The sequence below is a fragment of the Nicotiana tabacum genome, chromosome 20, assembly GCF_000715075.1.
Source record: "Nicotiana tabacum cultivar K326 chromosome 20, ASM71507v2, whole genome shotgun sequence".
NCBI lineage: Eukaryota > Viridiplantae > Streptophyta > Magnoliopsida > Solanales > Solanaceae > Nicotiana > Nicotiana tabacum.
In genome coordinates, this window is record NC_134099.1 from 148,905,818 (window position 1) to 148,977,906 (window position 72,089).

A 72,089-nucleotide genomic window follows, 5' to 3' on the forward strand; every position below is an offset into this window, starting at 1 on the left:
CTTCCAGTGGATCTACGGGTTTTTAGAGTCAACCATCAGGGCAGCAGGTCACCGCACCACGTAGTTGTTTTGAGTGCGGAGACCCTGGTCACATGAGGAGATACTGCCCCAGACTTCGAGGCAAGGCAGTGTAGTAGGGTCAGCAGCCCATGATTTCAGCACCAGCTGCCCAGCCACGTAGAGGTGGAGGGCAGGCTGGTAGAGGCTGTCCTAGAGGTGGAGGCCAGGCAGAGAGAGGTCAGCCAGCTACTGCTCAGTCAGGTGGAGGCCAGCCAGCCGGCGCTCCAGCCAGATTCTATGCCCTTCCGGCCAGGCCAGATGCATTGGCCTCAGATGCCATCATCACAGGTATTATTTCCGTCGGTGGTAGGGATGCTTCGGTACTATTTGATCCAGGATCTACTTATTCATATGTATTGTCTCTGTTTGCTCGTTTCCTGGTTATTTCTTCTGAGCCTTTGGGCACTCCTATTCATGTGTCCACTCCTGCGGGTGATTCTGTAGTTGTGGATCAGATCAACCGGTCCTGTGTTGTCACCTTCTATGGTTTCAAGAGTAGAGCAGATCTTATGTTGCTTGATATGATCGATTTTGAGGTCATCCTGGGCATGGATTGGTTATCTCCATATCACGCCATCCTAAATTGCCATGCCAAGACTGTTTCACTAGTGATACTGATTGTCGAGGTTGGAGTGGAAGGGTTCCACAGTTGATACACCTAGTCAGGTTATTTCTTTCCTAAAGGCTCGGCATATGGTCGAGAAGGGGTATTTGGCTTATTTAGCTTATGTTCGAGACACCACCGCAAAGTTTTCGACGATTAATTCGGTACCAGTAGTCCAAGAGTTCGCCGATGTTTTTCCTTCTGATCTTCCTGGCATGCCTCCGGATCGTGATATTGATTTCTGTATTGATTTGGCTCCAGACACTCAGCCTATATCTATTCCACCGTACCATATGGCTCCTAAAGAATTGAAGGAGTTGAAGGAGCAGCTTGAGGAGTTGTTGGCGGAGGGTTTTTTTAGGCCCAGTGTATCGCCTTGGGGTGCACCAGTGTTATTTGTGAAGAAGAAGGATGGGACTATGCGGATGTGCATTGATTACCACCAGTTGAACAAAGTCACCATCAACAACAAGTATCCATTGCCTCGTATCGATGATTTGTTCGACCAGTTGCAGAGTGCTAGGGTGTTTTCTAAGATCGACTTGAGGTCAGGGTATCATCAGCTGAAGATTCGGGACTCTGCTGTTCTGAAGACTGCATTCTGGACTAGATATGGCCATTATGAGTTTCTGGTGATATCCTTTGGCTTGACTAATTCCCCAGCAGCATTTATGGATTTGATGAACAGTGTATTCAGGCCTTATATTGATTCGTTTGTCATCGTCTTCATTGATGACATCTTGATATACTCATGTAGCTTAGGGGAGCACGAGCAGAATTTGAGAGTAGTGCTTCAGACCTTGCGAGAGCAGAAGCTGTATGCTAAGTTCTCCAAGTGTGAGTTTTGGCTAGAGTCAGTGGCATTCTTGGGGTATGTTGTGTCAGGAGAGGGTATTAAGGTGGATCCCAAGAAGTTTGAGGCAGTTTAGAGTTGGCCACATCCTACTTCGGTGACCGAGATCAGGAGTTTCCTGGGGCTAGCAGGTTATTACCGGCGATTCGTGCAGGGCTTTTCATCTATTGCATCACCTTTGACAAGATTAACCTAGAAGGGTGCTCCATTCCGTTGGTCTCATGATTGTGAGGAGAGCTTCCAGAAGCTCAAGACAGCTTTGACCACGGCACCAGTTCCTGTATTGCCTTCCGGCTCGGGGATGTATACAGTATATTGCGACGCTTTATGCATTAGCTTGAGATGTGTATTGATGCAGGAGGTGCGAGTTATTGCATATGCTTCGCATTAGCTGAAGGTTCACGAGAAGAATTATCCTGTGCATGATCTAGAGTTGTCGCGATTGTTCACGCCCTTAAGATATGGAGGCATTATTTGTATGGGGTGTCATGTGAGGTTTATACCGATCATCGCAGCTTGCAGCATTTGTTCAAGCAGAGGGATCTTAATTTGAGGCAACACAGGTGGCTTGAGTTGCTGAAGGATTATGACATTACCATTCTTTATCATCCGGGCAAGGCAAATGTGGTTGCGGATGCCTTAAGTAGGAAGGCAGAGAGTATGGGTAGTTTGGCATTCATTCCATCAGGGGAGAGGCCACTAGCTTTGGACATTCAGTCCTTGGCTAACAGATTTGTGAGGTTGGACATTTCAGAGCCCAGCCAAGTTCTTGCGTGCGTGGTGGCTCAGTCTTCTTTATTGGGGCAGATCAAGGCCCAGCAGTTCGATGATCCACATTTAGCGGTTCTCATAGAGACGGTACTTCAGGGAGGTGCCAAGGAGATTTATATTGGCGAGGATGGTGTTTTGCGGCTTCAAGGCCGTCTATGTGTTCCTAATGTCGATGGTCTGAGGGAGAGGATTCTAGAGGAGGCCACAGTTCGCGGTATTCCATTTATCCGGGTGCCACGAAGATGTATCGTGACTTGAGGCAACATTTTTGGTGGCGGAGAATGAAGAAGGACATAGTGGAGTATGTGGCTAAATGGTTGAATTGCCAGCAGGTTAAGTATGAGCACCAGAGACCGGGTGGCCTACTTCAGTAAATGCCTATTCTGGAGTGGAAGTGGGATCGCATTACCATGGATTTCATAGTTGGGTTGCCGCGGACTTTGCGGAAGTTTGATTCAGTATGGGTCATTGTAGATAGGTTGACCAAGTCGGCTCACTTCATTCTAGTGGCGACTACCTATACAGCGGAGAGGTATGCTCAAGTTTATATTCGGAAGATAGTCCGGTTGCACGGTGTGCCTGTTTCCATCATATCAGACAGAGGCTCTCAGTTCACTTCCCATTTCTAGAGAGCCGTTCAGAGTGAGTTGGGGACCCATTAGAGCTTAGCATAGCATTCCATCCTCAGACCGACGGGCAGTCAGAGCGGACGGTTCAGATTTTAGAGGATATGCTTAGAGCATGTGTGATTGACTTTGGGGGCAGTGTGTTATCAGTTCTTGCCTTTAGCGGAGTTTGCGTACAATAACAGATATCAGTCCAGCATAGAGATGGTTCCATACGAGGCTTTATACGGTCGACGTTGTCGTTCTCCTATTGGGTGGTTTGAGTCGGGTGAAGCTAAGTTACTCAGTACATATTTGGTACAGGATGCCTTGGATAAGGTAAAGTTGATTCAGGAGAAGCTTCGCACAGCTCAGTCCAGGCAGAAGAGTTATGCAGATCAGAATGCACGTGATGTATCATTTATGGTTGGCGAGAAGGTTCTCTTGAAAGTATCGCCAATGAAGGGCATTATGAGGTTCGGGAAGAAGGGCAAGTTAAGCCCAAAGTTTATTGGTCCCTTTGAGGTGTTGCGGTGAGTTGGGGAGGTTGCTTATGAGCTTGCTTTACCCCCCAGCTTATCGGGAGTTCATCCAGTTTTTCATGTATCGATGCTTCGGAAGTATCACGCCGACCTATCCCATGTGTTGGACTACAGTACTATCCAGCTAGATGAGAGTTTGGGTTACGAGGAGGAGCCAGTTGCCATTATTGATAGACAAGATCGCCAGTTGAGGTCCAAGAGGATTTCTGCGGTGAGGGTCCAGTGGAGGGGCCAACCAGTTGAGGAGGCAACCTGGGAGTCCGAGGAGGACATGCAGAGCAAATATCCCCATTTATCAGCAGTTCAGGTACTTTTCTATGTCCGTTTGAGGACGAACGTTTGTTTAAGAGGTGGAGAATGTAACGACCCGATTGGTCATTTTGCCTTCTAGGACCCCGTTCCCTTAAATAAAACTTCTCGTGCTTGCTTTAGCTAATTTACGACTTGTGGGGACGGTCGGTTTGGGAATTGGAAGAGTTTTGAGTGAAATATGTCCATTTGATTCTTTAAGATTCTCTTAAAAGACTAAGTTTGACTTTGGTCAACATTTTGAGCAAACGGACCCGGATCCGTGATTTGACGGTCCCGAAGGGTCCGTGGGAAAATATGGGACCTGGGCGTATGCCCGAGATCGAATTCCAAGGTCCCTAGCCCGAGTAATGAATTTTTATTAGAAATTGTTAATTTGAAGTTTTAAGGATTTAAAGAAACTAAGTAATCATTGATTTCCTAGGTTTCGGGCTCGTATTTTGGTTTCGAAACCTAGTACAAGTCCGAAATATCATTTAAGACTTGCCTGTAAAATTTGGTGTCAATCCGAATAGTCTAAGGGCGTTTTGGCCCGTTAGAGGGAAATTAAGAACATGAAGTTCATAAGTTTGATTCATTTGGTTTTAGGGGATGATTTATATATTTGGCGTTGTTTCGGGTGTTCTGAAGGTTCGAGTAGGTCCGCCTTGTGATTTCAGACTTGTCGGTATGTTCAGACGGGGCCCGGGAGCCCCGAGCGTCAAACAGACGAGGCTCGAGTGAAGTGGAAAATTTGGAAAAGGGCTGAAGGATTGCTGCTTCTGTCATAACCGCATTTGCGGCTCTTGGACCGCAGATGCGGGACCGCAGGTGTGGTTCTTCATCACAGAAGCGGCCAAGGTGGCCAAGCCAGGAAACCGCAGATGCGGCTCCCAAGCTGCAGATGCGGTCCCAGCTTCCCCCCCCCCCTTTTTGCAAATGCGATCTAATTCTCGCAGGTGTGGGACCACAGATGTGGTCCCCTGACCGTAGATGCGGAAATCGCTGGGCAATGAGGTTCATTTAATACGAGTTCAATACCATTTTTATCACTTATACACTCTTCCATTGTCGATTTTGGAAGCTTTGGAGAGGAGACTTCCACTTAGCATTGTGAGGTAAGTTTATTCCATCCATCTTTAGTTTAATACTTGCATATTAGATAGATTAAACACTAGAAATTAGGTAAACATCAAGGGGTTAGAGCAAGACCTAGGGTTTTAATAAAACTTAGATTTAACCACGAAATTTGTTATGAAATGAATTAGGAATCATATATTATTGATCCTTAGGTTGTAGAGAACAACTTCCTTTGAAAAATCTCGGAATTCGGGCACGTGGGCCCGGGGTCGGAATTTAGGAAACTTGTGTAAAAGGTTGGGAAATTGCTTAAATAGTTAGAATTCGATCTTGTGAGTCTATATTGACTAGTTCTTACTTCATTTAACTAGTTTGGGATTGTTCGGCTCCGAATTGAGGGCTTGGACTTGTTCTTGATATTTGGAAGTGCGCTTGGAGCGAGGTGAGTCTCCTTTCTAACCTTGTAAGAGGGAATTGTCCCCATAGGTATAATAATTGAGAAAATTGCTACTAAATACGGGGGCTACGTACGCACTAGGTGACGAGAGTCCGTGTGTAGCTACTATGACGTTAATTGCTTGGGTAGATTAGGACCCACATCATGCCTAAATTGTGAATATCTCCATATTAACTTGCTAATGTGATCATTTATGATATGTTAGAGACTTGGAAAGAAATAAAGGTGAACATGTGAACTTGTTGAATTCTTGTAAAAATCTATTTGTATATAAATGCGCCTTTGTGTGTATTCTTGATGTTTCTTGATATTTATGGATCGGTTCGATCGCCTCGGTGTAAATAGATGCATCTATAGTTTGCGTCGTTCGACCCTCGGTAGTGCACAATTTATTTTCTGTTGGAGCGGGTCGTCGACCTCAGCATAATGTGTGCATGATACTTATGCGAATCCTTATACATGTCTTGTTTTGTTAAGTATTTTGAAATGTAAATGGCTAACTGAAATATGGTCAAGAACATGATTATTCCCTTTCGTTATAAACTGTTGATTACTGGTGATCCCCATGCTTAGCATAACAATTTATCATATTATTTTGACCCTAGTAAGTATCAAGTCGACCTCTCGTCTCTGCTTCTTCGAGATTAGACGGGATACTTACTGGGTATATATTGTTTATATACTCATACTACACTTCTGTACTTAATTGTACAGGATCTGAGGCAAGTATATCTGGTTACCAGTCTGGTGCACGCCCCTGAATTAGTGACCGGGACTTCCATGGTGAGCTACTTCCTTCCTATGCCGTTCAGTAGCCGGATGGAGTCTTTTCTTACTTTTGTTGTCTTTTCTATCTCAGACAGTAGGATAAAGACATTCTTTTGTACATTCTACTAGATGCCTATACTTGTGACACCAGGTCTTGGCACACACACACATTAGTAGACATTTATTCTAAGTTGTATAATCGGGTTATATACATTATTGATCACTCCTAGTTTTAAATCTAAATTGGAGCATCTGCTTTACTTGTTTCTGATAAAAGTAATATAAGAATTTAATTATGTTTCTGTGTTGGCTTGCCTGGAAATGGTGTCGGGCGCCTTTATGACCTATTACGGAAATGGGTTGTGACACCTTTGATGTGATTTTTATCGAGTTTTGAGATGGGGACCCGGGGGTCGGGTTTGGCCAATTTCGGGATTTTTGGTATAATTTGATTATTTTCGCTTGGGCTTCGATCCTTTAGCATATTCTAATGTTATGATTCTGATTTTGGGTAGATTCAGTGCGAGTTGAGGCCGAGGCAAGAGGCAAAGGCATCGCGGAGTAGTAATTCACCTGGTTTGAGGTAAGTAGCTATTGTAAATCATGAACTGAGGGTCACATGCTAGGTGACGAACGTGTGGGCGTGCACCGGTAGGGATTATGACTTGGTCTATCCCGTAGCGACTATTAAGCCACGTACTTGAGTTGAAACCTTATGATATCTCATGTTTTAGACATTTATACTGTATTATGGGTTGTATGACATGTTTGGGGCCTTGTGCGGACCTGTTGAGACCCTTATGGGCATTTTTACTGCTTTTCCTCACTCTATTTGATCAAAAGCATATCCTTAGTCATGTTTTACCTGTTTATTGTTTTAAACTGGTTTTATCACTCTACTTCTTAATGTGAGAACTGTTCGGACTGAGTTCCCTGATTTATACTGTTACGCCTGAGTGGTTGTGAGGTTAATGACTGAGAGAGGTTGAGGACCTAATAGTGAGGACTAAAAATATTATGGATCAGGTTGCACGCCGCAACAATATTATATGTATATATTATGGATCGGGCTGCACGCCGAAGTAATACTTATATGGATCGGGCAGCACGCCGCAGCGATATATATATTGGATCGGGCTGTGCATCGCAGCGATATGATGTTTGGGCTGTAGGAGCCCCTCCGGAGTCCGTACACCCCCAGTGAGCGTAGTCGACTATAAACTATGGATCGAGCTGCATGCCGCAGCGGTTATTATAATTATTACTATTATGAGGTGTATTTGAGCCTGAGGGCTGAGTGTGAGTACTGAGTGACGAAAGCAGAGTCACGGGTGACTGAGAGGCTTGTCCGAGAGGCTATATTTATGAGTGATACCTTGCCCGAGGGGCCCATTTATGATATTTTTACTGATTTCACTCTTCTTTTGAAATAAGCCTCTGTTGAAAACTGCTAAGTAAATGAATTCAAGGTATTTCAAATGAAACTGAAGCTTTATGAAGAAACTAGCTTTAAAACTATTGAGTTTAACTTGATAATCTATCGTTTACTCTTCTATATACTTTTAAATTGCTCGTCATTGCTTTCAAACTTTATTTACTTTAGTTACTTACTGAGTTGGCATACTCACGTTACTCTCTGCAACTTGTGTGCATATCCAGGTACCCGAGCGGCAGAGTGAGGGTCCTCAGCATTGTCAGAGTTTGTCGGAGATTGCAAGGTAGTTGCATGGCATTCGCAGCACTGCTTTCTCCCTCTTGTCCTTGTTTTCCCGCATTTTAGACTTGTTATGTATTAGACAGTCAGATTTGTATATTTAGAGGCTCTAGACTCGTGACACTAGATGTTTGAGCTATGTTGGTTTACTGTTCTATTGATTTCCGCACATTTTTAGCTGTTTTAAACACTTCTTATGAAAACTGGTATTTAAACCCGTGTTAGAAAAATGGCTTTATAAAAGAAAAAGGGTTGTGATAAATGTTAGGTTGGCTTGCCTAGTGATGTGATAGGTGTCATCACGATCGGGTATTTGGGGTCGTGACATGAATGCAACCTGGTGGGAAATCCTAAGGAGTGGTGGATTGATTCTGGAGCCACTCACCATGTTTGTGCTATTAGGGATGCCTTTGCAACATATGCTCCTGTTGGACTCGAAGAGACGTTTTCTATGGGAAATGCTGCAACCGCCAAGATTGAAGGATGTGGGAAGATCTTTCTGAAGATGACTTCTGGCAAGGTGGTGACTTTGAACAACGTCCTTCATGTTCCCGAGATTAGGAAGAATTTAGTCTCTGCTGGACTTCTTGTTAAAAATGGTTTTAAGTGTATTTTTTATCTGATAAGGTTGTAATAAGTAAGAACGAAATGTTTGTAGGAAAAGGTTATCTCACTAAGGGCCTTTTCAAGCTGAATGTAATGGTTATTGAGAATAATAATAAAATTTCAGCTTCGTCTTACTTACTTGAGTCAAATGAATTATGGCATATACGTTTGGGTCATGTCAATTATAAAACCTTGCGTAAAATGATTAACTTGGAAGCATTACCTAAGTTTGAATGCGGCAAATCAAAATGTCAAATATGCGTGGAATCTATGTATGTTAAACATCCTTATAAGTCAGTTGAAAGGAATTCAGATCCTTTAGACTTAATTCACACAGATATTTGCGACATGAAGTCAATACCATCTCGCGGTGGAAAAATATATTTCATAACTTTTATTAACGATAGTACTCGATATTGCTATGTTTACTTACTTAATAGTAAAAATGAAGCAATAGACACATTCAAGCAATACAAAAATGAAGTTGAAACACAACTTAACAACAAAATCAAAATGATAAGAAGTGATAGGGGTGGTGACTATGAATCTCCTTTTGAACAAATATGTTTAGAATATGGAATTAATCATCAAACAACGACCCCTTACACGCTCTAATCCAATAGGATTGTGGAAAGAAAGAATCGTTCATTAAAGGAGATGATGAACGCATTGTTGATAAGTTCTGGTTTGCCACAGAACTTGTGGGGGAAGTCATTCTTACGGCTAACCGAATACAAAATCGAGTACCCCATAGCAAAACACAATCCATTCCATATGAAAAATGGAAAGGAATGAAGCCCAACTTGAATTATTTTAAAGTGTGGGGTTTTTTTGGAAAATGTGCAAGTTCCTAAACCCAAAAGGGTAAAAATAGGACCGAAAATTGTTGATTGTGCTTTCATAGGATATGTGACCAATAGTAAAGCATATCGATTTCTGGTTCATAAATCAGAAAATCTCGACATTCATAATAATACGCTTATAGAATCAAATAATGTTGAGTTCTTTGAAAATATATATCCACATAAAAAAGAATGTGAGTCGATTGGTGAAGGATCTAAACAACCTCGGAAAGAAATAAAAGAAAGTACATTTAATCAGGAAGATCCAAGACGTAGTACTTCATTTGGACCAGATTTTGTGACTTTCCTATTGGAAAATGAGCTTCGAACATTTAAAGAAGCTATGTCTTCTTCAAAATTATTGCTTTGGAAAGAGGCAGTCAATAGTGAAACAGAATCCATATTGAACAATCATACATGGGAATTAGTTGATATTCCTCTTGGAAATAAACCGTTAGGTTCTAAATGGACCTTTAAGAGGAAAATGAAAGATGATGGCACTATTGACAAATATAAGGCAATACTTGTGATCAAAGGGTATAGACAATGAGAAGGTCTTGACTATTTTGATACATATTCTCCAGTTACAAGAATTACGTCCATACGAACGTTAGTCACATTAGCTGCAGTTTATAGTCTTGAAATTTATCAAATGGATGTTAAGACGACCTTCTTAAATGGAGATTTGGAGGAATAAATCTAAATGGAACAACCTGAAGGTTTCGTGGTTCCAGGTAAAGAATAGAATGTATGTGGACTTGCTAAGTTCTTTTACGGACTAAAACAAGCAGCCAAACAATGGCATGCGAAATTTGACCAAATAATGTTGTCAAATGGTTTTAAGGTAAATGAATGTGATAAATGTGTGTACATTAAAAATGTTCCAAACACATAGTCATTGATTTCATATATGTGGATGATATGCTGATAATGAGTAATGGCATTGCCAACATAAATGCAACTAAACATATGCTAACTAGCAGGTTTGACATGAAGGACTTGGGAGTTGCTGATTTAATTCTGGGAATTAAGATCCATAAGACTCATCAAGGTCTGACATTGTCACAATCTCATTATATTAAGACAGTACTTGAAAAATTCAAGCACTTAGGGTTTAAAGTTGCAAAGACTCCAATTGACGTGAATCTTGCATTAACAAAGAACAAAGGTCAAAGCATATCACAATTGGATTATGCTCATGTGCTAGGATGCTTAATGTACATCATGAATTGTACATGACCATATATAGCTTGTGCTATAATTAAATTGAGTCGATACACGAGCAATCCAGGTCAATCTCATTGGATGGTAATGAAATGAGTTTTGAGATATTTAGAACATACCTAGGACTTTGCTTTGCACTACAGTAAATATCCTGCAGTGATTGAGGGATACTGTGATGCAAATTGGATCACCGGTTTAACTGATTCTAAGTCCACAAGTGGATATGTATTCACTATTGGTGGAGGAGCGGTATCTTGAAAGTCGTCTAAACAAACTTGTATCGCCCGCTCTACAATGGAGGCTGAGTTCACAGCCTTAGATAAAGCCGGTGAAGAAGCTGAATGGCTCCGGAATTTATTGGAAGACATTCCATTTTGGCCCAAATCGTTGGCACCAATATGCATACATTGTGATAGTCAAGCGGCAATTGGAAGGACTGGGAGCGTTATGTATAACGGTAAATCTCGTCATATACGACGAAGACATAAAACCGTTAGGCAATTACTCTCTAGATAAATTATCATGATTGACTATGTAAAGTCAAGCGATAATGTGTCGGATCCACTTACAAAAGTCCTAACTAGAGAGGTAGCTGAGAAATCATCAAGGGGAATGGGACTATGGCCGAGAACAAGTAATTGTGGCGGTAACTCTACCTAGAAGACTGGAGATTCCAAGATTTAGGTTCAAGGAGATCAGACAAAGTCATTAATGACGGTTCAACATTGTCAACTAAAATTTTAGTCCATTCTCGTGACGAGACAATATTCAGTACCAAGGATAAAGCACTAAGGCTTTTTAATAATTTCTAAATTTGATACGGGGCATATCAAATAGTGTATCTACGGGATGACACGTTTAGGAATCACCTATATAAGTGTGAAGTGTTAGCCGCTTCAAAAAGAATTTGTAAGGCCAGTTCTCTACGCACTTATGAAACCAGGCAGTGTTCATGGCTGAAACGAACACAACAATGAGAACCAAAGATGGTTAAGAGTTGGTTGTGTGACTTATGGTTGTCTAGGTATACACCAAAGTTCGACGGTTCAAAGATATCAAATCTACCGATTGACCGAGTATATCCGACATAAGTTTACTACGGAAAGTTCAAAGGGAAACTTACTTATCCAGATGCAATTAATCCTTGCTTGCGAATCACACAGTTTTTCATGTATATTTCAGTGATATAGTCATTCCCCATTCATGTGGGGGATTGTTGGGTTTTTTAAGTATATTAATGCTTAAAAGAGGGTGAATGAAAAATGGAGGGAAAATGAAATATTTGAGTTTCATGAAGATTCCTTCCTTGATGAAGGGACATAATCTCATATTGGAAGAGGAAGAGGTTTTAATGGGTATATAAGCAATTGCTCTTTTTCTAGCTCTTAAAGAGTTGAGAAAAAGGCAAGCCTCGCACTGTCGTCATCGCTCGCTCGGCTCAACTTCAGCTTCGGATTTGGATTTGGTCAAATGATCGATTGATTGATTAATTTTTTGGACCAAATTGATTTGTTAATAGTAAATATTAATACAAATGTTATTAAATATCCGTTTTAATAACAGAATATTAATATTAGATCCAAAAATATTAATAATAAATCCAACCGTTTACCATTTTTTCGTTTTCTATTTTTGTAATAGAAAATTAACCACCCTCTTCAATTCTCCCGGTTTATTGTTGAGTAAATTGCCGTTTATGTTATGGCATTTATGCTATGACCGTTTTGCATAAATAGTTATTTTGAAGAGTTGCACATTTTCAGTTTTCAACCCAACATTGGCTATAAATACCAGTCCATTCTCACAGAATTTCCATACGATTTTCTGAGTTCTCCTCCTTTCTTCTGCATACTTTTAACTTCAAAGAAAGCAACAGTAGGTGTAATTTGCTACCAAACTTTGTGTTCGCTGAAACACTGGGGTTTGAAGTACCACTACACCAGTGTGTAATTCGTTCTATCATGGGAGGAAATAATGCATAACCTTGGGTACTAGGAGCGAATTAAATTCCTTAAGGAAACACTGGGAATTCAGTGGGCTCGGATTAACTTATGTTTCATTTATATTTCCGATTATGTTATTTTATTTTCTCCAAAATTATTTTATAAATACAGTTTACTAACAAGCTTAAGGAATTTAACATTAATACTGTATTTGTATTATACTCACTATTTCTGGAGGGTAAAACCTTTGTGGATTTCTACTCTATTGGAGATTAAAACCTATGTGATTTTAACGTTTGTTTGTGTCATTCTTTTACAGAAATGACGAATGACAACGGGAACCAGACTGTTCCTATGGTGACTATCAATGCATCGACAAGCCAAACAACGCATTGGCACCGGCGGAAAAACCCGAAAAAAATTTTGGGATTGATTTTAACCGCTGACAGCAAAAGATGTTCTTCTATAATAAGTTGTAATAAGTAAGGATGAAATGTTTGTAGAAAAAGGTTATCTCACTGAGGGCCTTTTCAAGCTGAATGTAATGGTTGTTGAGAATAATAATAAAATTTCAGCTTCGTCTTACTTACTTGAGTCAAATAAATTATGGCATATACGTTTGGGTCATGTCAATTATAAACCCTTGCGAAAAATGATTAACTTGGAAGTATTGCCTAAGTTTGAATGCGACAAATCAAAATGTCAAATATGTGTGGAATCTAAGTATGTTAAACATACTTATAAGTCAGTTGAAAGGAATTCAGATCCTATAGACTTAATTCACATAGATATTTGTGACATGAAGTCAATACCATCTCGAGGTGAAAAAAAGTATTTCATAACTTTTATTGATGATAGTACTCGATATTGCTATGTTTACTTACTTAATAGTAAAGATGAAGTAATAGATGCATTCAAGCAATATAAATGAACTTGAAACGCAACTTAACAAGAAAATCAAAATGATAAGAAGTGATAGGGTGGTGAATATGAATCTCCTTTTGAAAAATATGTTTAGAATATGGAACTATTCATCAAACAATGACCCCTTACACGCCACAATCCAATGGGATTGCGGAAAGAAAGAATCGTTCACTAAAGGAGATGATGAACACATTGTTGATAAGTTCTGGTTTGTCAGAGAACTTGTGGGGGGGAAGTCGTTCTTACGGCTAACCGAATACTAAATCGAGTACCCTATAGAAAAACACAATCCATTCCATATGGAAAATGAAAAGGAAGGAAGCCCAACTTGAATTATTTTAAAGTGTGGGGGTGTTTGACAAAAGTGCAAGTTCCTAAACCCAAAAGGGTAAAAATAGGACCGAAAACCGTTCATTGTGTTTTCATAGGATATGCGACCAATAGTAAAGCATATCGATTTTTGGTTCATAAATTAGAAAATCCTGACATCCATAATAATACGGTTATAGAATCAGATAATGCTGAGTTCTTTGAAAATATATATCCGTATAAAAAGGAATGCGAGTCGATTGGTGAAGGATCTAAATAACCTCGGGAAGAAACAAAAAAAAGTACATTTAATCAGGAGGATCAAAGACGTAGTAAATGTCAAAGAACATCTATTTTATTTGAACTAGATTTTATGACTTTCTTATTGGAAAATGAGCCTCGAACATTTAAAGAAGCTATGTCTTCTTCGGAATTATTGTTTTGGAAAGAGGCAGTTAATAGTGAAATAGAATCCATATTGAACAACCATACATGAGAATTGGTTGATCTTCCTCCTAGAAATAAACCGTTGGGGTTCTAAATGGATCTTTAAGAGGAAAATGAAAGATGATGGCACTATTGAAAAATATATGGCAAGACTCTTGGTCAAAGGGTATAGACAACGAGAAGGTCTTGACTATTTTGATACATATTCTCCAGTTACAAGAATTACGTCCATACGAACGTTAGTAGCGTTAGCTGCAGTTTATGATCTTGAAATTCATTAAATGGATGTTAAGACGACCTTCTTAAATGGAGAGTTGGAGGAAGAAATCTACTTGAAATAACCTGAAGGGTTTGTGGTTCCAGGTATATAAAATAAGGTATGTGGACTTGTTAAGTCCCTTTATGGACTAAAACAAGCACCCAAACAATGGCATGCGAAATTTGACCAAACAATGTTATCAAATGGTTTTACGATAAATGAATGTGATAAATGTGTACATTAAAAATGCTCCAAATCACATAATCATTGTTTTCTTATATGTGGATGTATGCTGATAATGAGTAATGACATTGCCAGCATAAATGCGACTAAGCATATGCTAACTAGCAAGTTTGACATGAAGGACTTGGGAGTTATTGATTTAATTCTGGGAATTAAGATCCATAAGACTCATCAAGATCTAGCATTGTCACAATCTCATTACATTAAGACAGTACTTGAAAAATTCAAGTGAGGTTTGGGAGGATAGTGTGTATGCAAACTTTATCCCTACCTGAAAGGTAGATAAATTATTTCCGATAGATTCTCGGCTCAAGGCAAAATGAAAATAAAGCAGTAGCACAAGTATTAACAACAACAAGATAATAAGAAAATGAAGCAAAGGGGACAAATACGTAAAAGTAGAAATCTAACAATAATATAGAACCAGACTAACACAAATACTACTGGTATGTAAAAGAAACACTCTCGACTACCTACTAGTCTTCTGCCTTAAGCTGAAGCGACACCATATCTTTCCTATTCATGTATCCCCAATACTTCCTTGGCCTACTGCTACCTCTCCTTAAACCCACCAGGGCCAGTCTCTTGCACCTCCTCACTGGGGCATCTGTGCTCCTCCTTTCCACATGTCCAAACCATCTAAGTCTTGCTTCCCGCATCTTGTCCTCCACCGGAGCCACTCCTACCCAGATGCTCTTATTTCTTCATTCCTAATTTCATCCATTGTGGTATGCATGTACATCTATCTCAACAGGGGCGGAGCCATAATGTTGATAGCAGGTTCGGGAACCCAGTAGCTTTTGTTCAAATCCTGTATTTTTATTAAGAAATTTAATAAATATGTATAAATTATTAATTTAGAACCCAGTAACTTAAAATGATTTTAATCCCAAACCCATAAGGTTCAAATTTTAGCTCCGCCTCTGAATTCTCAACATCCTCAGTTTTACTAGTCTCATTCTGGACAAGGGAGTTTTTGACTGGCCAACACTTTGCCACATACAACATAGTCGGTCTAACAACCACTCTATAAAACTTACCTTTAAGTTTAGATGACACGTTCTTTTCATATAACATACCATATGCGAGTCTCTATTTCACCCACCATGCTCCGATACGATGTGCAACATCCCTATCTATTATTTTCTTGGATAATAAACCCAAGGTACTTGAAACTATCTCTCTTAGGGTGACTTGTACATCAAGCATCACGTCCTCACTGAACTTGCACTCCAAGTATTCTATCTTGGTCCTACTCAACTTAAAATCATTAGACCCCATGGTCTGTCTCCAAACCTCTAGTTTCATGTTTACACCCCTCGTGTCTCGTCAATCAAATCAATATCATCCGTAAAATAACATACACCAAGGCACCTCCCTTGAATGTGCCACGTCAGACGTTGTAGCTTGAGGTTAAAATATTCACCATTTGAAAGGAAGTAGGGGTGGGCATTCGGTACTTCGGTTCGATATTTAAGAATTTCGGTTCGATATTTCGGTATTCGGCTTATCAATTGTGTATACCAAATAACGTACCAAAATATTTCGGTACGGTTCGGTATTTCTTATTTTGGTTCGGTACGATTTCGGTTTAAACCAAATCTTCACTGGAAAGCAGATTCGGTTATAATGATAAATGCATAAGATATGGTTGCTCATGCAGTTACTCTATATTTGAGCAAGAAAAATAACCACTGAAAACTTATTTAAACGTTAATATTTTGTATATAGAAAGATTGACCATTGGGCCTTTGCAATGAGCAGATAATTCTCCATGAATTTGAGATTGGTAGTTGGAACTAGTGAGAGTTTGCTTGGTTTGTTGCTGCAACATTTTGGAGGGAGTTTAGTAGATAATATTTGTGATGGGAACAACTGGACCAAAGTGTTGTTATTTAAGCCCTGATTAAGAAGCACATCTTACTATATTATAGTGCTCTTCAACTGCTATAACTGCCCTCAAGTTGTAAACTTAAAATACTACAGTATTTTTCGGGCAGAATTGAAGTGAGCTCTGGAAATTCGTATTAGAATTTGGACTTTTGGGGCGTGGGCTTAAGGTTATTGGGCTAAAAAACAAAACAAAGTTGGGCTTGAACTAAACTATTTCGGTATTTCGGTATACCGAAATATCAAAAACCCAATATCATATACCGAATCGAATTACCGAAATATCGAATTTTTTGTACCGAAATAAACTGAAATACCGAAAAAAACGAAACCGAAATACCAAATTAATTCGATTTGATTCGGAATTCAGTTTTTCGGATTTTATGCCCACCCGGAAGGATAACAATTTTCCCATAATTTGCCTACTTGATACCCATAATATAGTTTCAAACATTTAAAAGGTAGGGAAACAACTTGCCTACTTGATACCCATAATTTGCAAAATAATATGCTTTCAAATTTCAAAGGTAAGAACACGGAAACATCTCGCCGCAAAGAGTATGCCATTTGCCAAAGTAAACGCGGTTGGTCTGAGTTATAACCCCAAATTCCAACAACATATATATTTGTACATTACACTTTTCCACTTAATCAAAAATTAATTGTTGTATATTTTTGTCTTATTAACTTACTTAATTATCATAAGTTAATTAATATGATTTAAAGTCAAATTATTTTTCAATATAGAAGAATTTTCCTTGTTATATTCTCTCCGGTCTACTTTAATTAATTTTTGGCCTTTATTTTTTCTGGTCCATAATATTTAATTTTTTCAGATATCAAGAAGATATTAACTTTTTTTTCCAAAGTTGCCCTTGGAATAAAATGCCTAGGAGTATTTGTTATAAATTCAATGAATAAATTAAGATTAATTTAGTTAATTTTATCATTAATTAATGCTAATTTTTTTTTAAAATATATGTAAACACAATCAAAAAAATTTAATTAAAATTAATTAAAATGAACCGGATTGGGGGAGTTGTAGAAAGGAAACATTACATATATAATATAAGTACTAAAAAGGAAAGAATACTTTTTTACTTGCTTTCATCTACAAAAGGAAAAAAAAATAAAAAAAAATACAAGAGTTAGAGGAGAAAATTGGAGGAGGGAGAATCGGGAGAAAGCATTGGACTACATAAGAAGAGAGAGCGTGGAATGCTGAGATCTTCTGGTGAGGAATCAAGAATCAATACGAAAGTTTAGTGTGCATATGGGGGGTGGTGGTACATTTGTGGATGGTGTTCTTCGCTGGTTTCAACGTCGTCACAACAATGAAGATGCGATCTTGACTGATCTTCAGAAACCCCATAATACCCATTTACAAGAAAGAGCAGAAGATAATAATAATAATCAAGACTTTACCATTACTGACGATTTTGACATTACTGGTCTAAAGCTCATCAAAGTACCCAAACGGCTTAGTTTCCCTATTTCTGCCCATTCTACAATGGATCCTCTCAAAAAGGTTTCTTTTCTTTTTGACCATTTTGTCCTTTTACCTACAGAATCTTGGACCCCCTTTTTGTTGTCTTTTCTTTTGGAGTTTACTGTTTTACTAGAATACTATTAACTGCTTAATTTGATGTGGATGATCTGTTTAAAAGGGCAGCCGGGCACTAAGCTCCCGCTAGGCACTAAGCTCGCGCATAGCAGCCTTACCTAGGGCTCGAACCCGTGACCTGCTGGTCACGTGGCAGCAATTGTACCAGTTACGTCAAAGCTTTCTTTGCGGATGATCTGTCTTGATGTCTGTAATTCACAAACACAGTCATGGTATATTGCACCTACTGATTTAAAATCCTTGACCCTTCTGTTTGAGAATGGATTTTTGCAGCTTAATTCATTCTGATCTTCCAGTCTGTATGTTCAGCAGATGAAAATTTGATAGTCTTTGGTATCATTGTGATCAATGATCGAATATTCTCAGGCCAAATGGTGCTGTAATTTCTGCAAATTCATAATTTTGCCCAGAAATTTGTATTTATGTTAAGTTCTAATAGAAAGTATCAGATGGATTTTGGTCCATGGGGATGTCATGTCAAAGCACCAGCTTTCTTGATTACTTAGCTTTTCCTATTCATGTCAAAGCACCAGCTCACCTTGTTGCGTACAATAGACCCTTATGATCCGTCCCTTACCTGGACCCCGCGAATTGCAGTAGCTTAGTGCACCGGGCTGTCCACTATATTTGTATTTTCTAGCACGTGAAGTTACCTTTAATCTCCCCTTATTATATTTTAACATCAATGTCAATTTACATGGTTAAGAGGAGGGCGTGGGGTATTGCTGCTATTTCACCTTTCAGATGTATATGAGATTTTTTTTAATGGGATGTTCTTTTCCAGAATGCGTTGGAGACGGAATTCTTTACAGAATATGGAGAGGCAAGTAGATACCAAGTTCACGAAGTAATTGGAAAAGGCAGCTATGGAGTCGTGGGATCTGCTGTCGATACCCATACTGGTGAAAGAGTTGCAATCAAGAAAATTAATGATGTATTTGATCATGTTTCTGATGCTACAAGAATCTTGAGAGAAATCAAGCTTCTTCGGCTACTTAGGCATCCAGATATCGTAGAAATAAAGCACATTATGTTGCCTCCTTCTCGGAGAGAGTTTAAAGATATTTATGTTGTTTTTGAATTGATGGAATCAGATCTCCATCAGGTAATTAAGGCCAATAATGATCTTACTGCTGAGCATTATCAGTTTTTCCTATACCAGCTTATGCGTGGACTAAAATATATTCATACAGGTTTGTTCTTTGTATAATTTGAAACGTGCTTTTTGCTACCTGTAACTATAGAAGTAGAAGTTAAAGTTACCTAGGTGATAACCAAACCTGCCGTTTTTGCCCCCTTACCAGCAAATATTTTCCACCGGGATTTAAAGCCGAAGAATATTCTTGCTAATGCTGACTGCAAGTTGAAGATTTGTGATTTTGGGCTTGCTCGTGTATCATTCAATGATGTGCCATCAGCTATTTTCTGGACTGTAAGTTCAAATTTAGAAGGCTTCCTTTCTGCCATTGTTTTTTTATACATGCTTTTTGACTGGTATTTCTGATACATTTATCTTTTCTGATGTTTTAAAGGATTATGTTGCAACTCGATGGTATCGCGCCCCTGAGCTATGTGGCTCCTTTTTCTCTAAGGTAAGATTTTTAACCTTTTTATCTTCTTGATTTTTTATGCAACAACTGCAATGGCACTAATTTTCAGAGTTTAATAGTTCGTTTTGTTTCGTATATGCAACAACTGCAAGGCACATATGTTGAGTACAGTTAATGACACCTGGTGTTAATGTATTATGTTCAAGATTGTTTCCCATTATTTTCTTACTTCAGTCTTTTGCACTTAAGTGTCAACGTATTATGATCAAGATTGTTCCCCATTATTTTGGTACTCCGCTCCTCCAGTCTTTTGCTTTCCTTTGAGATTCCTAGATTATATGTCATTCTATTTCCTTAGGGAGAGGGAAAAACACTTGTGAAAGTTATTATTTTTCACTACATTGGCGTTGATATAGGCAATGGATGAGATGCTAAGAAGCTAATTCTCTTGCATTTTACATTGAAACATGGCTTGGGGACCTATAGTTTATACCGCTTTAAAGACAAAGATTTGTTCCTTGTCAAATTTTGATAAAAGAATTATATTTGGAAAGACGTGGTTTCACTATGAAACAACTTTATCATACATGTGAAGACTTCATTTGTGTTTTTGACAAATCTTTGTTGACTCATTTACATGTGATATATACTATCTCTGAGAGTTCTCTATTTGCAGTATACTCCTGCTATTGATATTTGGAGCATCGGATGCATATTTGCAGAATTGCTTTCTGGAAAACCGTTATTTCCTGGAAAGAATGTGGTGCATCAATTAGACCTAATCACAGATTTGCTTGGGACACCTCCTCCCGAAACAGTTGCAAAGGTCAGTTGTGATATTATATGCATTTCTTTCTGAGGTTTTCTTTGATATTGTGCTATTCTTTTAGCACCATCCTGATTATTTCTATATGCTTTCTGTTCGAAAGTATGTGTTTATTACTTGCAAGTAGACATGTTTGAGAATAAAAGATAAAGTAAAAAGAGTTTTTTGCTGAGAGGTTCCATGGCGTCACCTTTTACATGCCACTTTATTTTTCTTATTTTATGATTTTTTTTTTTAAATTCAAAACTGGCAGATCAGAAATGAAAAGGCAAGAAGATACCTCAGTAGCATGCGGAAGAAACAACCGGTTCCATTTGAAAAAAAGTTTCCAAATGCAGATCCTTTGGCGTTACGCCTACTTGAACGACTGATTGCATTTGACCCTAAAGATCGGCCATCGGCAGAAGAGGTAGTGATTGAAAACAAATCAATGTTACTTCATCTGCTAAAGGAAATTCTCAAGTCCAATTGGCTTAGAAACACTAATTGTGCCTTTTTTTAGGCATTGTCGGATCCATATTTCCGTGGTTTATCAAATGCTGATCGTGAACCATCTAGACCGCCAATATCAAAGCTTGAGTTTGAATTTGAGAAAAGGAAACTGGCAAAAGAAGATGTTAGAGAACTCATCTATCGTGAGGTGCTGCTTTCTTTAGTATAATAATAATGGCTACCTTGTTAGTGAAATGGTTCAAAGGACTGACTTTAATCTTGTCTTGAGCAAAACAGATTTTAGAATATCATCCTCAGATGCTTCAGGAGTATCTTAGTGGTGGAGATCAGACTAGTGGCTTTATGTACCCAAGGTTAGCTGCTAACTGAAGCTAGTTCTAATACTTTTGTGTTCTTTCTTTTCTAAAAGTTGCTCTGCCTCTTTTGCAATAAAAGCTGGTATTCTTAGTCTTTTACTGGTGGTCAACAAATATAAGGTACATCTAGAGTTTTAACTACTACTCTTCAAAAAATGGAAGAATATCACAAAACATACACTAATTTTTCTTCCTTTTAAGTTTGGAAAAGTTGGTTGTGCTGGAAGTTGTGCTCCTCCCATCCTCTCACAGATAGAGACACAGCAGTGAATCTTCTGGAAATCAAAGGCATTAAGTTTTCAGCAATGAGATGAAAATAATTTCTTAAAACCAAATACCTTAGGCCTCTCTATTCTGATCGTTGTGCTAGCAATACTGTTGTATAGAAAGGATTTCTGCGACAGTAGGGTTGCTGCAGACTTTTAACACAAGGATTGCAAAAGAATATTCATATTACTTTTTTCAACAATGTTGGTGTCCGAGCCAACTTACGCGCACTTCGACTAATCCACCTAGGATCTGCCATCTCTTACTAGCACAAGTACCGGGTAACTTTGCCCACCAAGACTTAGGCAGATTGGTTGAAGTCTCACCTAGTGTCGCCTCAGCTGGAATTTGAACCTTGATTCACTAGGTTTTCACCCTGATTAGTGATTGTCTGATTTATCGTCTTGTGTTGGATCTAATTGATCATCCTTCTTTTAATCTTTTGCAAAGACATGAGTGCTCTTTATCATTTTTTCTCTATCACAGATAGTCGATTAACGTCTTTCAGACTCCCACTTCATATAATTAGGCTAATATATTGTGCCTAATAAGTTTCATCTGCTTCTATTTCTGAAGATTTTTATATTTTGCTATTCAAGGAAATATTGATCATGGTCTTTCTTTTATGTCAATTTAGTGGTGTTGATCGGTTCAAGCAACAATTTGCACATCTGGAGGAGCATTATGGTAAAGGTGAACGTAGCACCCCGCTTCAGAGGCAGCATGCTTCCTTGCCTAGGTGTGTAGTCGAGTCTATGGTTCTTTCTCTGTATTTAAACTACACACATTATTATGCTACACATAAAAAACAATCAGATTTGAAAAGTAGTTTCTCTGAAAAGTTTATCAAATAAAACCAAGGGTTTTTAAAAATACTTTGTGCTTTTACATATGGATGTAGATTTAGAGTTGCTTGCGTTATTTTGTGCAATGACTTACCATTTAGCTCTTATTGTTTGCATATTTCCTCTCTTTTTTTGTCACTGGCGACCTTTGGATTTGTTTACCTGCGATTTCAATCGAGTAGCATCCTTTGTGATTTCAGGATGATGTTGTGCCTATTAAAGTCTCTAGTTTGTCCACATACTTGTACAAAATTCAAGTATTACAGTAGATTGCTAGTTTGGTATTGTACTTTAAAAGCCGAGGGATGTATGTTTGACTACACATATATACAGTTAACATAAGAACTTATTTTCTTTTTGGAATACCTCCGCTGCAGGGAGCGAGTTCCTGCACCGAAAAATGACACCTCTTCCCAAAATAATGATTGTGAAAAGCGAACTGTTTCAACAACTCTTCAGAGCCCACCAGGGCAGTCTGAGGGATCAGAGAACTCAGTTGTCGGTACACAAAATGGAACTAATCAGGCAAATTACAGTGCTCGTAGCTTGCTGAAGAGTGCTAGCATCAGTGCTTCTAAGTGTGTGGAAGTTAAAAGAAGAAACACAGAGGTACTCTTTTTATTCTTCTCTTGTTGCTCGCTTTTTGGATATTGCACTGAGTCTGTTGTTTTCTTTCCCTTGTTATATATTTCAAGCGTTATCTTCTCCAGTAAAGTTTGCCAACTCGCCAACCGGTAAAGTTGCTGCCATGTGACCAAGAGTTCACGGGTTTGAGCCGTGGAAACAGCCTATTATAGAAATGCAGGTTAAGGCTGCGTAATGGACCTTTGTGGTCCTGCCCTTCCCGGGAGCTCGCGCATAGCGAGAGCTTAGTGCACCGGGCTGCCCTTTGTCTTCTCTGTAGCTTTTTAAGCTCTAGAAAATCTCATTGGTATTTATAACACCAATAATCTGGATGACTTCTTACTTATTACTATTTTATTTTATTCTGTTTCTCCTTGCTCCTCGTCTGATTGTTGGTATGATAGGTGTTGATGCTGTATCAGCTTCAGTTAGTTTTAGAGCTTATTTTAATAGTTCTGATAATTTGGAGGTTGCAATCTTAACTCCATTGATTTCTCTGCTATGTTCACTTGTATTGTCTAAACATCAGGGAAAATTGTGTTTCCATAGAAAAATGAATAAAAGAACAAATGCAGACAGTAACAATAACTATACACTCAATAAAGCAAGTGATGAGAATAAATGCCAGTTGTTGCATCTTTTATATTCCTTTACTCATTTGACCTGACTTATTCATAAATGTTTTCATAGGAAGAGCCAATTGAAGAGGCAAACGAGGAAGTTGATGATTTGTCTCAAAAAGTTGCTGCTCTCCATGCTTAATTCTCTGCAGTCGTCTTATACATTACATTTTGATGATGTGCTCTACCATGTCACTGTTTATCCTGCGAATCATCAACATTTTGAAGTTCCGCTCCTTGATTTCAGGTAGAAGCTAATTTTAGGACGTCAGTTTGTTATTTGTGCTATAAAAAATTTAATTGTGTACCATGAGAGAAAATGCTCCAGCTATTTATGGATCGGAGACCATTTTTCTCTCCTTAGATGAGAAGGATAGTTATTCGTAACTAGTTCAAATTTGTAACGATTTGATAAATCATATAATACCCCTATTATACCTTTCTCGAATACCTTCCCTTGTATGGCCTATTATGCAATTGGTTGCTAGATGAATCCAGTGGCATCCGCAGACTGATCCTGATCTTTATTGGTCGTGTATTGATATCGAAATGCCTGATTACTCAATTATGTCATTGATAATTTCCCCTCAGTTGCTACAGATAGTTTATGAGATACTGCTGTTATACTGGATGGTAAATTGGAGCTGGTATCATATGATTCTGATTATAAGGCTGAATAGGGGTATTATCACTTTTAGCTTGTGTCAGAAACTATTTACATCCGGTTGCAGAAGTGTATGAAATTTGTATAATTTTTATATATAACATACACAATGTAAATATATACAAAAAATATAGACATTTTTTCGGCTATTATTTTTACAGCCCCATACAGTGCCATTTTTTCCAGCTGATATCTCTCAACTGCTTCTGGTTCTATTTGTGGTGCAAACTATAACGAATATGAAGGTGTGAAACTAAACTGAATATGGATCAGTGTATAATTTTTTTTGTGTATTTTAACATTTTATAGTACTTTTACCAAACCTCCATAATCTTTAACTTGTATTGCAATAGCTCAAATTTATGTTTAAGTTCTCACACTGAACTAATTAAAGGACTGTATGTGAAGATTTGTATGGTAGCTGTGGATTTTATTGTTCCTTTCTGTGTTTGGTTCTTAAATGGCCATTTGTCTAGAATTCAGGACTCTTTTCACCGAGTCTGAATGTAAAACTATTATGGCGATCTGTAAATTTTACGACTCTAGCTGAATTAAAGTGCTACTTAATTATATGAATTTTTTTAATACTTTATTACATAGGACTAACCATTTACTATTCCAAATTATTCACGGCAAACTAAAAGCCTCCTAATGGGTAAATCCTCTTTGATACATATATAAAGAATAAAAAAGATCATGTCTTAACATGATTAGAGTACTTTATTGTCTCGAATGCACTACACACGATATGAATATTTCATCTAAATCAGAATTAACTAAAAATATAATAGCATTATATAAATGAGAATGGCAGAGAGAGGAAGTGTTTCAGATCGTGCGTATAAATGGGCACAGTAATGTTCGTTTCTCTTACGAAATTGAGATTGGTTTAACTTCTAGGTTTTTATCCTTAAACCCGTTATATTTTTAAATTATGAGCTTATTTTAATATTTGTGACATATTTATGTTCCATGTCAAAATGCTAGGTTCTTTGAACCCATTAAACTCATGCTCCATCGGCCTCTTACCTTATTCCTAAATACAAATTAAACAGTAGTAACTTATGTACGTTGGATTTTACTTCAATATCGAGATTTGTCATTTGATTAACTGCTTATCCAACTATCAAATCCAAAATAGTAATAAAGAGAAAGAAAATCCTGTAGGAATATATAGTAATTAATGCAAATGATAAAAACTGAGGTCCACACACCACAACAATCTACCTTTTGTCAAACACAAGACAGTTGGTCTTAAAGCTACTTTCCTCCCGATTTATTTATTTATTTATTGAGATAAAATTATTAACCATGCACCTTGAAAACAAGGGCCTTCTGCTTTAATCACGAAATTCTTATAGACAATATTCAAGCGATCTAGTAAAGTGCAACATTAGCAAATGACCTACAAAATTTGGGACCAAGGACTATCCCAACTTCTCTTTGTTTATATTTTTTTTACCCTTTGTCTTACCATCATCGGAACAATTGGCATCATTCTTGGGCAACAAAGGAGGCTTTTGTGCTGCTTATCCTCCTCGTTTGCTGGAACAAATATCGATTCAAGATTTAAATTTTAAGTTATAGGTTCATGTCTACTATTCGTTACAATTTCAGTGCAATTTTACACATAAGTTTATAATCCACGCCGAAAATTATGGATTTATTTGAACTCGTACTTAAAATGGTACATCCGCCCTGCGGGAAGAGTAACTAAGCCTAAAATATGTGGTCAATCTTTCACTAGGCGCAAAGTGCTTGTATAGTTGTATGTTCAGAACTACTTCAGGGTTCACTGTTCAGGCTATTTATGCATCATTAGTAACGGATTTGTATTTGTAAGCAAATAAGGACCAACAATGTCACATGTCAACCAAATGCATAACAAGTACACATTCCTTAACAGCATGAAAAAATCGAATCAAATCAATCTCCTTCTTTGTTACAATGAGAATTTCCAAAAATGTTTGTTAGTAATCCGTATTCGTAAAATAATTCTAAGAAACAGAAACAACGGAAAAACAAAAATGTAGAAGAAGCAAAATTATATCTGAGCCTAATGAATTCACGTATTTCCTTAAGAAACTTAATCCCCTTCTAGTACCCGAAATTTAGGATTATTTTCTCCTATGATAGAATGGATAACCACATTGGTATAGCGATACTTCAAACACCAGTGTACAGTGAACACAAATGGTGGCAGTAAATCACACTTACTTTGTTTTAGAAAGAAAATAATGCAGAAAGGAAGAAATTTCAGAATTTTTGAAAGGAAAATTTGAGGGAATGATATGGTATTTATAGCATCAGGTTGGGTTCAAATGAAGAGCCGCAACTCTTCAAGAATGGCTCGCATAAGACGGCTATAACGAAAATGGCTATTTACGCAAAATAAAATCGGAGGGAAATTTAAATTACCGTTACAAAAATGGTCAATTTGGATTAATATATAATTATTTAACAAATAAATTTTGTCCAAATAATTAATCAAATGTGAAGTCGAGCGACGACATCGCAAGATTTGCTTTCTTCTCAACTCTTTAAGAGCTAGAAGAAGTGTAATTATATATATACACACTCAACAAATGAGCTTTCCTCCTCCAATAATATTTCTTTGTAAGGAGTGAAATTCAAAATTTTATTTTTCCCACAATTTCCTATTCACTAAAACCCAACACTGTTTATTGGAGCTTCATACTTTTGTAACAGTATATATAAATTAATGAAGAATATCCAATATTCTCTTGTTTTGGAAAATTCAATGAGATAGACACATATACTCCCTCCGTTCCAGTTTATGTGAACCTATTTCCTTTTTGGTCCGTTCCAAAAATAATGACCCCTTTCTAAATTTGGAAATAATTTAGCTTAAACTTACTATTCAACCCTTAATGAGAAGTTTTTATAACCACACAAATACTCTGGGTCCACAAATTCCAAAAGTCTTCATTTTTTCTTAAACTTCGTGCCCAGTCAAACAGGTTCACATAAATTGGAAGAGGGAGTATATGTTATCATTCATTTCCTCTTAACTTTTAACACGCTCCCTCAATTTCATTATAGTAAAATAACCTTGTCTTTGTAAATCTTTACGAAAACAACGGACTATGTCCGCGCTGGCCACACCACTCACATTTGACATTATATTACGTGCGTACCCTAATATGTTTTCTATAAATAAACTTGATTCTCACTACGTACTTGCCATCCCGCCCCATTCTTCACACTATACTCATCACTATATATATTCACTAATAGTAAAGAATATGATCAATAAAGCCACTCCATTGCTGTTTTTGCCGCTTCTTGTGATAATATTAAGCACTTTAACTCTCATTCAGAGCGATAATGTGTTGCCAGAGACGACGGTTTTCGACACCGGAGGGTTGAGCAGAGACAGCTTTCCAAAGGATTTTGTGTTTGGAACATCAACTTCTGCTTATCAAGTTGAAGGTGCAGCCAGTAAAGATGGCCGTGGACCTAGTGTCTGGGACACTTTCATAAAAAAGCCAGGTATTTTTTTTTCTAGTATGTATCATGTTTTTTTAATACTTTTTGGAAGATTTTGATCAGCGGAAGTTTGAGTTTTTTCCTGGTATTAAAACAGGACGTGAGCCCAATAATGCAAGTGGAGAGGTCTCTGCGGACCAGTACCATCGTTATAAAGTAAGTTTACATGTATTCTGCCAAGAGTCAATTTCTACGTTAATTAGTGTATTTACTATTCTTTGTGATAATAATGAGTCCGGGAGTTAATATAAATATATATATTCTACTAAAAGGAAATATGTTGTTTCTATACATGTAAATCAAGGAAAATATAGTCAGATTCCCTTTGTACCGCTGTATTCTTTTGTCTAAATTCTTAACCTTTCCGGTGTCACTAACAGCTTGTTTGGATGGTTATTTCGTGTCGTTTTATAATGTATTATATTGTGTACTACATTGTATTGTATTGTTTGATGAATATAACGTTTTGATAGATTGTATTGTTTGTCGTTGTTTCATAATGTCACGCACGCACGAACAATGTAAAGAATAAACTTATACTATTATTCTAAGAAAAAATAGGATATATAGTAGAATTATTATATAAAAAAGTAAAGTAAAGGATAAAATATAATTTTTTAATAATAAGAAGAGGCAAGATGAGAGAAAAAAGTTAAGGTAAAAATATCACAATACCAAATCCGTTATTACATTGTATTTAAAATAACTATATAATAGTTAACAAACCATCCAAACTGTTAATCTAAATGTTCTTGAGAATGTAACGAAGTTGATCGTTTTTTTTATTTCCACAAGATTATTTTAGGAAATGCCATATATTTAAATCAGCTAATGAAACTAGAGCAACGCGGTGTTCCGTATTTTTTTTATTGCTATCGTCCCTAGGCTCATGATATTTAGACCACTTAATATTTTTGTATCTCATTTTAGTTCTTTTTTTTTAAGATGAAACTGAAGATTTGACTTTCTTTCTTCTTTTGTTTTGACTTGAGAATTAGAAGGTTTGTTTTTTGGTTAAGATAATTCTTTGAAGAGTTATTTGTTGTAAAATTAGTAGGTCGCAAATGTCATCTTCAATCGCCGCTTGGCTGCGAGAATAGTCAAAGAAAACGATTTCTGGTCTTAACATATTTTAATTTTGAAGGATAATCTTTTATATGGGAATATGAAGCGACAGCTTTAACAAAGATTTGTTTATGGGTTTTTACAGATTTTCCCCCCCTAATTGTGGGGGGTAAAAATCTGTTTTAGCCATCACCAAGGTCAATTTGATAGACAAAATGATTAACTATATACTCCATTACTCTTTCTCGTAACACGAGCTGTGACATGACAGTATAATTATCCTTGAGAAGATTTAAGAAATCCAATGTTCAAATTGAACTTTTTTTAAAAAAAAATACTGTTTACCTTATCAAGGATCACTACTCCATCCCGTACCAATTTATGAGTAGTTTTGACCAATTACATTTATGTTAAAATATTTGACGTTTGGACAAAAAAAAAAGACCATTTATTACTTCTTTTGAATTCAATCCATACTGTTTAAGTTAGTGAGGTTTAACTAAATAAGATGTATAAAGAGAGAGAAAGAATAGTTTAGACAAATATTGACATTGCTATTCAATAATCTTCTTAAATGATGTACACAAATTTTACTGTAAAAGATAAGAATATGGACCGGAGGGAATAGTGGTTTTGCACAACTCTCATGGATAATAGCATCATGTATAGAAATTTAACCTTAAAATAATTACGATTTTATGACGTGAAAAATTAACTGAATCCTTTTCTTGGATACAGGAAGATATTGATCTAATGGTGAAGCTGAACTTTGATGCTTACCGTTTCTCAATTTCTTGGTCCAGGATTTTCCCAAGTAATTTCATGTCTCCTTTCTTCTTTTCACTTCTCAACTTTAATATCTAGCCTTTTGCATAAACATTAATAATATTCTTTTATGTCTCACTTTTCCAATGTAGATGGAACTGGAAAAATTAACTGGAAGGGAGTTGCTTATTACAACAGGTTGATTGACTATATGCTCAAAAAAGGTAAAACTTATCAATGTTTGTCCATAAGATGTGCTAAAAATAACATGTGTGGTATGAATGTAGCTTTTTGGCAGCACGTACAGACACACCTATTACATTTTGTCTAGAACTATACATATATTATGCGTACATTTGTCACAAAAAATAGTCGATGTAAGGGTACGGGTTTAAAATGCTGCATTAGTTTATATTGAACATTTTTTTTTTTGCAGGCATTACTTCATATGTTAATCTTAATCACTACGATTTACCTCAAGCACTTCAAGATAAGTACAAGGGATGGTTGAGTCATGAAGTCGTGTAAGTACAGTTGTACCTCTGTATAACATCATCGCTATATAACAATCATTCACTATAAAAATTAAGTTTCTTTGGAACCATCTTTCATGTTATGTTATAATATATATTTTTTATAACAATACGTTGCTATAACAACTAAAAATATTTAGAACAAATGAGGCTGTTATAAAGAGGGTTGACTGTATATCAAGAAAATATACCCCACATGATTTCTTGTCTTGATGAATAAGATAAGCTAAGGTTAAAACCTTGTTACTTCTTTGTTCTGAAAATGCTTTTGCCATTTAAATCTTGCAGGAAAGATTTTGCTGATTATGCAGAATTTTGCTTCAAAGCATATGGAGACAGAGTCAAGAATTGGTTCTCATTTAATGAACCAAGAGTTGTTGCTGATCTTGGGTATAACACTGGGTACTTTGCACCTGGTAGGTGCTCCAAAGCATTTGGCAATTGTATATCAGGGGATTCTGCAACTGAGCCATATATTGTTGCACATAATCTAATATTGAGCCATGCTGCTGCAGCTCAGAGATATCGCGATAAGTATCAAGTAGGATAATCCTTTTTTATGTTTAACTTATATACACTAACAATGTAAGAACTTTACGTTATCGTATATTTTAATATGTTGTAGCAGGTAAGCTACCTTTTTTTCAGACCACTAATCTTATTTCTATTATAGACCATTACTTGTGCTAGTTATGGAAGTTGAAACTATTTCTTTTCTTCTTTTTTTTTTGCTTTATCTGGATATAACGGAAACTGTGCCCTCCAAGGGTAGTACTAAGACTTCGTACATGCTACTCTCCTCATACCGTACTTGTGGAATTTCACTAGGTTGTTGTTGTTGTTGCTTTATCTGGATATCGTACACCATATTTCAACTCAAGACATACTAGGAGAAGAGGAGCAAGTTTTAACTTAATCTTCTAATGGCAATCACAGGAGAAACAGAAGGGAAAATTTGGAATTATCTTGGATTTTGTTTGGTTTGAACCTCTGACTAGATCCAAAGTGGACAATTATGCTGCTCAAAGAGCAAGAGACTTTGAATTGGGATGGTAAGAATTTGCAAATATGGCACTTCATCACTTAATACTATTCAATCCTCTGCTTAAGCCTTATATTAAGAACAGCAGTTTATTTGGACTTTATTATACAGGTTTTTGCATCCTCTAGTATATGGAGAGTACCCCAAAACCATGCAAAATATTGTTGGAAATCGATTACCCAAATTCACAAAAGAAGAGGTTAAGATGGTCAAAAGGATCCATTGATTATGTGGGCATAAACCATTATACTACCTTCTACGCATTTGATCGCCATCTATCCAAACCAAAAGCCCTTGGCTACCGTCAGGACTGGAATTGTGCATTTGCTTGTAAGATACTAATGTATTAGTTTCACTTCTTTCTTTTAGCTAGCTGAAAAAATGTTCTGATTTCCTATATAAAGACTATTTGATTCTAAATAGCCTGATGCAGATGATCGCAAGGGAGTACCAATTGGTCCTAGGGTAAGCACATTGAATTTAATGTTTTTGTACCTCAAAACATTGGTGTATTTGATGCCATGTGACCGCGGGTTACTGGTTCGAGCCGTAGAAACAACATCTTGCAGAAATGCAGGATAAGACTACGTAAAATAGACCTTTGTGGTTCGGCCCTTTCCCGGACGGCCGGATCTTGTGCATAGCGGGAGCTTAGTGCACCGGTCTGCTCTTTTTTACCTCAAAAAAAGACTATATTCCTAAATGTTGGCTAATTCCATCTTTATTTCGAATGCCTGTAGGCGCACTCCGACTGGCTCTATATTGTGCCTTGGGGTCTATACAAAGCTGTCAACTATGTAAAAGAACACTATGGAAATCCTACCATCATTTTATCAGAAAATGGTATACTTAATCAACTAGTAAAATGTTTTGAAACTGCTATTACCGAGTCTTGTTTGAATTTCCAGACCAATTTAAAAGGAATTCTAAGGACTAACTATAGATGATTTTTCAGGTATGGATTATGCAGGCAATATTTCCCTTCCTGAAGCTTTGCAGGACACCAAAAGGACTGATTACTACAGAAGCTATTTGGCCGAACTGAAGAAGGCTATCGTTGAAGGAGCTAATGTCACAGGCTACTTCGCGTGGTCATTGCTCGACAACTTTGAGTGGAGACGGGGTTATACTTCTAGATTTGGTATAATCTATGTTGATTACAGAACACTCAAGCGATATCCGAAGATGTCAGCCTATTGGTTCAAGCAATTACTTCAACACCATATGCATTAAGCTGACTTTGCCTCCTGTATTTGCTTTCTCTTTTAAATAGTTTGCTTTGTATAGGAAATGCGTGTTTAGAGTAATTGGCCCCCGTAGGTTGGCTTTGTGAGCTCTTCTTAGAGGCTAGAATTTCTAGTCCTGGTAGTTTTATAGAACATCATATAGCCTTCAAGCAATATACACGGGCACTGTAGTTTCATGATTCGTAATATTTCCATGATTCCAGCATTTCCACCGTTGAAATCGAGATCTCGCTTATCAGATTCCATTGTGGAAGACACAATTTTTCTGATGAATTCGTCATGATATACTTAATCCATGCATAATATCATAAAAAATGAGTACAAATTTTTGACTACTACTTAGCATTAGCAATAGATCTCTTCAACTACTTATGAGGTTTGAACCGCCAACCAACTCTTTCGACTTGAGAGTCATCAAAAGAATGAATGACCGCTAGAGGGGGAAAGTGATAGACATTAGTTCCCTACTACATCTTTGTTAGGTGTTGTTCCGATAGAAATTGAATGACCACTAGAGGGGAAAGCATTTATAAGTCTTGAATCACTGCAAAAACTGTTCTCTTTTTTGTTATTCAATAGCTCTTATCTGCCGTACCATCAAGATTCTAACTGTCACAAATTTACATAAAATTGAAGACAAGTTTGCAAAATCTCTTGTTCACAGAATGAGCAATAACCTACGGCTAAGAGTGCCGATTTTCATGTCCTTTTGTATGCACAACCAAAATAGTGGTACTAATAAGTAAGAAACCAAACAAGGGAAGAAGAATAATTTTGCCTTTGAACTATTTGAAATGTGTTAATTTTGTTCTCCGTTTCATTTTTGGCCTAAAATTGCTCTCACTATTAGCTAGGTAGTGTTTGACCCAAAAGATACTGAACCCTTTTTGGTTAAATCAATTAAAAGAAGATAAAAGGGTAAATCTCAGCTAAGTATAATAAACTCCAGAATGAGAGACATGAAGGATGAACAAAGTAAATAGTATGTATTGATCTCGTGGAACAGATGAATTAAGTGTGTGAAAAATGATCACCAAGAATGTAGAGTGAATATTACAATGGAAGTTCTTCGTCCCAAAAAAGTCCCCTTTACAAGATTTTTTCCTCATCATATATAAGGGACAACCCCCTTCTGTACCCTAAAAGACATATCATAGGGAATATTCGAAGGTATATTCCTAATGCCCCCTGCTAGGCCTACACTACTGCAAAAGTCATATGCCTTTTGTCCACTGTCGGTCGTCGTCGTCCTCCATAGGACGTCATGCTGTGAATGTGAGCACGTGATTTTTTCCCTATATGAATTACTCTCATAAATTCAAGAAAATAATTTCTTTTCATTATTTGCAATTTTGTGGCATTTTCTGTTAATTATTTGCATTTATTTGTGCATGTTTATTCTATTTTAATTAATGGAAAATACAAAAAATGTGTTGCATGTGCATTTAGGAGTTAATTTTGCATTTTTAGAATTAATTAGTAATTAAGTTACTTTATAATGAGGGAAAATCACAAAAAATAGTTCAATTTGTACTTTTAATGTTAACTTTTAGTTTTGAGTAGATTCCTTTAATTTGTTGTCATAATTATCATTAAGGATTAATTATTGTTTTTGGTCAATTAGATTCTAGGATTTAATTCAGATTTTTATTTAATTTTGAAAAAAAAAAGAGAAAGGAAAAGGAAAAAAGGAATTAATTTTGAAAAGGAATGAAGAGATGGGTTGTTTAGGCCAAATTAAATGATTTTTATTCCAGGCCCAATGTTTTGCTCTCCAAACCTGTCTGGGCCAACACCCACCCGGAACCAGCCCCTAGCCCGGTGCGGTCTCCCACTTGATCGAATGACGTTGTTTTAACGGCCTTTAATCTGAGCCATTGATCCCTTCTGATCCAACGGATTAGAACTCGACCTCCCTAGGGTATATTACTGTCCGAACAACCCCTACCCCCCCACACCATTCCACTTCCCGTCTCATTCTGCCTCTCTCCCAAACCTTAGAGACCGCCGCCTCCACCTTGCTCCGCCTTACTCCGCCCACCGAAAATCGCTTCACGGCGGTTCTGGTAGTCCAATCACTACTAAATTAACACCATGAACTCCCCTCCACCTCCCCATCCCAAATCGCTAAACAATTCCCCTCAAATCCCCCTCCACCGCCTCGAATTTCAGATCTAAGGTCAGCGCCTAAAACCCTAAAATTCCCAAAATCCGCCCAGAATTACACCACGCAACCCCTCATCTCCTTCCTTCCTCAAAATGTGCTTGTTTCATCTCAAACCGGTCCATCAGTGGTGGAGCAGAGGTCTGGAACGCCCTAGGTTTCTCCCTAGTTTCTTTTCTGGTTCAGCAAGTTGAGTGAACCCAAAACTGTCATTAATCGTTTGTCTTTTGTCAAGGACAATCGATTAATGATCGTCAAAGGTTCACTTTCTTCTTCAGAAGGTTGTTCGAGTTCATGCAGTTCTTGCTAAAGTAGGTCTGGGATAATTTTCTTGGTGTCGATTGGTTTCCTTTTGATCTTTTCTTTTGTTTGTTTGTTGTATTTCCAGCTTCTTCCTTCAGAAGTTTCATTTTTTGCTTAATTGCATTATGTTTCTGGTTTTAAGTTCATTAGTTAGCTTGTTTGCTTAATTGTTAATGACAATCGGTTTCATAGGGTTTGAGTTTAACTTGGTTTCAATTCGTGAGATTCTCTTCTTTCTGCTAGGTTTCATTTTATGTTTGTGAATTAATTCTGGAACTGAAGCATTAAGATTAGTCAAGTATAGTTCATCGTTTGCATTAATTCTTGTTTCAAGATCATTTTCTGAATTCATGTCTATGTGTGAAGGATTTTAGGCTAGTTCTTCATAATTTCAATAATTGTTTTGAATTTCAATCTGGTTGAAAGTGTCAGCTCGTTTCTTTACTGTTTATTGTGATTGTGAGCATTCAGAACTTACGAAGGGGTAAGTGCATAACTAGGAAAACTTTAGGGGTAGCTCTGGGAATTGGTTTAAATTGGAGAATCTTTTCATAACTGATTGGGAAGCTTCCTAAATGGACAAGCTGTCCAAAATTATTAGGGAAACAGGCTGCAAATTGAAGATATCTGGAAGAAATGGACAGCTGTCCAGAATTCAGTTTCAAAAGATGCCTTGTGGGGGTATTTTGGGCATTTGGACTGCCTTGCCTTGGAAGGCACACCACAGACCCTCCCCTCCTATAAATGAAACCTGCCCTTCACTTAATAGAGGGCTTTTGGGGAATACTCTGGAAAAAAAAAACTTAAAAAAATAGAAAACAACAATAGACATCCCTGCAATTTCCCTGTTAGGAATGGACAAAATTTTGTTTAGCTTTCGATTTCTCCTTCTCTTGTGGTAGTCAGAATACTTCAAACTCACTACTTATAATTCTGATTTGAGAACTGGCTTGAAGACCGAGTTCTCGATTACTATTCCTCTACTGTCCATTGCTGGTTTTAAAGTTGTTTTCTGCTGTTATTCCATCTCGCTGGCTTGCTGCTGCTACTGTCTCATCCTGACCCTCCAGCTTGATTTTCTTGTTTTGTTTTGCTATATTCAGGTACTTTATCTTGAGCTCAATCAAATGTGAATTCAGATTCGAAGCATGAAATGAAAAGAATGAAATTTAGAGCGATGCTTCAACCAGTATTATAATTTAGTTGTATTGTATTATGTTCTGATTTTACATCACCTTCTGGCCTGGTTTCTGGTCTATAATAATTGAATTTCATCCTTGTATGGGACTTGAGTACTGTTAACATTACTATAGTAGAAGATTCAATTGAGTTATAGGTGTTAGATTTGTGTTAATTTCTGCTGGACACATTGAATGGATGTTTGCCTTCATGCCATTTAGGTTTGTGATAAGCTAGTACTCTATTTCTGTAACTATGCTACCCTTATGTTGGTTTTGCTCAAAGGAACGGTGGTACTGTCCTCATGAATGAAAATAGGAAGTCAGTATAATTATTAAGTCCATCGAAGAATTTGAATTAGTTTGATCCACGTGAATTTGTTGAGAGTCAATGTTTTGATGTTTATTTTTGGGAAATGTTGGTTCCAGTATGCTAGAATTGACACACATAGGAATGGGATAAGAAATATTCAATGGTAGTTTGCCTTAGTGTCGAATACAGCTGCCTGGGAAACTGTGTGTTGCTTGTTTTCCTTGAGATAATTAATTGAATGGCTTTGTGAATTAATGTTTAGTGTATGAAATGGGAAACCCAGTTAGTAATCAAAATCAGAATTAAACATTAGTTTTATTTCATATTTTCATATAGTTTTGGTTGATTGGTATCTAATGGATCCTACACAAGCATTGGTTCTGAAAATTGGGCTAACAGCTGGCCCAGTTATGGTGTTCAAACTTCAAAGCATGCAGAGTCAATTTGTATGTTATTTGCTCTTGGGCGTCCCGTATTTGTTAAGGTCGGACTCGTTCAAGTCCAAGCCCAAGACGGAAGATATTTCAAATGGGTCTAGGTGGGGGTTAATTTGCCTTTGAATTATTTGGTATTTAGCATAATTTTATTAGCAATAAATGGATCAAACTCTTATTTTCGAAATAATTAGAGTGCCCTCTGAGTTGCTCCTTAATTACTGAATTCCCATAAATTAGAATCAAAGTGTGACGTGCCAAATAGAATCTAAAATGCATGGCCCTCATTTAATTAGTTCTTTCAAATCCTTAGAAATCGAGGCGTGCCATTTAGTTGAACTTCCATGGTCCTCGCAAATTTGAAAGTGTGTAGTTGCTTTAGGCATACTATTTTAATGACATTACATTCCTAAATTCGGGTGCGCATTTATGTGACCCAAATCCAAATCTCAACAATGTTAGATAAAATGTGTCGAGAGCTGCGGGTGCATTTATGTGACGTGGTTCAAAACGCGTTTTATATGACGTTGAGTTTTTCTTAATTAAATAAAAGCAGTTATAAAACTAAAATTTGCACATAGGTTCATAATTGTTTAAATCAGATAATTAAGCCGAATATAACAGTTGAGCGACCGTGCTAGAACCACGAAACTCGGGAATGCCTAACACCTTCTCTCGGGTTAACAGAATTCCTTACCCGGATTTCTGGTTCGCGGACTGTAATATAGAGTCAACCTTTTCCTCAATTCAGGATTTAAACCGGTGACTTGGGACACCATAAATCTCCCAAGTGGCGACTCTAAATCTTTAAATAATTAATCTCGTTTTGATTGTCACTTAAATTCGAAAAACTCCCTTATATACACCCCTTTCGGGGGTGTAGGTAAAAAGGAGGTGTGACAGTGAAGACCTCATTGTTTGACGTATTTGACAGTAGCTGTGGTCGACCAAAACCCATACAGTTAGGCCCTCTACTTGTCGAGGTTGCGACTTGGAGCATCCTTGATAAGCGGACACCGCCCACACCTGTGGAGAAATTTGGTTTCACGAAGAGTTATGGCTTGGCCAACAATGGAAGGTTAGTATGCTCAACGAGACCCTGGGTGGTGTATCTTATCGGGAAATGACGTCACTTCCACGTGCGTCATCATTATGCGTATTTTCGAGACAGGGGCTGAGGGCCTATCCCTTCGATTTCGGTGCCATTCTGCAGCCTTCCGCTTCGATTCTGGCGCCACCCAATCCTATAAATAGATGGAGGGTTTGTTTTTTCAAAAACTCTTGGCCATTTATTCTTTGGTTATTCCTCACCTTCTCTCCCGCTTTTGCTCTAGCAATTCTCTTTGCTTTCTCTCTGTTTGCCGTTCTTGACTTTTTCTGTTTTGTCAACACATTCACTGCCACAGATATGCCTAGATCACATCGATCTCATGAAGGGGTTTCTAACGCTACCCCGTTGTCTGTGGTGAAGACATGACGGTGGAGGAAGGGGACAACTTTCCCATCGTGGAGGAGTTACTGGTCGAGACTCCCTATTCTGTTAGTGTCATACTTTGAAATAAGAAAGAGACTCGGACAAGTTACTAAGCCGGATGGCCTTTTGGTTCCCGGTATGTATGCAGCCCCCCCAGCTCAAGTTGTCTGCTCGGGTAAGCCAGGTCTAGGACAAATAAACCCAGGTTTTTAAACCTAGTATAACAATACCTCATGCCGGATCCCTAGTAGGAACATTTGTTTGCATCATGTGCATTTTGACTTTGGAGACTCAACACAGGGGTTGGGTCTGTCTAGGACAGGTGTACCCGAAATGTAAAGACCATTATGATGCATTTTATTTGCTACTTGTGCATTCATTTGCTTCGGATTTGCATGTTGACCGACTTATAAGGAAAAAATAGAAGGGTTAATGAGATGGTTGAGAGGGATAAGTGTCTGTTTTGAAAAACCAATGTCTCAAACATACCGAAACTCTACCGAAATTTTGAAAAAAAAGATAGAGAATTTTATAGTTTTCAAAGAAAAGAAAAAAGAGGGAAAATCTTTGTGTTTTAGAAAGGAAAAATAGTTGGTTTTATTTTGACAAATTTGCCCGAACTACGCCAGTTTGATTCCCACCGGATGTGGGATACGTAGGCAACCCCCATCGGGTCCAACTTCTTTTTTGCAAAAATAGCCCAAAAGAACAAATATTTTACTTTTGTTTGCAAATAATTAGGGTGACGTCATTCTTGTCAGAAATAGCCGAATGTCCCTAAAAGGGCACCGGAAGGTTGTTTTTGCAAGAACAACCACATGTGGTCATTTTTTTCAAGGTTTTTACCGGTTAGCCAACACAGCCTTAAAATCTTCGACTCTGAGGTGCTGAAAGGCCGTATTTGCAAAACCGGATTTTATTTTTAAATGAAAAAGTGTCAATTTGTTTTTGAGTCAATTGAATCGTGATTTTTGCTTAACCACCCTAATAAATGTGCAGAATGAGCACAAGTCGGAATTTACCAATAACAGTCGTGAACAAGATCCCTTTGGAGTTGCATATGTGGTGGGATAATTTGGGTAAATCGGGACAAGACACGGTCAATCAATACTTGGGAGGCCTCATTGGGTTGTTGAAGATTAATCCTAGGGGGGACATCATAAAGGCGTTGGTTACATTTTGAGACCCGGCCCACAACGTATTTCATTTCTCAGATTTTGAACTTACCCCAACATTGGAAGAAATAGCCGGGTATATTGGGAATCCCAAAGTTCCCCTAAGACAACAGTACCTGATTGCTCCAAGGGCAGTAGCTATCCACAGGTTCTTAGACTTTTTTAAAATAAGCAGGGGGGTCCACAACCCAGACTTGGAAGCTGGTTTTTGTACTTTGCAGTTTATATACAACAGATATGGTCATGTAGGAGGGTTTAACAAGCCGGAAAATAAAATCTGCAGCAAAGGAAACCGCCTAAAATGAGAAGAACACAGGTGTTTCGCATTTATGGTGGTCTTCTTTGGACTTTTGGTGTTTCCTAGAAAAGATGGGAATATTGACATACGAATAGCCGGAGTTGTCAGCACTTTGCTTACTCAGGCCAACATCACCCTCGCACCCATGATAGTAGCTGAAATCTTCCGCGCTCTCACAGCCTGCAAAGCTGGAGGAGACTTTTTTGAGGGGTGCAACGTGTTGTTGCAGATGTGGATGATCGAACACTTATGCCATCGTCCTCAATTTATGAGCTATGGTTTGATATAGAAGACATGCGTAGAAGAATTTTACACAAGGGTTAACGGGATCAGCCTGCCGGAGGGGGTCACGGAGTGGGAAGCGCGCCTCTATTCCATCACTGCAAACCAAATAGAGTGGACATTTGGATGGCTGTCTATGGATGAGTCATATATATGCCAGCCATTGGGCCTCATTTCCTCTTGATGGGACTCAGGAGTATCCAGCCTTATGCTCCATATCGGGTTTTGAGGCAGTTGGGGAGATGCCAGATAGTTCTGAGAGATAAAGATCTTAGTGCCCAAGTAGTTGAGATCAGACCTAACGGTCAATTTCATGAAGCAGCAGTCCGCCAAATCTGGAGCGAATGTCAATACTTAACAACAAATACCTGTGTGCGTGATTGATCCAAAGTTGAGGTTTCACCAGGGTACCTTGCTTGGTATAGGAGAGAAATTGAGTTTGGGATGCCAGCTAAAAGACCCCATCTTTAGGAATTGGTCGAGGCATCACAAGAACAATGGGACTGGTTGGCCAAAGAAAGCGAGTATAGGGATACCATAAGAAAATTGGAAAAACAAATCAGGGACCTTCAGTTTGAAAATAGCTTGCAAGACACGGCGGACGAAGGAGAAAAGAAAAATCTAGCCATAGAAAATGAAGCCCTTCGAGCCCAGATTCAGAAAATGAAAATAGCGGCAGAAAACCCAGCCCGAAGTGCCAAAGATGAGAAACTCATAGCTAACTTGAGGCAGAAAGTGAGTGATTATAGTTTTTATTTGAACAAAGCAGAAAGTGAACTAGCCAAGGCTCGAAAACAGTTGGCTAAAAATGCAGATGAACGAGCACTCCTGGTTAAGCAGTTGAAAGAAAAGTACGATGATGAGGTAGCGGGATTAAACAAAAGGGCCATCGCCACGGAAAATAAAATGATCAAACAGGTGAAAGACTTCAAGGTTGAAAGAGGACATTGTTATACGACAGTGGCACAATTAGAAATAGATTTGCAACAACTTCAGGAGCAAAATCAAGTGGCCGAGCAAACTTTGGGGGCCAGAGCCCAGCAGATTGGGCGTTTGCTACAAGAAAAGGGTGTCATAAGAGAGAGAATTAGAAACATCGCCGATTACATCGTTATGAAGTGCCAAATCTGTGAGGATATGACTCGCACTACCTTCTTCGCGGCAGTGATGACATTCGTTAAGTAGATAATGAACGACTTGGACCGACTTCAAAGGGATCTTGCACATAGGCCCATGGCGAGACCGAATGATGTCCCGCGGGCACCAGGAGCATTGATGTATTCATGATTTTTCATTTGAGTCTGTATTTCCTTTTTTGTTGGAGTTTGTTAGTTGTGTTGAGTCTGTATTTTCTTTCTGCTGGAGTCTGTCATTTGTTGTCAAGTCTGCATTCTCTTCTGTCGGAGTATGATAGTTTATTTTTGGAGTCTGTATTTTATCTCTTCATCAGCGTCTGTTAGTTTCTCTCGGAGTCTGTCAATGTTGATTCTTTGTAATCAAAGCGTTTGCTTTTTATGAAATTAAAAATCCCAAAAATTGTTTTATTATTTGCTTTCACACTTATCTCCCAGAACTACGCTCGGTCTGATTCATACGGAGTCATGATACGTAGGCAATCTCCATAGGATTCGACCATAACCAAATGAGGAAAAAAAGAGAAGAGAGAAAAAAACAAGAGAAAAAAAAAAGAAAGCAAGAGAAAAACAATGGCAAAACAAGAGGGAAATGAGAGGATAAAAACAAAGAAAAGCAAAGGCCAAAATGGAAAAAGAAAATAAAGAGAAGGAAGTTGCAAATGGAAAAGCCGGGATGACGCAAGCAGCCGATCAAATGCATAATAGAAGCGATTAACTGCTTAGGTGCATTCATTCCCCAAAATGTGGTTACCAATCTGTGTAAATCCTAATCGCTAACAAGGTTGTTGTTGATGTATTGAGTTCAGGCAGGTGGTTAGTTGACTGGAATTCTAGCAACTCACCGATCAAAAGGCAGGCTGAGTATGGCCAACCAAGAAGCGGAGACAAGTATTGTTGACCCGTCAAAAGAGGTGGAAGAACTGGATGTTAATGCAATGAAGGAGGAGATGTATAAGTTAAAGCAGCAAATGGCTGAAATGTACCAAGCCTAGGCAAAAGGGCATCCACCACCGGTTTATCCTGCCAACCCTGCTTATATCCCACCATCGGCCCAACCTCAGGAGCCTCCCACTGTGAACTCATCTCTAGCCTTTCCCCTCTACCAACAATGCTATGGCGCCACTTACCATACTTCTCAAGCTCCACCACCCAAACAGGTCCCATACCCTTCCCCGCCAATTACACCCGTTTTTGTGGCACCTCCACCTGCTACATTACACCGATCTTCCAGTGAACCTCTATTCCAAACTCACGATAACCAGTACTATCCCCCTGAACCCACCTTCAAAGTTCTAGAACCATACTCTTACACCCCTCATGTTGATCTCCCGGCAGAGACCGAGAAGACACCCAAAAATCCCGAGCATGAAGAGATGATCAGAAAGGTCAAAAGCTTAGAACAATCGTTCAGAGATATGAAGGGGTTGGTAGGTCAAGTAAGTGTGGCCTATAAAGATTTATGTCTATTCCCATATGTTCAGTTACCGGCAGGGTTCAAAATGCCCGAGTTTGACCTGTACGACGGGCATGGTGACCCAGTAGCACACTTAAGAGGATTTTGTAGCAAGATGAGAAGAGCAGGTGGAAGAGATGAATTGCTGATGGAATATTTCAGCCAAAGTTTGAGTGGATCGACATTAGAATAGTATACCAGACAAGATCACAGTTGGTGGTACACATGGGACGATTTGGCCCAAGCCTTTGCCTGCCATTTTCAGTACAATCTCGAAATTATCTCAAATCGTCTGTCATTAACAAAGATTGAGAAGAAGCCCGGTGAGAGTTTCAGGGAATACGGATTCCGTTGGAGAGAGCAAGCAGCGAGGGTTGACCCTCCGATGAAAGAAAGTGAGATGGTTGATTATTTCTTGCAGGCTTTGGAACCCACTTATTTTGGTCACTTGGTGTCAGTAGTGGGCAAGTCCTTTAATGAAGTTGTAAAAATGGGAGGCATGGTTGAGGAGGGACTCAAGTCCAACAAGATCATGAGTTATTCAGCAATTAAAGCAATCACCCAAGCCATTCAAAACGGTACTGGAGGTGTACTCGGGAAGAAGAAGAAAGAGGATGTTGCTATAATTGAGTCGAGAGCTTGGGTTGGATCCAGGAACCTTCCACGTTACTACAACCCGCCTCAACCCTACCACCAAACTTACCCCCACACTTCATATAGTCCACCACAACACTACTACCTACTGCCCGATCCCCATTTTTCCATCCATCACGCACAAACCTATACCCAACCTCCCGCTCACGCACAATGGCGTGAGCCGGCTTCACAAAGTCCATACTTAGCTCCACAAAATGCCCATCCACCCCTGAAAGCCTACAGAAATCCCCCTGGAACAGGTTTTCGGCCAAATCAAGCCTTTAAGAATGAGAGGTTGCAGAAACAGAAGACCTTCACTCCTTTGGGAGAATCATATTCTAGCATATTCCATAGATTGAGACAGTTAGGTATGTTGAATCCGATCGAGGCTAAACTGCCAAATCCCCCTCCCAGAAATCTTGACCGCTCGGTGAGTTGTGAGTATTGTTCAGGGACCCCGGGTCATGACACAGAGAAATGCTGGAAGTTGAAAACAGCTATTCAAGAGCTCATTGATACTAATCGGATTGAGGTCCAAGCCCCGGAGGCACCTAACATCAACCAGAACCTGTTGTCGGCCCATCATGAGACTAATATGATTGATATAGTGCATAAGAGAGGGGAGCCTAAGAAGCCTTCACAAACCGTCATGATGATTCGGGCTAGTAAAGCCAAGTAGTTTGAAAAGTCAACAAGTGAGAAGTCTGTGATCAATTTGAACGGGGCAAATAATGAACCATCTGTGGAGGTTAAGAAGGGGGCCTCAAGTGACGTTGCAGGAAAATATGAAAGAGCAAAAGTGGTTGTGCCAGGACTGATGAACAAGCCTGTGGTAATTGTGAAGGGCGCCTGCACAGATCCTGTCATTATCAAACTAGTAGCTCAATTACCCATAGTCAACAGCAAGGCAGTCCCATGGAATTATGAACGAGAGACAGTGACTTACAAGGGGAAAGAGGTTAAAGAAGAAGTGTGTGAGACCCATGGTTTGACTCGATCGGGGAGATTCTTTGCCCCCGAAGAGTTGAGAAAAGTTAAGACCTCAAAAGATAACCCAGTGTTCGTGAAGAAAGCGGTGACCGAGGAAGAAGCGGAAGAATTTCTGAGAAAGATGAAAGTGCAGGACTATTCCATTGTAGAGCAGTTAAGGAAGACACCAGCTCAGATCTCGCTCTTATCATTATTGATCTATTCATACGAGCATCGTCGGGCTTTGATGAAGATCTTGAACGAAGCCCACGTTCCTGACAAAATCTCAGTAAACCACTTGGAAAAGATAGCTAACAAGATATTTGAGGTAAACAGAGTCACTTTTTCTGATGATGAGTTGCCCGTGGAGGGTACTGAGCACAATAGAGCCCTCTATCTGACGGTGAAATGTGAAGATTCCATGGTTACTCGGGTACTGGTTGACAACGGTTCTAGTGCAAATATTTGCCCTCTTTCCACTTTGAACAAGTTGAAGGTGGATGATGAAAGAATTCACAAGAATAGTATCTGCGTTCGGGGATTCGACGGTGGAGGGAAAGATTCAGTCGGGGACATAGTGCTCGAGCTTACAATAGGGCCAGTTGAATTTACTATGGAATTCCAGGTGCTCGATGTGGCTGTTTCTTACAACCTGTTGTTAGGACGACCCTGGATTCATGCTGCCAAAGCGGTCCCGTCTACTCTACATCAAATGGTTAAGTTTGAATGGGATAGACAGGAAATTGTTGTGCATAGCGAAGATAATTTGTGTGTTCCCAGTGATACCATTATTCCATTCATAGAGTTTGAAGACGACAAGAGGCCATGGGTTTATCAGGTTTTTGACACGGTATCGGTAGAGAAAATTCCTGAAGGGAAGTGCGTGCCAACTCCAAGGGTAGCTACTGCATCAGTCATGGTAGCCGTTGAAATGTTGAAAAATGGTTTTGTGTCGGGCAAGGGTTTGGGTGCATCTCTGCAAGGTATCGTATAGCCGGTTTCTCTTCCTAAGAACTTGGATACGTTTGGTTTGGGGTTCAAGCCCACAGTCGTAGACGTGAGAAGAGCCAAAAAAAATGAAATAGAGAGCATGGGCCTTTCCAAAGCCAGTCCCGCGTCTTTCCCGATCATTTGTCAGGCCTGGCACCAGAAAACGCCCAGTGACGTCGGTTCCCATTTCGGTGGTTGATGTGGATGGAGATTTGATGGAAAGGTTCAAGAGAATATTCGCTGATGTGAACGTGTTGGAAGCTGGAGAGGGTTCTAACAAGGCGGATGTGCAATTTGTTGGGCCCAGTGCAAAGATTAAAAATTGGGAAACTACTCATCTCCCCACCAGGAGGGAGTTTTGGTAGTTTGCTTTGATTTTCTTTCAATTTATCTGGATTATTCCAGGGTTGTAATTCAGACTATGTTCCGTCCATTTGGATGTATAAACCCTGTTATCTTTAATTTCAATGAAATGCAATTTCTCTTTTCCTCTCTTCCTGATAGTTTTATTTTTGTTTTCCTTTCTTCCTTGTACAGTTATTTTTATGCTGGCTTCAATGATATGACATACATGTGGAATCTCCAGCCCAGTCTTAAAAGCCAATCTAATTCTGAAATAGTAATTCAAGAAATAGAGTGTGATGTTGAATCGGAATATAACAAGGATGAAGCCTTTGAAGAGATTAGTAAAGAATTAAGCCATTTTGAAAAAAAACCCAAGCCTAACCTGAGTGATACAGAAGCAATCAATTTAGGGGACCAAGATAATGTCTGAGAAACTAAAATAAGTGTCCATCTTGAACCACAACTCAGAGAGGAGATAATTAAAACACTATTCGAGTATAAAGATGTTTTTGTATGGTCCTATGACGACATGCCAGGTCTAAGCACCAGTTTGGTGGTTCACAAATTGCCCACTGATCCGACATTCCCCCCTGTCAAGCAGAAGTTGAGGAAATTTAAAACTAATATGTGTATGAAAATTAAGGAAGAGGTCACCAAATAGTTTGAGTCCAAGGTCATTCGGGTCACTCGGTATCCCACTTGGTTAGCCAATGTAGTGCCTGTATCGAAGAAGGATGGCAAGACCAGGGTGTGTGTTGATTATCGAGACCTCAACAAGGCGAGTCCCAAGGATAACTTCCCACTGCCAAACATCCATATAGTGATCAATAATTGTGCCAAACATAAGATTGGTTCTTTTGTGGATTGTTATGCGGGCTATCACAAGATCTTAATGGATGAAGAAGATGCAGAAAAGACATCATTCATCATGCCCTGGGGAACGTACTGTTATCGGGTCATGCCATTTGGTTTGAAAAATGCTGGGGTAACCTACTTGAGGGAAATGACGACTATATTCCACGACATGATACACAGGGAGATCGAGGTTTATGTGGATGATGTGATTGTAAAGTCTAGAAAGCAGCCTGACCATGTCAGAGATCTGAGAAAGTTCTTCCAAAGGCTTCGCAGGTACAATCTCAAGCTCAATCCTGCAAAATGCGCGTTCGGTGTTCTGTCTGGAAAGTTGTTGGGATTCATAGTCAGCCGACGAGGTATTGAATTAGACCCGTCAAAAATCAAAGCCATCCAGGTATTGCCACCTCCGAAGAACAAGACTGAGGTGATAAGTCTGTTGGAAAGATTGAATTACATCAGCCGGTTTATTACTCAGCTCACGACAACTTGTGAGCCTATCTTCAAATTGTTAAAGAAAGATGTTGCAGTCAAGTGGATAGATGAATGTCAGGAAGCATTTGATAAGATAAAGGGGTACTTGTCAAACCCACCTGTGTTGGTCCCGCCAGAACCAGGGAGACCTTTGAGATTCTGTATTTGACAGTCTTGGACAATTCATTTGGATGTGTGTTGGGACAGCATGACATCACTGGCAGGAAGGAGCAGGCCATATATTATCTCAGCAAGAAGTTCACATCTTACGAGGTTAAGTACACTCAGCTTGAGAGGACGTGTTGCGCCCTAACTTAGGTAGCCAAGAAGTTGAAACATTATTTGTCCCCTTATACTACTTACCTCATCTCTCGTTTGGATCCGTTGAAGTATATCTTCCAGAAGCCTATGCCCATGGGAAGGCTCACAAAGTGGCAGATCTTACTCACAGAATTTGACATTATCTATGTGACTAGGACCGCAATGAAAGCACAAGCATTGGCCGACCATTTGGCTGAGAATCCTGTGGATGAAGAATACGAACCTTTGAAGAATTACTTCCCAGATGAAGAGGTAATGCACATTGATGAGTTGGAACAGATTGAAAGGCCAGGATGGAAGCTTTTCTTTGATGGTGTTGCTAACATGAGAGGCGTTGGAATAGGAGCGGTACTTGTTTCTGAAATAGGGCATCATTACCCTGTTACAGCACAGCTTCGGTTCTACTGTACTAACAACATGGCGGAATATGAGGCATGAATTTTGGGTTTGAGGATGGCAGTGGACATGGGTGTCTAGGAAGTCTTGGTCTTGGGTGACTCGGACCTTCTGGTACACCAGATTCAGGGAGAATGGGAAACACAAGATTTAAAACTCAAACCGTACCGGCAATGCTTGCATGATCTTTGTCAATGGTTTCAATCAATAGAGTTCAGGCATATTTCGAGGATCCACAATGAGGTCGCTGATGCTTTGGCTACTCTGGCGTCAATGTTACATCATCCAGATAAGGCTTATGTAGACCCGTTGCATATTTAGGTCCATGATCAGCATGCTTATTGTAACATGGTGGAGGACGAGCTCGAAAGGGAGCCTTGGTTTCACGACATCAAGGAATACATCCGAAGGGGAGTATATCCGGTACAAGCCACAGGTGATCAAAAGAGAACAATTCGTCGCTTGGCAAGTGGATTTTTCTTCAGTGGAGGAGTTTTGTACAAAAGAACTCCAGATCTCGGGTTATTAAGATGTGTAGATGCCAGACAGGCCGCGGCTATCATGACCGAAGTACATTCTGGTGTCTGTGGATTGCACATGAGTGGGTATGTGCTGGCAAAGAAGATTCTCCGGGCGGGTTATTATTGGCTCACTATGGAGCGAGATTGTATCAGTTTCGTGCGTAAATGTCACCAGTGCCAAATGCATGGAGATTTGATTCATTCTCCACCATCTGAATTACATACAATGTCTGCACCATGGCCTTTTGTTTCTTAGGGAATGGATGTCATTGGACCAATCGAGCCAGCAGCGTCCAACGGGCACAGGTTTATTCTGGTGGCCATCGATTATTTCACCAAGTGGGTAGAGGATAAAACATTCAAGTTTGTAACCAAGAAGGCGGTGGTTGATTTTGTGCATTCAAATATCATTTGCCGGTTTGGGATACCAAAGGTGATCATTACAGATAATGAGGCTAATCTCAATAGTCATCTGATGAAATAGGTATGTCAGCAGTTCAAGATTACACATCGCAATTCTACCCCATACCACCCTAAGGTAAACGGAGCAGTTGAGGCGGCCAACAAGAACATAAAGAAAATACTTCGGAAAATGGTGGAAGGTTCTAGGCAGTGGCATGAAAAGCTGTTGTTTGCATTGCTGGGTTACCGCACTACTGTCCGTACTTCAGTGGGGGCGACTCCTTATTTGTTGGTGTATGGAACTGAAGTAGTAATACCCGCAGAAGTGGAAATTCCATCCCTTCGAATTGTTGTGGAGGCTAAGATCGATGATGAGGAGTGGGTCAAAACCCGCTTGGAACAATTGAGTTTGATCGATGAGAAGAGACTGGCAGCAGTGTGTCATGGCCAGTTGTATCAACAGAGAATGACAAGAGCATACAATAAGAAGGTGCGTCCACGAAAGTTTGAAGTGGGGCAGTTAGTATTGAAACACATTCTTCCTCATCAGGTTGAAGCAAAAGGAAAATTCGCCCCAAATTGGCAGGGGCCGTTCGTTGTGACTAGAGTATTGTCCCATGGTGCATTGTATTTGATAGATGTAGAAGGCAAATGTGTAGAAATGACTATCAATTCTGATGCAGTCAAAAGATATTATGTATGATTTCTTTCTTTGATTGTACTTGTTTGTATTTGGCATGTCTCGAATATTGAAATGACGAAGATATTTTATTCTGCTATCCAAACACTTTATCCCTCGCTACCCCTTTGAGCCTCATTTATTTTCTTTCATACCCCTCCTTCTTAATCAATAGCAAATATCAGAAACACAAGCGTAAAGTAAAGGAAGGAGAGAAAAAGAGAAAGGAAAAAGAAAAGAGAAAGAAAGAATGAAAAGAGAAAGAAAAGAATGGAAGGAGAAAGAAAAGAATGAAAAGAAAAAGAAGAGAAAAAGAAAAAGAGAAAAAAAAAGAAACACAACAAAAGGAAAAATGAAAGAAAAGAAAAGAAGAGAAAAAGGAAGAAAAAGGAAAGAAAAATCACAACAACAAAGTAATTCCTATGTCATGAACTACGTTCGACCTGATTCCTTTTAAGGATACGTAGGCAGCCTCACGGTTCTGTCCCATCAAAGTAAAAATCTAAAAGTCCACAAACAAGAAACTAGGGCAGAAGTTGTGGTTGTTATCAGAAATTTGATTCCGAAGGTTGTAAGTTGGAACCCAATCAAACTATTTTGAGCTTTTTATACCCTTGCTTTCTAAACCCATCCAAAAGCCACATTATGGTCCAAAGAAAGACCTTCCGATCAGTCTTCGGGAAATGCCAAGTCAAGCAGGTAGAGATGATTCATGTCAGGGGCAACGCTCTGGTCCAAACAGGGAAAAGAAATAAAAAATGAGAGAGTCTTACTGGTGAAAACCCTCGCGGGCACCGTAAGACGGGTGCTGATAGAAATCAAAATGAGAGAGTCTTATGGGTGAAAACCCTCATGGGAACCGTAAGGCAAAAGTGAGTTGAGAGACGAATGGATGAGAGAGGTCTGTTGGTGGAAACCTTCCAAGGCACCGTAGGATGCACAATGTCAGGATTTGGGTGAAGAAATCAGGTTATGGAAATTCTGGGGAAACAACGTATGGCAATTGAAAGTTGATTGGTTGGACAGATTGGGCCGATTAATCCAAAATGCATGTCATGATCATTGGTTCTCGCTGCTCCATCCAGATAAGTCCTTTTCCTTTTTCCTCTTCAGATAGTCTTCCAGTTTTGGATTTTCTTATCCTTAACGCTGAAAGTCATTGCATTTCATTCCTTTGGATTTGTTTCTCTAAGATGTTCCCAATGTCAGTTCTATTTAAGCAAATAAGAAGGAGTCTCAAAGCTCACTACCAGCTTCAAGATTGCAAAGCACAGTGCGGCCAGAGCATACCAAAGATAGTAATTTCATGCCAGCAAGAGTTCCATCGGCAAAATGATTTAGTAATTTCATGGGAGATGCAGAGTTTCAATTAAAGGGGTCAGAGGTGTGAAACAACGGTGTGGGTATAGAACACTCGGGTCATCCAAAGTCATGGGGTTTTGAAAGTCAGTCAAAAATTCAAGCGGTTCAGGGCCAGTTCGGGGAAGCCAGTCAAAACAAAACAATACAGCGGAGAGACCTTCAGCAAAGAATGCCATCAACCAACCACCATATTTAAAACTGACAAGATTTTTCTTTGATTAAACAGGGGCAGAAAATTTTAGTTGTTTCGGAGAAACCCTCCGTGGAGAAAGGCAGTCAGTAAACAGGTTTGATTTTTGATTTTGAGGACCCTCCTAGAAAATGGGACCTAGTTTAAAGTTCAGAAATAGCATAATCTAGCATAAATGTATCCCAAAGGAATATAAGTTGGCTTAAGAGTCTGCATGTTCGAGATAGGATTCAATTAGGAGTTTTCAGGACCCTCTTGGATAATGGGACTTAGCTTTAGGATTTCAGTTAGATAACAACATTTAGCGTAAGTTCTGCTGTAGAGTAGTATAATTCAACTATAAAAGTTGTCACGCTTAAGATAAAATTTGACTTTTGATTTTCAGGACCCTCCTGGATAATGAGGAGTAGTTTAAAGACCCTCTTAGATAACAAGATTTAGCGGAAGTCACACCTTTAGAAGATATAACTTAGATTTAAAATTATCGTTTAGGTAAGAATTGTCAGGACCCCCTGGATAATGGGACCTAGCTTTCGAATTCTTAGTAATATTTGGTAATATGATTTAGTTTTACACTCACATCTGTGCCAAGCCATCAAACTGGGGCAGAAAATTTTCTTTGTTTTGTCTATTTTGTTGAAGTCAGGGGCCCGCCTGGAAAGCAGGGAATACGTTTCAAGTTGTAGTCAGGAGCCCGCCTGGAAATCAGGGAATACATTTCAAGTCAGCAGTCAGGAGCCCGCTTGGAGAGTAGGGAATACACTTCAATTTAGCAGTCAGGAGCCCGCCTGGAAAGCATGGGAATACATTCAAGTTCATCAGTCAGGAGCCCACCTGAAGAACAAGGGAGTATAACTCAAGTTTCAGCTTTCAAATTCTTATTTGGTAGTGTGGTTCATTTTACACTTACATATGTGCCCAGATACTCAAACTGGGGCAAAGAAATTTTCTTTGTTTTTGTCTATTTTGTTGAAGTCAGGAGCCCGCCTGGAGAGTAGGGAATACATTTCAAGTTAGCAGTCAGGAGCCCGCCTGGAAAGCATGGGAATACATTTCTAGTTCAGCAATCAGGCGCCCACCTGGAGAGCACGGGAGTATAGTTCAAGTTTTGGCAATCAGGCATGCACCTGAAAAGGGAAAACATCTCAGATTACAATTCAAGTCGGCAACAAATCAACAAGGCAATAAGAACCACAAGAAGCAAGTTTGAAGATATAGATAGGATCTCTTGTAAACTCATAGATCATAGCTTAGTCTAGCTTTTTTTTCTTTTGACATGGTGTAATAAGGGGGTTCAGTAAGCAGCAGCAACAACAACAACAGTGAAATCACAGCTTCATGGTAGTCCCAGCTACCAAACATTCCTGAACTACACTGACCTGATTCCTTTTTAGCCAAAGATATGTAGGCAACCTCGGAAGCAGGGTGCGGTCAAATCTTTTAAATATGCTTCCCACGGAGTATTCAAACGTGCAAAAATCGCTCGTATCCGCTCACTTTATCTTTGCCCGAAAACTCTTCGTGTTTCTGAGCAAAGAGGGGCAACTGTGAGCACGTAATTTTTTTCCTATACGAATTACTCTCATAAATTTAAGAAAATAATTTCTTTTCATTATTTGCAATTTTGTGGATTTTTGTGGCATTTTCTATTAATTATTTGCATTTGTTTGTGCATGTTTATTTTATTTTAATTAATGAAAAATACAAAAAATAGTTTAATTTGTACTTTTAATGTTAACTTTTAGTTTTGAGTAGTTTCCTTTAATTTGTTGTCATAATTATCATTAAGGATTAATTATTGTTTTTGGTCAATTAGATTCTAGGATTTAATTCAAATTTTTATTTAATTTTGAAAAAAAAAAGAGAAAGGAAAAGGAAAAAGAGAATTATTTTTGAAAAGGAATGAAGAGATGGGTTGTTTGGGCCAAATTAAATGATTTTTATTCCAGGCCCAATGTTTTGCTCTCCAATCCTGTCTGGGCCAACACCCACCCGGAACCAGCCCCTAACCCGGTCCGGTCTCCCACTTGATCGAACGACGTCATTTTAACGGCCTTCAATCTGAGCCATTGATCCCTTCTAATCCAACGGATTAGAACTCGACCTCTCTAGGGTATATTACTGTCCGAACGACCCCTACCCCTCCCCTACCCCCCCCACACCATTCCACTTCCCGTCTCATTCCGCCTCTCTCCCAAACCTTAAAGACTATCGCCCTCAAATCCCCCACCGCCTCCACCTTGCTCCGCCTTACTCCGCCCACCGAAAATCGCCTCACGGCAGTTCTGGTAGTCCAATCACTACCAAATTAACACCATGAACTCCCCTCCACCTCCTCATCCCAAATCGCTAAACAATTCCAAACAATTCCTCTCAAATACCCCTCCATCGCTTCGAATTTCAGATCTAAGGTCAGTGCCTAAAACCCTAAAATTCCCAAAATCCGCCCAGAATTACACCACGCAACCCCTTATCTCCTTCCTTCCTCAAAATGTGCTTGTTTCATCTCAAACCGGTCCGTCAGTGGTGGAGCAGAGGTCTGGAACGCCCTAGGTTTCTCCCTAGTTTCTTTTCTGGTTTAGCAAGTTGAGTGAACCCAAAACTGTCATTAATCTTTTATCTTTTGTCAAGGAAAATCGATTAATGACCGTCAAAGGTTCACTTTCTTCTTCAGAAAGTTGTTCGAGTTCATGCAGTTCTTGTTAAAGCACGTTTGGGATAATTTTCTTGGTGTCGATTGGTTTCCTTTTGATCTTTTCTTTTGTTTGTTTGTTGTATTTCCAGCTTCTTCCTTCAGAAGTTTCATTTCTTGCTTAATTGCATTATGTTTCTAGTTTTAAGTTCATTAGTTAGCTTGTTTGCTTAATTATTAATGACAATCGGTTTCATAGGGTTTGAGTTTAACTTGGTTTCAATTCGTGAGATTCTCTTCTTTCTGCTAGGTTTCATTTTATGTTTGTGAATTAATTCTGGAATTGAAGCATTAAGATTAGTCAAGTATAGTTCATCGTTTGCATTAATTCTTGTTTCAAGAGCATTTTCTGAATTCATGTCTATGTGTGAAGTATTTTAGGCTAGTTCTTCATAATTTCAACAATTGTTTTGAATTTCAATCTGATTGAAAGAGTCAGCTCGTTTCTTTACTGTTTATTGTGATTGTGAGCATTCAGAACTTAGGAGGGGGTAAGTGCATGACTAGGAAAACTTTAGGGGTAGCTTTGGGAATTGGTTTAAATTGGAGAATCTTTTCATAACTGATTGGGAAGCTTCCTAAATGGACAGCTGTTCAAAAATTATTAGGGAAACAGGCTACAAATTGAAAATATCTGAAAAAATGGACAGTTGTCCAGAATTCAGTTTCAAAAGATGCCTTGTGGGGGTATTTTGGGCATTTGGATTGCCTTGCCTTGGAAGGCACACCACAGACCCTCCCCTCCTATAAATAAAACCTGCCCTTCACTCAATAGGGAGGGACAAGGAGGGGAAATTCTAAAAGTTGAAAAAATGGCTGGCTCTTTGAGAAAACTCTGAAAACAACAATAGAAATCCCTGCAATTTCCCTGTTGAGAATGGACAAAAATTTGTTTAGCTTTCCATTTCTCCTTCTCTTGTGCTAGTCAGAATACTTCAATCTCACTAGTTATAATTCTGATTTGAGAAATGGCTTGAAGACTGAGTTCTCGATTACTATTCCTCTACTGTCCATTGGTTTTAAAGTTGTTTTCTGTTGTTATTCCATCTCGCTGGCTTACTGTTGCTGCTGTCTCATCCTGACCCTCCAGCTTGATTTTCTTGTTTTGTTTTGCTATATTTAGGTACTTTATCTTGAGCTCAATCAAATGTGAATTCAGATTCGAAGCATGAAATGAAAAGAATGAAATTTAGAGCGATGCTTCAACCAGTATTATAATTTAGTTGTATTGTATTATGTTCTGATTTTACATCACCTTCTGGCTGGCTTCTGGTCTATAATAATTGAATTTCATCCTTGTATGGGACTTGAGGACTATTAACATTACTATAGTAGAAGATTCAATTGAGTTATAGGTGTTAGATTTGTGTTAATTTCTGCTGGACACATTGAATGGATGTTTGCCTTCATGCCATTTAGGTTTGTGATAAGCTAGTACTCTATTTCTGTAACTATGCTACCCTTATGTTGGTTTTGCTCAAAGGAACGGTGGTACTGTCCTCATGAATGAAAATAGGAAGTCAGTATAATTATTAAGTCCATCGAAGAATTTGAATTAGTTTGATCCACGTGAATCTGTTGAGAGTCAATGTTTTGATGTTTATTTTTGAGAAATGTTGGTTCGAGTATGCTAGAATTGACACACATAGGAATGGGATAAGAAATCTTCAATGGTAGTTTGCCTTAGTGTCGAATATAGCTACCTGGGAAACTGTGTGTTGCTTGTTTTCCTTGAGATAATTAATTGAATGGCTTTGCAAGTTAATGTTTAGTTCATGAAATGGGAAACCCAGTTAGTAATCAAAATCAGAATTAAACGTTAGTTTTATTTCATATTTTCATATAGTTTTGGTTGATTGGTATCTAATGGATCCTACACAAGCATTGGTTCTGAAAATCGGGCTAACAGCTGGCCCAGTTATGGTGTTCAAAGCATACAGAGTCAGTCTGTATGTTATTTGCTCTTGGGTGTCCCGTATTTGTTAAGGTCGGACTCGTTCAAATCCAAGCCCAAGCCGGAAGATATTTCAAATGGGTCTAGGTGGGCGTTAATTCGCCTTTGAATTATTTGGTCTTTAGCACAATTTTATTAGCAACAAATGGATCAAACTCTTATTTTCTAAAAAATTAGAGTGCCCTCTGAGTTGCTCCTTAATTACTGAATTCTCATAAATTAGAATCAAAGTGTGACGTGCCAAATAGAATCTAAAATGCATGGCCCTCATTTAATAAGTTCTTTCAAATCCTTAGAAATCGAGGCGTGCCATTTAGTTGAACTTCCATGGCCCTCGCAAACTTGAAAGTGCGTAGTTGCTTTAGGCATGCTATTTTAATAATATTACATTCCTAAATTCGGGTGCGCATTTATGTGACCCAAATCCAAATCTCAACAATGTTAGATAAAATGTATCGAGAGCTACGGGTGCATTTATGTGACGCAGTTCAAAACGCATTTTATATGACGTTGAGTTTTTCTTAATTAAATAAAAGCAGTTATAAAACTAAAATTTGTACATAGGTTCATAATTGTTTAAATCAGATAATTAAGCCGAATATAACAGTTGAGCGACCGTGCTAGAACCATGGAACTCGGGAATGCCTAACACCTTCTCCCGGGTTAACAGAATTCCTTACCCGGATTTCTGGTTCGCGGACTGTAATACAGAGTCAACCTTTTCCTCAATTCGGGATTTAAACCGGTGACTTGTGACACCATAAATCTCCTAAGTGGCGACTCTGAATCTTTAAATAATTAATCCTGTTTCGATTGTCACTTAAATTGGAAAAACTCCCTTATATACACCCCTTCCGGGGGTGTAGGTAAAAAGGAGGTGTGACAGTGAAGACCTCATTGTTTGTCGTATTTGACAGTAGTCGTGGTCGACCAAAACCTATACAGTTAGGCCCTCTACTTGTCGAGGTTGCAACTTGGAGTATCCTTGATAAGCGGACACCGCCCACACCTGTGGAGAAATTTGGTTTCATGAAGCGTCATGGCCGTTCCAACAATGGAATGTTAGCATGCTCAACGAGACCCTGGGTGGCATATCTTTTCGGGAAATGATGTCACTTCCATGTGCGTCATCTTTATGCGTATTTTCGAGACAGGGGATGAGGGCCTATCGCTTTGATTTCGGTGCCATTTTGCAGCCTTCCACTTTGATTCTGGCGCCACCTAATCCTATAAATAGATGGAGGGTTTGTTTTTTCAAAAACTCTTGGCCATTTCTTCTCTGGTTATTCCTCACCTTCTCTCCCGCTTTTGCTCTAGCAATTCTCTTTGCTTTCTCTCCGTTTGCCGTTCTTGGATTTTTCTATTTTGTCAACACATTCACCGCCACAGATATGCCTAGATCACATCGATCTCATGAGGGGGTTTCTAACGCTACCCCGTTGTCTGTGGCGCCCTCTACCGATGGTGAGGACATGACGGTGGAGGAAGGGGACATCTTTCCCATCGTAGAGGAGTTACTATCGAGACACCCTATGTCTCGAAGCGATTTCCTTAAGGACCCTCCTCCTACTCCTGCCCTCATACCCTCCGAAACTGAGCAAGTCTATATCGATGTTTCTGTGCAAAATATAACATTCCCGCTCGTATTGTGATGGTTCTAGTGGGGGGGACTTCGTGGAAGTCCATAGGCCTGGGTATTGTGCCTTTTATGAGTACTCCTTTGTGATTGGGCATTCCTTCCCCTTTCTCCCATTAGCGGAAGAATTCTGTCGATTCTATCAAGTTTGTCTGGCGCAACTTTCCCCGTACGCGCTCAAAATACTCTTATTGTTGACAAAATATGCGGAGTTGGCAGGGTGCGAGGTTACAGTTCACCACCTTCTACACTTGTTTTCACCTAGCTTTCATAGGGGTACTTTGGTATATCTGAGGCACCGTGGGACAAAAGGGCTGGTGGTCGGAACCGATGACCGAGCGAGTCGCAAATTTTGGCATAAAAACTTCTTCGTCAGAACTGAACACATCGTATCTGACCCCGCTAGATTCCCAGAGCGGTGGAATGAGAATCGTAAGTGTCGTAACTTGTTTACTCTTTCTTTTCTTCTTTATTCACCTCAGTGTTTTTTTTTCTTCTCGTTTGCAGCTATGGGGCGCCCACCCCGCCTTATTGCAAGTATAAGGGATTGGGTAGCTCGTCTATTGCCCCATGCAGCAGAGACCCGAGACTAGCCCACTTTCGTGAAACGCTTTGAGCCAAAAGTTTCTTCTGGTAAATGTCTTCCTCTGTGTCGCTATCTGGTCATTTGTCATCATATCTACTGATATGGCTTTCTGTGACGACAGGTCATGGTGCTTCTAGGCGTAGGGCCCCAGTCCTTACGTTTCGACAGGCCATCACTGCTACAGGAATGCAATTTACTCTAAGTGAGTCTGTCTGAGAGGGTCGTGCTCAACCGATACAGGTGGGAGATTCTTCTCGCGATATGGTCGTGAGGGAAGAAACCTCTTCCTTACCGATCCATCACCTCTAATGGGGACGAATAGTTACTGAGGAAAAGGAGGAGGGTGGAGCTGGGGAAGGGCGTGGCCGCTGATACTAGTAAGAATAGGACGGGCGTGTCGCATACGGCACCTGTGCCCGCATTGATGGCCGACGCCATCTTGGCGTAGAGGTCTCCCTAAACAGAAGGGATTTACCAAGGAGGTGGTTCCATGCGCTCCGCTGAGGGTGGCGCATCGTCTAACGTCGGAGGGGGCCCACGCGTCGAAGGCGAAAGCTCGGGCTCGGAAGTCGATCCGGGGGATGTTTGTGAGTTTTTGGAGCGTCACACTCACGTATAGGTTAGAGTGGAGGGTTCTGATCGACACATAGTTATCCCTGGGGACTACAACTTGTTGTCGGACTGTGATCAGGTGGCGTCTGATTTAGCTCCTTTATGTGTTGCCCCTGAGAACGAGGAGCTTAGAGCGATGAGCGATATGGAGTTGTCTCGGAGCTTCTCTAGCATGGCCTTGCGGGTAGATATCTTTCTTTTTATTTTGTCGTTGGGTTTGTGTTATTGTTTTTGGCCTATCCTTTTGTTTTAACTTTACTTTTTGTGCCAGACCTTTATCATGGAGAACGAGCGCGAGCGCCGGAAAGGAAGAGGACAGCCATTTATGAAAAGATGTCTTCTAAATATCAAGAATATCGCACCAAGCATCGTGTGATGGCCGACATCTACACTCAGGATCCTGACTTCCAACTGTTCCGTGAAGGGCTCAAACAGAGGGAGGATCAATTGGTGCGTAAGGTCGAGGAGTTGAGGGAACGAGACGAGGACATACGCCCGTAACAGCGAGCTCGAGGCGTCCCTTAAAGTAAAGGAAGATGAGCTTGAGCTAAGTAGGGGGTAATGGCCGATAACGCCGACCTCCAAGCAAAGGTGGCCAATTTGACTGCCGAACTAGATACGAAGACGGCGGAGATCGATGAGCTTAAAGGTGAGCTGGGCGTGAGTGCCGATAGATTGGCGACTGTTATCTCTGAGGCTGCGATCTTGGAAAATGCCCTCTGTGTTTGTAGGTCGGAGCGGACCAAGGAGAAGGAGGTTGCACTTAAGATAGCGGGGCTTGATCGCGGTCTACTCCGCACTACTAATTATGTAGCGTGTCGGAGCAGCTTTTACCTGATTTTGGGTCGGGATCGATATCCACAGAGAGCTAGAAATGGAGTCGAGTATCTATCTAGTTTAGGATTATGTATATGTTCCAAATTATACGTCTAATCATTTTTGGGGGTTTTCTTTATAATTCTACTTTTAACAAACTACAAATTGTAAATTAAGCTAAGAGTTAAATGCTATGGATTGTTCAAATAGTTTAAAGGGCACTAGGGTAGTGACATCCGCCTAGGTGGTCAATTGACGGGTACTTGAGTCTAAGGCACAATTGACATGATTGGGGAGTATGATATAACCGTTGCACTACTTTACCCACTCTACACCTCTCGGTGGTTCAAGTGATTTTGCCCAATTGACTTTCTCAAGACCAACTGTGTATGCAAATTTGCACAAGCAACTTAGGGTTCAAGTCGGGTATTACTCTCTCGAGGTTTACCCCTTTAATTGGATTTATCAATCTCTTGAGTACGCCCCAATTCCTGGTTGAATCAATTTCGGAGACTTAGACTCTCTTTCTCAAAAAGAGCCCTAGTTAACTAAACACAAACTAGTGTTTGCAACCACTAATTCAGCAATTAACCATGAAATTGATCAAAATATCAAACACCCATAATCAATTTAGCCCTAAAATACAAGACTCATCAATTACTCACTTAGGGTTGAGCCACAACCCTAGCTATGGGGTCTAGCTACTCATATTCAAAAAAGAAAAACAAGAAATAGATGAAGATAAACACATATTAACTAATTTCTAAGCTAAATTCAATGATTCAATGATGAAATGTAGCTAAAGTTTCCCAAAATGACCAAGAAAAGTCGACCCACGAGCGCAGCTATGCTATCACAATATCTAATAACCTAAAAATGGAAAAAGGATCTATTTATACTAAGCTGAAAAATCTGGAAAAAATGCCCCTGCGGGATTAGTGCGGACCGCACAGAATGGACTGCGGCTGCACTAGGACTCTTGGCTTCAAAATCCAGCTTCCTGAACTCAGGCTTCGCGGACCGCACAAAATGGACTGTGGTCGCGATGACTTCTAGTGCGGTTCGCACAAAGTGGACTGCAGACAAGATTGGCTTGAAAGCTCTAACTTCAACTTCTCTGAATCTTGGCTCTGTGGACCGCACAGAATAGTATGCAGCCGCATGGACTCCAGTGCGGACCGCACTAAATCTAGTGTGGCCGCATTGCCTTTTAACCTAAAAAACCTACTCTCTGAACCTCCTAGTGCGGACCGCACAGAATGGTGTGCGGCCGCACTGGACCTATTTTGCCTGAGCTTGTCTTGTCTTTGGCACTTGTGTAGGTTTCACTCCTTTTGAGCTGATATTTGAAATCTTGTCACTTTGTTGATCAAACCTGCAATCAAGCACAACTTATGAGCCTTTTGGGACTATTTTGTATGAATATTTAATCAAAGCATAAGCAAGAAGGAGTATAAAATGCGTCAAAACCCCTAGTTATCAACTCTCCCAAACTTAAGCTTTTGCTTGTCCTCAAGCAAATAAAATAAGACCCACCCTTTAAGGGAACATCCAAGAAATTTTCAGTTGTCCTAAAGCAACCTCAACTAGCATCAATTGGGACTAGCAATTGCCCTCAATACAAATGAATCAGTAACAACATTTACTCTATGAAAAACCATGGATCAAGTGCGACACAAGAGCATCAAGAGTTGACTCAACACATCAAAGAACTCTTTCAATTACTTTGGTCATTGTGGAACCCAAACTCATACATCCTCAACTCTCCCTAAGCAAACCTCACATTTAGAATAGTGTCACGTAAAATGAGGTTAATAAAAATTCACTCATCTCTCTCAAGAAAAAGTCACGAGTCCGGCTCTAAGTACCATAAGCTAGCCCCTTATGTGAGTATCCACTAATGCAAGCTTCATTCAACTCAAGATCATATAGGGCTTTTGTGGAGATATTGTGAAGGCTTTTGGTTCAGGGTAGGAAATGTTTTGGTCTAAGTGGGTTCCATCTTCCCTTAAGCACTTCTTTTGATTCATTTGGCATCCATTCACTTGACTCTTTGAGCCATTTTCACTTCTTTCTAAGGGGTTAGAGAGACACACTGTCACTCTTTCTTATGCACTTCAAAACCTTTTTCTCCTCTTTCAACTTTCCACACCTTTCATTCTTTGCTTTTCTTGAATCCCTTTTTATTCTTTTGTCACATTGATCATTCTTTTTTTTTCATTGCCTTTCCTTTTCTTCATTTCCGTGCCTTTTCACCACTTTGTTGCAATCCTCGTCTCTTCCCCCAAACTTATATTTTTGTCATGTGCTAAAGGAAAGATTGGGTGCCAAAAGAGGATATATCTTAGAATGGGTATAGGCTTGTATCATGGTTCTTGAAAGAAAAAAGGTCTAAGGCTCAAAATAGTTAACTAGGGATCTTATCATTGGTAGGCTATGGAATTGTTCAGACTATCATTTGGATCAAGGAGATTCTATAATCATGTCTCAAGTCAAAATTCACTTATGATTTCGCCTCAACAAACATTTAGTGCAAGTTCTAGACCAATGGCTCGGGACTTGGACTTGCAATTGCAATTACTCACCACACAAGCTAAGGGATTGCTAAAGACTTAGAGTTGGGGGCCCACAACGACCTTAGATACGATTTGAGCACACAATGGTCCCAAAAAACCACTTGATGATTATTGGTCAATACAAGAGTCTCAAGGTCACGACTTTCACCATCCTAAATACAACAATTTGTTTTTGACCATGAGATCAAAGGCAAATGTGCTAGGCCCAAGTGAAGCTTTGCTTGAGGTACCCTTAACTACTAATCTACTAAAAACGAAAAGAAAAATGGACTCAAACCCTTAAGAAGGTTGTCACACCATCCATCATCGGGAAGAGCCACCCGATTCACACAACACTCCACCTTTGGAAAGAACCGTGGCATTAAGAAATCCAAAGGCTTATTGCAAACTTTGAAAACAAGAAGCTACTAATCACAAATAAGAAGCTAAGAAAGAAAAATTTGCGGAAAATAGAATGAATATATACAAAAGGATATTTGAATATACAATAGATGGGATGAATATGTACAATGAAACATAACTTTATATACAGATCCAAAGTAAAATAAAAGTACGATAAATGTAACGAAATATCAGAATTACATACAGATCAAAGATGAAAATTCAAGAAAGCATAAAAATGTATCAAATATATATACAGTCATCCGAATGAATAACAGGTAGGGCCTACCCCCTCAAATGAAAGCTTGCATTGTGCCCACTGCCAACTAGTCTAAATAAAGCTAAAAAGGATAAGAGGAAAAAGGATATAGAAGACTCTCTATGGCCCATCTGTCTGCATAGGCTCATGTGTGGTCCCTGGGTCCTCTCTGTGCTTGGGGACCTCAGACTGGTCCCATGTGGCCTGCTGCTCTGCTACTGGGACCTGGGCCTGGACCTGGACAGGCTCTGTAGGTAGTGCACCCTGTGGCTGACTGGAAGAGGTCTCATGTGGGTCAGCCAGCTGGATGACTGCATCATCAGCTCGAGGGATCATCATCTTCCTCTTGGGAGGCCTCTGTGAGTACTCCGACTCTGGATGAACTATCGGTGCTGGGTCCTAGAGCAATAAATCCAAAGGTAGGTGATCTGCCTTCAGTCTGTCTACATCAGCTCTCAACACCTTCACGGACTCTTTAGAGGCCCGTGTCTTCCTCAGCTTCTTGTGCTCCCGAGCTAGCTCCTTGAGAGCCTTGCTATGTGAATCAACTGCCTTTGAGAGCACTGCCTGAGTGTCAAGGATCTTCTTCTGGTTGTCAATATCTCCTTAAGCGTATCCTCTATCGATTGTGGAACCTGTGCTGGCTGAGGTGCCGACTGAGTCTCTAGCACAGTGGTGAGTGTGGACAACTTGGATGAGGCAGTCTGCATCCAGTTGTTTATGCTAAGAAGCGCCTGGCTGTCGGTGAGCAGTAATAGGATGGGCCTGGGAAGATGGAATCTCCGGGCCTGCTGAGGTGGATGGACTGGCAGGAGTGGTTGTGGATATGAAAGGACCGGGAGAGATGTCTGTAAAAGTGGAGGTAGGCTCAGCAGGAGCCACTACCACAACTGGCTCTTCAGACTGGCCAGTTTGGAGCAGTAGCAACACCTTTGAAGTTCTTGCTTTTGGGGTTGTCATCCTCCTGCATGCTGTACCAGGAAAACGGGGCCCTCACCTTGACCTTGATGTCATAGGGCCTCTTGTCCATATTCAGGTCCCAGAAGTACATTGTGAGGAAACTGGGGAAAGGATAGTTCCGGTCATGCTCCACGCCCACAACAGTAATGATTCTGGGCATAACATTCCCCACATTGATGGGATACCCTGCCATGATAGAAGCCACTAATACAGCCAGGTGGAGAGGTAAGGTGTTGTCATGAGTGGTACGGTCTAACCGGCTGCAAACAAAGGTCTCCCATCCCCTTGCTGAGTTCAAGCTCCTTCTTAATATCTTGACTCTAGCAGTCAACTAGTCGGGGACGGTACCTAGGATTGCCAGGTACTGTGCTAACCATGGATGGACCTCCTCACCCATTTCCATCTTCGCCATGTACAAGGTCTCATCCTCCTCATTGAAGCCCAAGTATTTGTTGATCGACTTCCCATCAAACAACACTTTTGAGTTCCGAACCTTGGTCACTTTGGAGCCCTTTTTTATGTGGGCTACATTGCAATAAAATTCCTTGACCAAGTGTTCGTTGGCGTCCACACAGTCATCCACAAAGTGCTCCCAACCCACTCTAGTCCTAAACTATCTCTGCACATCGGGGTTGTGAGGTAGTAGGTCTCTATCTATTAAGTTCCTCTCCGGAATCAATTTTCTCACCGGCCACCATTCCCAAAACTTATGGTACGCCACCTCACTCACAAATCTATCTTCCCAAGCTTCGGGCTTCCTAGTCTTAGCAACGCCTCCCACCTGAGGCTCACCTCTTTCAGCTACTTCCTCATCACCTCCTACTGCATCCTTCCTGGATAATGAAGCTGTGGGAGAGGTGGATTATTCCCCACTACCTGCTACTAAGCCCTCAGACAACTCAGAAGAAATATTCACTGATGCTTGGGCAGCGGGGGAAGTGGGAGGAGTGTCTCTCAATCTACGCCTCTCTGGCGAGTCATGGATATATTCAGGTATGAATCTGAAGAGATCTCCAGGGAGGGCTCGTACTCACTCCTTGACTAATCACATGCTCTGTCAGCAACTTTTATTGCCTTCCGCATATTCTTGATGCTTTGCCTAACTTGGGGGATGAGTCTTATCATTTTTTGTTTCCCTCCCCGGGAAGATTCACCTTTGTACAGTTGTTTTGAACCTTTTCCTCGTTGTTTAACCATTGTCTGCAACACAATTTAAATGACTTTGTTAGTATAAGTTGTAGCAGCAAAGAAGCAGTTAAAACTAATGTTGCAGAATAGGGGAGAAAAGTTGTAGAAAGTTCTCAGAAGTCCTTCAGTGCGGACCGTACAAAATGTAGTGCGGCTGCACAGGGGTCAGTGCGGACCGCACAAAAAGGCCATGCATTCGGCACAGGGGTGGAGGTCAGAATACCCGCCCTCTATATCTTGGCAGTGCAGACCGCACAAAGAGGTAGTGCGGCCACACAGGGGCCAGTGCGGTCCGTACAAAATGTAGTGCGGTCGCACTGCCTAAGGTTCAGCTTCCCAGAAGTTCATCAGTGCAGTCCACATAAAATGGTACTGCGGACTGCAGAGAGGCACCGCGGACCGCACAGAAATGACTGCGGTCCACACAGAAACGACTGCGATCTGCACAGGGTGTCCAGCTATGGCACTAAGTTAGGGTTCCACAATTTTGAAATTATATCTAATCTAACACCTAAATCATGCTCCTACGTGTTTGCCCAAAGTATTTAACTAACTAAGCCTACTTTAAACAAGAAATCAACAATCCTATAATAATCGAATGAAGAAAAATACGGGAAGAAGAGAAAAGGAGCGGAAAATAACAAAAATTTAAAAGAAAATAACAAAATTAATCAAGTAAGAGGAAAGGAATGGTACCAGATATGAGATGCAATGAGACTAATTGGTTCCAAACAATTATGTACGAGCAAAGGAGGTTGAGCAGTGTTTTTAATATCTCAGAGATGCAAAGGTTCGAAAAGTTTGACCAGGAAGGCCTTAGGGACTATTTATAGAAAAGCCTTGGGGCCGAGCTCACCTACCCCAGTGCGGACCGCACAAAATGGACCGCGGTTCGCACTAAACATTAGTTTCGAAGCTTGGGGAGTCGACGCTCTGCGGTCCGCACAAAATGGACTGCGGCCGCAGAGGTCCACTACGGACCGCACAAAATGTAGAGGCTGCATTTTACCCATACTAGTGCGGTCCGCACAGAATGTAGTGGGGCCACATTGGCGACTTCAGAGACCTGTGCATTTTTCCACTATGTCTTGTATTGCATCAACACATCCCTGGAACATCTCACAACTAGTTAGCCCAAAAATTATACTACAAAGAAAATCAAATAAAACAAGAAGAAAAACACATGGGTTGCCTCCCAAGTAGCGCCTGATTTAACGTCGCGGCACGACGCAGGTTACCATCACATCATTTGAAATGAAGAAGTGCCACCACGTGGTTGTCATCAATTTTTCCAAGATAATGCTTGACCCGGTGCCCATTAACTCTGAAAACTTTACCATTTTTGTTCTTTAAATCAAGAGCACCAAACGGGGTCACACACACCACTTCAAAAGGTCCACTCCATTTTGATTTGAGCTTTCCCGGAAACAAACGTAACCGAGAGTTGAACAAGAGAACCAAATCACCTAATTTGAACTCCTTTCCACGAGCATATTTATCATGAAGGTACTTCATCTTGTCCTTATACGAGGACGAACTGGAGTAGGCATGGAATCTGAATTCATCAAGTTCATTGAGCTGCTCCACACGAAGATTGGTTGCAACATCCCCCTCAAGATTAAGCTTCCTCAAAACCCACATGGCCTTGTGCTCTAACTCAACCGGTAGATGTCAAGCTTTCTCAAACACTAACCGATACGGGGACATACCAATCGGAGTCTTGAAAGTCGTCCTATAAACCCATAGAGCGCCATCCAACTTCTTTGACCAATCGGTCCTATTTTCATTGACCGTCTTTGACAATATGCTTTTGATTTCCCTATTGGAGACTTCCACTTGACCACTTGCTTGAGGATGATAGGGGGTAAAAATTTTGTGATTGACACCATACTTAGAAAGCAACGTGTCGAAAACGTTATTACAAAACTGAGACCCCCCATCACTTATGATTGCACGAGGAGTACCAAACCTTGTAAAAATGTTTTTCTTGAGAAATGCAACAACACTTCGGGCCTAATTGTTGGGCAAATCCATGGCTTCAACCCACTTTGAAACATAGTCCACCGCTACAAGAATGTAAGTGTTCCCACAAGAGCTAACAAATGGGCCCATGAAATCAATGTCCCATACATCAAAAATATCAACCTCACGGATGGTATTGAGAGACATCTCATCTTTCTTCGAAATTCCACCCGCTCTTTGGCATTCGTCACATCTCTTCACAAAATCACCCGTATCTTTGAAAAAAGTTGGCCAATAAAACCCACAACTAACAACTTTAGAAGCCGTCCTCACCCCGCCATGATGGCCACCATAGGGAGAGGAATGACCCTCTAAGATACTCAATTGCTCCTCCTTCGAGATACACCTTCGGATCACACCATCCGTGCAAATCTTGAACAAGTATGGCTCATCCCAATAAAAATTCAAACTATCCCGCTTAAGCTTCTTCCTTTGGTTAGACGAGAGCTCACATGGGATTATTCCGGTCACAAGGTAATTAGCAACATCGGCAAACCATGGCATATCATTTACCGACACCGCAAGGAGTTGTTCGTCGGGAAATGAATCATTAATCTCTAGGCCATCACTAGTCCTCCCCTCCTCCTCCAAACGGGACAAGTGGTCTGCCACTTGGTTCTCACTACCTTTCCGGTCCACAATTTCTAGATCAAACTCTTGAAGTAGTAACACCCATCGCATCAACCTTGCCTTGGAGTCTTTCTTTGTCATCAAGTACCTAAGGGCGGCATGGTTGGTGTGCACTATGACCTTAGCACCCATAAGATACGGCCAAAACTTTTCCATTGCAAACATTATGGCCAATACCTCTTTCTCAGTAACTGTGTAGTTCTTTTGAGCCTCATTCATGGTCTTGCTTGTGTAGTACACCAGATGAAACATCTTGTTAACCTTTTGACCCAAGACAGTCTCAACCGCAACGTCACTTACGTCACATATGAGCTCGAAAGGCAAGCTCCAATTTGGTGCGATAATGGTAGGGGTAGTGGTCAACTTAAGCTTGAGAAGGTCAAATGCTTGCATACATCCCTCATTGAACACAAACTTTGCATCCTTTTCTAGTAGCTTGCACAAGGGGTTTACCACCTTTGAAAAATCTTTTATAAATTTCCGGTAGAACCTCGCGTGCCCAAGAAAACTCCTCACCCCCTTGACGGAAATGGGGGGAGGAAGCCTTGAAATCACCTCTATCATGGCTTTGTCAACTTCAATCCTACGCTTTGAAATCTTATGCCCGAGAATGATTCCTTCTTCCACTATAAAGTGGCATTTCTCCCAATTGAGGACAAGATTGGTTTCTTCACAACGGGCTAACACCCTATCAAGATTCTTCAAGCATTCATCAAATGAGTCCCCCACAACACTAAAATCGTCCATGAACACCTCCAAAATGTCTTCCACCATGTCAGTGAAAATGGCCATCATACACCGCTAAAATGTAGTCGGTGCATTACATAACCCAAAAGGCATCCTAGAGAAAGCAAATGTGTCAGTGGTCTTTTCCTGATCTTCCGGAGCAATCAAGATTTGGTTGTACCCAGAATACCCATCCAAGAAGCAATAAAAGGCACGCCCCGCAAGGCGATCAAGCATTTGGTCAAGGAATGGCAATGGAAAGTGATCCTTGCAGGTCACCTTATTCAGCTTCCGGTAGTCCATGCATACCCTCCATCCGGTAACTGTCCGAGTGGGAATAAGTTCATTGTTGTCATTTGTCACCACAGTCATACCACCCTTTTTTGGTACACATTGCACCGAAGAAGTCCACGAGCTATCAGAAATGGGGTACACAACCCCTACATCCAACCACTTGATCACTTCTTTTTTACCACCTCTTGCATTGCCTCGTTCAGTCTTCTTTGATGCTCCAAGGAAGGTTTTGCATCATCCTCCAAGATAATTTTGTGCATACAGAATGCGGGGCTTATTCCCCGAATGTCATCCAAAGTCGATCCAATTGCCCTTTTTCGCCTTTGAAGCACTACCAAAGTGGCCTCAACCTGCATGTTAGTTAGACAAGAAGAAAGAATAATTGGTAAAGTAGAATTTGAGCCCAAGAACTCATACCTGAGGTGTGGAGGCAGTGGTTTCAACTCCAAAACAGGTGGCTCCTCAATTGATGGTTTTATTGGTGGAGTTTTCTGGTTTTCAAGATCCAAAGACAATTTTCTAGGCTCATAGGAATAAGAGTCCATCCCATGTAAGGCATTCACACACTATACTCTGCTTGCATCATCATTAACATCAAGATTTAATAGCACGGCCTTAAGGGGGTCCTCCACGTTGATCATAGCACTGGTGTCATCCGCAATCACAACTGTGACAAGGTCTACAAATGAGCACACCTTGGTGCTATTGGGTTGCTTCATAGATTTGCAAACATGAAAGACGACCTTTTCATCTCCCACTCGGAAAGTGAGCTCACCCCTTCAACATTAACGAATGCCTTCCTCGTCACAAGGAAAGGCCTCCCTAGAATGATAGGGACCTCATAGTCTACTTCACAGTCCAAAATCACAAAGTCGGCCGGTAATATGAATTTGTCCACCCGGACAAGCACGTCATCAATAATGCCCAAAGGTCGCTTCATCGATCGATCCGCCATTTGTAACCTTATGGAAGTCGGTTTAGGTTGCTCAATACCCAAAGTTTTGAAAACTGAGTAAGGCATCAGATTGATACTAGCTCCCAAGTCACATAAAGCCTTGGCAAAATCCGCATTCCCAATGGTGCAAGGAATGGTGAAAGCACCGGGATCTTCAAGCTTTGGGGCCATTGAATGTACTATAGCACTAACTTGGTGAGTCATCTTTATAGTTTCACAATCCATAGAACGCTTCTTTGTGACTAAGTCTTTCATGAATTTTGCATAGCCCGACATTTGTTCAAGTGCGTCCACCAAAGGCACATTAATAGATAAGCTCTTCATCATGTCAATGAACTTTTTAAACTAATTATCATTCGTTTGCTTCGCGATCCTTTGAGGATAAGGTGGAGGTGGCCTTGGCAAAGGTGCCTTGGCTTTAGGCACAACCGGCTCCAACATATCAATTATGTGTTCCCTAGACAGGTTCACATCATTTTGAATTTCCACCTCGACTTCTTGAATATCAATCCTCACTTCATTGTTCACATTTTCATCAGCCACATCTTCAACTACCAAAGGGACTTCGTCATCTTGTAACTCAACATCATCATCCACAACTTGCTTTTACTTAGAGGAATTCACATCACCGCCTCTCCCACTTCTTGTTGTAGCCGCCATAACATGATTGTTCCCACCCTTTGGGTTCACTACCGGATCACTTGGTAGAGCACCCTTCGGGCGAGTATTCAATGACTGAGAGATTTGGCCTAATTGCACCTCCAAATTTCGAATAGAGGTGTTGTGAGAAGCTAATTGTGCATCAGAATCTACATTCTTCTTCATCAACTGCTCGAACATCATTTCAATTATACTCATATCATTACCCGAAGAACTAGGACCTTGAGATGGAAATGGTAGTGGATTGGTCAGTTGTTGGTACATTGGGGGCCTTTGAAAGCCTTGCCCCTGGTTTCCTTGGTTTCCATTGTTCCATCCTCCTTGTTTATTGTTGCCACCCCAATTATTATTATTACCATTCCAATTCCCTTGATTGTTGTTCTAATTGCCCCAGTTGTTGTTTTGGTTGTTGTTCCCCCAATTACCATTATTTTGTTGTTGATTGCCTCAATTGCCTTGAGGTCTCCACTATTGTTGGTTGGAAGAGTTGCCCCATTGGCCTTGATAGTTATTTACATATTGAACCTCTTCACTTTGGTCATCATAACTATCATTTTGAAGCTCATCACATCCATCATCAAATTGCTCATAATTCCCTTAGTTTTGTTGCCTTTTTTGCCTTCTCTTGTTGATAAGCATATTAACACCCTCCATGGCATTCACTTGGCGAGGATTTTGGACTTGTTGCAACTGTGCCTTAGCCAATTGATTCATAGTAGTTGTCAACTCCACTATAGCTTGCCCATGGTCATGTAATTCGTTGTGCAAATGAATAATCGTAGGGTCACCTTGAGGCACATTGGCTCTACTTTGCCATGCAGAAGAAGTGTTGTCCATCTCATCAAGTACATCACATGCCTCATCATACGACAGCTTCATAAAGTTTCCTCCAGCAAGTTGGTTCACTATGCATTGATTTGTTGTATTGATGCCCCGGTAGAAAGTTTGTTGGATCATAGTGTTGGTCATACCATTGTTGGGGAATTCTTTCACCATCGTTCTATATCGCTCCCAAATCTCATGCAAAGGTTCCGTGGGCTCTTACTTGAAAGCCAATATCTCATCTCGAAGTGCTGCCATATGCCCAAGTGAAAAGAATTTAGCAATGAATGTATCCGCCAACTACTCCCAAGTTGTGATGGAATGGTTGGAAAGTCTCTCGAGCCAATTTAATGCCTTTCCCCGAAGAGAGAATGGGAAAATTCTCAACCTAAGATAATCCTCAGACACATTCGTCTGTTTGCTCCCCCAGCATGTATCCACGAACCCCTTGAGATGTTTGTAGGCATTTTGATCCGCAGCGCCCATGAAGTACCCACGCTGCTCAAGTAAGGTAAACATCACATTGGTTATCTGAAAGTTGCCCGCCCAGATTCTTGGTGGGATAATAGCACTTGCATAACCCTGGTTCGAAAGTACTCTGGGAACCACTCTTGGAGGTGGCGGAGGAGGGTCTGGAATATTGTCATTTGGATTAGCATTGGCATTGCGGCCTCTACCTTGTCCTTGAGGTACAAGAGGCACCTCATCTTGTTCAACATCATCTACCTCCTCCCCCGCAATCACATTTCCAAGAGGGTCATTTGCATTGTTCAATGCCATTTCAGTACCTGAGTAGTGACACAAACAAGTAGGTAACAAAGAAGGAAAGAAGAACAATACACAAAACTAACTAAATAGATATCCAAAACCGTTAGCTCCCTGGCAACGGCGCCAAAAAGTGATCGCGGCCTACTCCGCACTACTAATTATGTAGCGAAAGAGGGTCGGAGCAGCTTTTACCCGATTTTAGGTCGGGATCGATATCCACAGAGAGCTAGAAATGGAGTCGAGTATCTATCTAGTTTAGGATTGCGTATATGTTCCAAATTACACTTCTAATCATTTTTGGGGGTTTTCTTTATAATTCTACTTTTAACAAACTATAAATTGTAAATTAAGCTAAGAGTTAAATGCTACGGATTATTCAAATAGTTTAAAGGGCACTAGGGTAGTGACATCCGCCTAGGTGGTCAATTGACGGGTACTTGAGTCTAAGGCACAATTGACATGATTGGGGAGTATGATATAACCGTTGCACTACTTTACCCACTCTACACCTCTCGGTGGTTCAAGTGATTTTGCCCAATTGACTTTCTCAAGACCAATTGGGTATGCAAATTTGCACAAGCAACTTAGGGTTCAAGTCGGGTATTACTCTCTCGATGTTTAACCCTTTAATTAGGGCTATCAATCTCTTGAGTACGCCCAATTCCTGGTTGAATCAATTTCGGAGACTTAGACTCTCTTTCTCAAGAAGAGCCCTAATCAACTAAACACAAACTAGTGTTTGCAACCACTAATTTAGTAATTAACCATGAAATTAATCCAAA

At 39.9% G+C, this 72,089-nt stretch overlaps 2 protein-coding genes across 3 annotated transcripts; both read left to right on the top strand.

Moving 5' to 3' along the window:
- Positions 1-17,503: 17,503 nt before the first annotated feature.
- On the top strand, positions 17,504-24,407 carry LOC107790446 (mitogen-activated protein kinase 9). 2 transcript variants are annotated; one of them, XM_016612372.2, is made up of 11 exons: positions 17,504-17,957; positions 18,838-19,246; positions 19,358-19,485; positions 19,586-19,645; positions 20,280-20,429; positions 20,683-20,838; positions 20,932-21,069; positions 21,159-21,235; positions 22,143-22,244; positions 22,728-22,959; positions 23,665-24,407. In XM_016612372.2, exons 1-11 carry the CDS (start codon positions 17,703-17,705, stop codon positions 23,734-23,736), a joined length of 1,779 nt encoding a protein of 592 aa, XP_016467858.1. In that variant the 5' UTR covers positions 17,504-17,702; the 3' UTR covers positions 23,737-24,407. The 2 variants fall into 2 exon arrangements, with proteins under 2 accessions (XP_016467858.1, XP_016467859.1); XM_016612373.2 differs by lacking the exon at positions 17,504-17,957 and adding an exon at positions 18,075-18,265.
- A 3,021-nt stretch (positions 24,408-27,428) lies between these two features.
- Positions 27,429-32,601, top strand: LOC107790445 (beta-glucosidase 44). The gene is given in 12 exon segments (XM_016612371.2): positions 27,429-27,771; positions 27,866-27,924; positions 29,572-29,647; positions 29,751-29,822; positions 30,035-30,122; positions 30,420-30,672; positions 31,068-31,183; positions 31,285-31,384; positions 31,386-31,503; positions 31,607-31,638; positions 31,914-32,016; positions 32,129-32,601. Coding segments are annotated over 12 exon segments (1,542 nt in total). The 5' UTR covers positions 27,429-27,524; the 3' UTR covers positions 32,407-32,601.
- Positions 32,602-72,089: the final 39,488 nt, after the last annotated feature.

Bases quoted from the DNA above. Each gene is read 5' to 3' on its own strand.
- LOC107790446 (XM_016612372.2), top strand. From the start codon at position 17,703: ATGGGGGGTGGTGGTACATTTGTGGATGGTGTTCTTCGCTGGTTTCAA. The intron at 19,247-19,357 runs GTTTGTTCTTTG...CCCCCTTACCAG, and splicing joins ACTAAAATATATTCATACAG to CAAATATTTTCCACCGGGAT. The intron at 22,960-23,664 runs GTACTCTTTTTA...ATGTTTTCATAG, and splicing joins TTAAAAGAAGAAACACAGAG to GAAGAGCCAATTGAAGAGGC.